The sequence below is a fragment of the Acanthochromis polyacanthus genome, chromosome 10 (assembly GCF_021347895.1).
Source record: "Acanthochromis polyacanthus isolate Apoly-LR-REF ecotype Palm Island chromosome 10, KAUST_Apoly_ChrSc, whole genome shotgun sequence".
Classification (NCBI taxonomy): Eukaryota; Metazoa; Chordata; class Actinopteri; family Pomacentridae; genus Acanthochromis; species Acanthochromis polyacanthus.
Window position 1 is genome coordinate 19,268,563 of NC_067122.1, and position 58,334 is coordinate 19,326,896.

The 58,334-nt window shown below is 40.4% G+C and overlaps 1 protein-coding gene across 1 annotated transcript; it reads left to right on the forward strand.

Annotated features, from left to right (window-relative positions):
- Positions 1-6,849: 6,849 nt before the first annotated feature.
- LOC110945853 (protein diaphanous homolog 1) lies at positions 6,850-43,982 on the forward strand. Its single transcript, XM_051954708.1, has 13 exons — positions 6,850-6,914; positions 6,981-7,047; positions 7,178-7,265; positions 19,872-19,970; positions 20,093-20,187; positions 20,317-20,418; positions 20,800-21,039; positions 21,680-21,809; positions 22,049-22,173; positions 22,335-22,499; positions 22,994-23,126; positions 27,195-27,284; positions 41,558-43,982. The coding sequence occupies exons 1-13, from the start codon at positions 6,850-6,852 to the stop codon at positions 41,740-41,742; spliced, it is 1,584 nt and encodes a 527-aa protein (XP_051810668.1). The 3' UTR covers positions 41,743-43,982.
- Positions 43,983-58,334: the final 14,352 nt, after the last annotated feature.

The following is a 58,334-nucleotide window of genomic DNA, read 5'->3' on the forward strand; positions in this document are numbered from 1 at the left end:
ATGCAGCTCAGGAAAAATGTCTTCTATTATCCCACGGGAAGCTTAGATAATTGTGAAGATTTCCAATCCTAGTTGAAATTTGCAAGACTCTTCCTTAATCCAAATCTGTTCATGTACTCTCCGGTGATGTTAGGATTAAAATATGTAGGTGCTCCTCATCTGTAATGTTCTTAATGTTTAATCTCAGTCGGTTTTATAAAATGTCGACATCATTACAAGGGAGATATGAATGCTATGGTAATTCAGACATTTCAATTTCTAATGGTGATGCAATGGCATGCAATACCTGCATGAATATCTGTCATTTTAATTTATCACATAAATTGTAATAGTTTACAATGATGTTTAAAAAGCAGATGTACTGTATATAATTGCTAATGATGACTGGATGATGACAGCTAGTGAATTTATTGACAGATCTAAACTGGAGCAAATTATGCTCATTCTTACTTTGTAGTCTGACAGGACAAGCTTCTTTACATCCAAACTCTTTATCCACCACCTAGTGGGTATTTGCTCTCCTGTTCGCTCATATACTCTCCCTCACATCCTCTCCAAAATTACTTAAAAACTTTCAGCAATTCAATAAACTTCTGTCCAGTCATTTTCATAACGTTGCCATATTTCAGTTAAAATCTTGGCCTCCTCTCCTCCCAATGTCCTCTGCAGTTCATTTTTTCTTTTTCCTGGTTCTTACAATAGACCTGTCCTGAGTGTCCCCTGCCTTTGTTCTGGGTTAGCTAGGATGTGCTCCAGCCCCCCCACAGTCCTAATGAGGACTAAGCAGTGTATAGATAATGGATGGATGGATGTTTCTTACAGTAATCTGTAGCAGCATCCTGTAGTTTTTTTTCCAAAATGACAGAACGATCCAAAAAATACTTTTACACTAGAAGAGGAAGCTAACCGTGGTTCACTTTTATATGGACTGACACCACCTCATTTCATCCGACCAGGTTTTGGCTGTTTTGTTCGGACCGCGTTCCAGTGGAGGTGAAGCCTGTAACTTGGGTTTGCCAAAGTGAAACTCAAAGCTGTACAACATCTGACTGCAGTGAAATCTGTGATTTTTACTCAAATAACCCTGTCTCTCCCCTACTGACCTTAGGTTAACTTAAAAGAACTGTTTAACTCATTAAAGTTTGATTTCCTTTTAAGATTCACATCGCTTGTGTCCACCCTGACAGAATGCATATATTATCTAATTCACTACAGGCTTTGTCCTGGCTTCTTGACACTGTTTAAGTGTTTAAATTTTAAAGACTGTAGCCAAAGTTGAGTCATTTTAAAGACAGAATTTAGTTTAAAGGATGGAGTTCATGAATTTTTGTAACTTTATAGTAGTGGGCCTTCTCGGCTAGATCTTATTCTCAGGGGACTTCCTGGTTAAATGAACATTAAACAGCTAATTTGTGCAGTTACTCTTAAACACTTTTCTAGCGTTGATCGTTGCTAACTTTGTCCAGTTCCAGTTGTTGCTGCTCATGTTCAGTTTGTTTTAAGTCAATTGGTGAATAGTTTAATTGTCTCCTTTACTCTCATGTGGCCCTTTCAGGAAGCAGGTGCTGAGAAGCACAGAGACAGAATTACAGCTACACTCAGACATGTTTACAGTCTACATGCTCTTGCTTACATCCTATGTTAGCATTGTCTGTATATGTTGTTTTAAGTTTATCATACATATTTTTGTAACCGATTAATTTAGTAAGATGTGTTAATTTGGTGAGATGATATGAAAATGAACTCTGTTAATCTTTCTTCTTAAACTTCTTTAAATTCCAGCGAATTCTGATCTAACATGCATTGCCATAAAATCAGTTGTCTGCAAACTTCATGGAGGAAAGGCATTTATTTGGTTGTCAAAACACGAGTTGAGTTGACAGTACAGTTCTAGGTCTTAAAAATGATTGACTCATGGCAACAACTAGTTATATATAATAAAGAGAATCTATTAACTGTACGTATATAGTCATTGATATTTTGAGATTTGTGAAATTTCTTGAATTGCCTGATGTTTTACAAATGTACAGTTGTCTTGTACTGAGGTTTTTTGTTACGTGTATGAGCCGTCTTCCTCTGTTTTGCTCTGTATCTGTGAAATAAAAGATGTAATAGTACTGAACAGCTTAAGTGGAAAGCTACATGAGAATTCTGTCTCCCTATCAAGTCATGATGAAGTAACATCGAAGAGAGAAAGAGATGGCTTTTGATTTGAGTTAAAGCAAAGCTTAACTGATACCAAGTGAAACAGCAGTCAAGGTTGGCTCAAGGACAACATTTCGCAGCCAGGCAGTGAATGTGTTAGTGTAGAAGCACACAAATATACGCACACACGTATACGCTCTCATATGAGGATTCACCCGCCTGACCTGGCAGATCTGTTTCCCTCCAGTGGGAGATGGGGAATATCTTTCCTGGCGATGTGTTGCTTCTTAGCATCAGAAAGATTGTATTCCTTCCTTGTGGAGGGAGCAGTGATGGGGATGTGTCTCCATCACTCTAACCCCACCTGTCTTATTCTGAATGTTTCTTTTTCTCTTCCCCCTGTTCCCTTCTTCTTCTTTCTGCCTCTCTGTCTTACTCTCTCTTGCTCCCTCCATCTGCTTCCCTCCCTGGGCTGACATTTGCTGTCAGGCAGCCTTATTATTTTGTTCTTCAGATTTCTGATTAGAATTCTCTCGTTCCCTCTCCTTCTCTCCCACTTGGTCCCGCTCCCTCTCTTTGTCTCTCTCCTCCTGTGTCCCTCCCTCTGGCCCTCCCCCACAAACATCTCAGCCCAATAATGTTTCCTTTCTTGCTCGTTCTCTTCACTTTTTCGTTATTTCTTTGCCGCATTCAATTCAGCATAATATAATTCAGTCTATCTCTCACTATCCCATCTTCCATTACACCTCTCTCATCTCTCACCGTTGCTCTGTCTCACTCCTTTTTTTAAAGGTCAGTTTTCTTTTTCTTTTTTTGCTGTCTCCCTCTCCTTTTTTTCATTCTCCCCATAAAGTTCTTGCTGCAGTCACTCCCAAGGACTCTGTGTCTCTGGCTTTTAATTATACTCTGTGGACCCTCCACACTCTCCCTGTAGAAACATGCACACATGCGGGTTTGTGCACCTGCCGACATGCACAGACGGTGAGCATGCTTACACCGAGTAAACAAAGTAAATTGCACCATAATTGTCCTGGTGTTACCTCATGAACATTGTATATGGCTTGTTGTACCTTCAAAGCACACACATAGTTGGAAATTAATTCTCTCAAAGTATGTTGGAACCTGTTACCGCCAATTATTTCACCTCAGATTGATTGTTGTGTTGAGAAAGTAAGCAGATATTTTGTCCGTGCTGAGGTCCACTAAAGTAGCCCCGAGTTCATCATGCAACTGGACAGCAAAGGAGAAAGGAGAGGGTTGTCATGGTGATATGAATCCCTTGAGGGTATATTTCCCCCCCTCATTTACTCTCTCCACAAGTCTGCATCCTGTCCACTAGCTGTATTTTTCTTTCTCTCTCTTGCTCCACTCCCATTGTATTTGGCCGTCTTTGTCTTACTATCCTCCTTCTTTCTCTGCCTGTCACTCTCTGCTCTCTTTTCGTTTGTTGTCTTCACATCTCTCTCTGGCACTTTCCTCTTTCTCTTAATGTCTTCTTTTGTTCCCATCTTTCTTATTGTTTCTCCTTCTCTCCTTTCTTCTGTCCCTGTGGTCCTCACCTCTTGTCCAGGCATCGAGGGAGGGAGAAGCGGAGGAAGGAAAGGAATGCTAATTTTATCACCACAGTGACGGAGTGCAAAAGGAGAGACAGAAAAAAAGAGAGAGAGAAAATGTCACTTGTCTGAGGAAATGAGATGGCCATTGCACTGTGTATGCGTCTGCGTGCGTCTTAACAGAAAAGATCAGGGTGACAGTCTGAGTGACATTTCGTGTATTTTTCCTCCGCTTTGCCTCGCTCCCCTGTTGAGTAAATGATATATATGTATATATGTGTGTGCAGGAGGCAAATGCTAATGTATGTAAGTTGCATCTACGTATTTGTTTTTTTTTTTTTTTATCCCATCTAGCGCAAGACATGTATTCTACCCTCCCTTTGTTTTTCAAGTCAATCATGTGTCCGTCTCACTTTTTCTTCATTCCAGTGCTCTCTCTTCACCCCTCACTCATGTCGGAAATGTAATCACGTTCAGGGGCTGCACTGAGGGAAAGAGTGGGAGCGTAGTGGGAGGGAAGGAGGGGGGCAAAAGAGAGAGTTTGAAGCGAACGTGGGGAAGAGGAAGAAAAAGCCATTGGTATGTGTACCCAATTACCACTCCAGCCAGCCCAAAGTCACCTTCGCAGAGAACGGACGCACGCGCTCTCAAAATAGCTACTTCCATCCCGCCTCCTCTGTGTGTGTGTGTGTGTGTGTGTGTGTGTGTGTGTGTGTGTGTGTGTGTGTGTGTGTGTGTGTGTGTGTGTGTGTGTGTGTGTGTGTGTGTGTGTGTGTGTGTGTGTGTGTGTGTGTGTGTGTGTGTGTGTGTGTGTGTGTGTGTGTGTGTGTGTGTGTGTGTGTGTGTGTGTGTGTTGGGTACAGTGGTGATGAGGTAGACTGAATAATATCATGGCCTTCCTCTCGTCCGTCAGCACAAGGCTTATGAGTGTGTCATCCGTGTGTGTGTGAAAGATCGTGTGTGTGTTTGTGTCCTGTGCCTGATTGCGCTGGCTGATTGAGTTCTAGCCCTGCAGATTTCAACCCAGGTCCTCATCCTCTGATTAGGTGTTGTGATGTGTGAAAGAAGCAGAAATTTTGTGAGTGTGTGTGAAATTTGAGCACTGAGGTTTTTAACAGTGCCGACTGCTCTCTTTCATCGTGAGCATGTACTGAATGCGTGTTTACGTGTGTTATTTCTTGCACTTCTGTCTTTGTCAGGCAGAATTTGAATAGAAAAGGTTCGGTCTTTGCTATTTCTCAGTTTGTTTTTCAATGTGCCATCACAGAGTTAGGATTTATGGTTAAGTTTTGAATCAGATTTAGACCAGTGTCAGATGGTACAGGTTCACAGGTGGATAAATAACTATAGTGCTGGGAACCTGTGGACAATGGACGTTCTTGCCAACAAGGCAATGCAAACGTCTGTCTCTCTGTGTGTGTGCCCTTGTTAACTGTGGCCTCGTTCCGCCTTGCTTCTTAATTAAGAGACCATAGGCCTCCCAGCACTGCCTGCTATCCCACACTCCGCTGGGGCAGAAAAGAACAGGAACAGAATGAGAGAGGGGGAGTGATAGAAAAACTAAAGATGGAGAGAGAGGGCATAAAATGAAAAAGTTATGTGTCAAAGAATATTGTACAGAAAGAGTGATAGATTTAGAAAGGAGAAGGGGAAAAAAAACAAAAGACGGATTACTTGTGATGGAATGAGCAGCCAGAGCTGATGAGGGAGAAAGTAATAGAAAGTGTGGAAATATGGATTTAGAGAGAGGGATAGTGTAGAGTGATAGGACGTAAGGCCCAAACACATTCTCCATTTCCCCTGCTGAATTGATGCCACTCATTTCCATAACTGTCTGTGCATCACATGTGTGTGTATGTGTGTGGTTTTCGAGCGGTAATCTGTTCCATCTTATTCTTTACTTTCCATCTGTATAGGATCTTTCGCTCCATCGCTCCCCATCTTTCGCTATCACATCTGACTGACTCCTTGGGAATGGGTGTGTGTGCAGTTGTGTGTGTGCATATCTGTGGTTGGATACATTCCTGTATATCCTTGTATGCCTGCCTGACTATCTCTGCCATTCTCTCTCTCTCTCTCTCTCTTTCTCTTGTCAGTGAGTGGTGAGATAGTGGGTTAAATTTTAATGGTGCTGCCATCTCTCAGTAGCTTCTGAAAGAGGGCCAATGCAGACTGACACACTCACTGAGCCGTGAGAAGAGACAAGGCGGAGAGAGGAGCGATAGCTTGCTAGACATGCACACATGCTAGGCCACCAGTCCACTGTATAAACAACAGGTAGAATAAAGGAAAAAAAGTACACCATCTGGTATTACAATATACTGGGGAAGATTTTATTTACATCCTGCTACACCCTAGGTAAATCCTGTTATTTTGCAGAATCAGAACCAGTCATATCTTTATTGCCAAGTAAGTTTACACATGGAAAATAAATTAATTTCTTCATTAAATGTGAGATTATATAGAATATGTAATGAAAACAAGTACCTCAAATCAAGAAACTTTTAGAATGGAAAATGATATGTACAATTTGTCATGAACTTGTAAAATAGATCTGTTTTAAAATGAAGGAGCTGTGCAGGTTGTGCAAAAATATGAATCATTGAATGTACGGATGTTCACAGAATAAAATATAAGGATATGTGCAGTGTGCAAGGATAGTCGTCCAAAAAATGAAGTAGATTTAAAGACTTTGTAAATGTCTTGATGAACACTTTCAGTGTTGATGAACACTGAAAGTTGCAGCTCAGCTGTAGACTGCAAGAAACTGTTGTGGTGTTAAGTTTTGGTCAAGATGGTCCATAGCCTCCTGCAAGAGAGGACTATATCAAAAAGTTTGTGTGCAACGCAGGAGGCCTGCCTCAGGGTTCTGGAGGCTTACAGGTCCTGGAGAGATGGCGGATTGCAGCCAGTCACCTTCTCAGCAGAACAAATGACACGCTGCAGACTTAAATTTTGTACTCGGCCATGACAGCAGCTTTCCAGATGGTGATGTAGAGGGTGAGGATGAACTCTGTGTTTCAGGTGTAGAAGTGTACCATCATTGTCTATAAAAAATGAACTTTCTCGACTGCTGCAGGAAATACATCCTCTGTTGTGCTTTTTTGGTTATGTAGCTGATGTTCAGCTCCCACTTGAGTTCCTGGTAATGATGGTTCCCAGGAAGCGTGAGGACTCCACTGTCGACTGTAGAGTCACACTAGAAGATGAGAGCAGGTGGGAGCTGGGATCTTGGTAAAATCTGCAGACATCTCAACCGTCACTGTCATTTCCCACCTGTAGGTGGATGAGCTCAGTGAAGGTGGTGACATCGGCAAACTTCAGGAGGTTGGCAAACTGGTGCCTGAAGGTACAGCTGTTGGTGTAGAGGGAGAAGAATACAAGAGAAAAAAAAATAATCCTTGAGGTGAACCAGAGCTGATGGTCCGAAAGTCAGAGACATCGTTTCCCAGCTTGATGTGCTGCCTCCTGTCTCACAGAAAGTGTGTGATCCACCTACAAGTGATGTCAGGCACACTCAGCTGGAAGAGCTTTTCCTGCAACAGGACCTGGATGATAGTATTGAAAGTACTAAAACCCATAAATAGAATCCTGGCATAGTCTCCTGAGGAGTACAGATGCACTGTGTACTGTGAGGATGAAGTGGAGGATCGTGTTTACTGTATTGTCTATGGACTTGTTGGCTCTGTAGACAAAATGCAAGTTGTCTGTTAACACTGGAGACAGTTGACCAGCCCAGTAGTTGAGCGCGGATGGAGAAACAGTCTTGCTTGGTAGGTCTGCAGGGGTTTTGTTTCTTGAAGAGCATTAATATCTGTTTTCATGATGGAGAGAGTTGTCTCTGTAGTGGAGGAGGAGGGAGCCTCTGAAAAGGACAGCTGGGGATGGGCCCAGGCCCCTGTTGTGGTAGAGCTGGTGGGTTTGAGCTGAAGGATAGGGTCACACAGCGGATGGTGTCAGGATTGTCTCATTGTCTTTAAAAGTGACAGGAAAACTCATTTATGCTGTTGACCGAGCACGATTCACTATTAATGTGGGGGAACATAAGCTTGTGGTTTGTGGTCTGCCTGACCGCTTCCCAGAAAAAAGCAGTGTCATGGCTGAGAACTGCTGTTGTAGTTTCTCATAGTACAGATGTTTCACCTCTCTCATCATATTACTAAACCTGTACCTTGACTCTGCAAAACCTGTTTCTGTTCCACTCCTGAATGCTCCTTCCTTGTCCAATTTTAGCTGTGAACCAGGATTTGTTGTTGTAACTCTCCCTAATGTTTTACAGCAGACCTTACAGAAGCTGATGTATATCACCACAGCCTCTGTGTGCTCATCCAGACTGTTGGTACAGTCCAAGCATGCCTGCAGGTCCTCCACAACCTCGCTGATCCATTACTTTGATGTTTTCACAACAGGTTTAGAAAGCTTGATAGGCACTGCTTGTTGTACTTATGTTCTCTTCACTAGTCTTGCATTTAACAAATTCCAGATTACCTTTGGGAAAGTTGCAGAAGACAATAACTGGGAGTCTGGGGTTAATGCACTTTACATGCAGTATCTGGGTAGTGGGCATGTACTATGCCTTCTGCCTGTTCGCTTGAATGGAGTATGTAAATGCAGACTAGTATGAATGAGCTAAACTCACAGTAGGAGTAGAGAGCTTTATGAAGAAAGAGCCAAATGAGGGAAGAGTGCTGTAGAACTACTGTCACAACATTGCACAAGCCACTCTTAACGTAAAAACAGATTTCTCCACCTTTCATCTTGCCTGAGAGTTCCATGTGGTGATCTGCTCTGTAGAGATGGAAACCTGCCACATGCAGCGCAGAGTTTGATATCACTCCTTACAGCCAAGTTTCCGTGAAGTACAACACAGCTTATGAAGAGAAGCCTGTTTTTTTTTTTTTTCCCCACCAGCAGCTGAAGTTCATCCAGTTTGTTGCTCAGTGAACACATGTTAGAAATATTCCCAGCAACAGTGTGCTATGTCTGTGTTGGCAGAGATGCACGAGTTCATCGGCAGGTTTCACTGTCCTCTGGCATTTTACTGTATGTACAAAGCTGAGGACACCTTTAACCAGGGTGTCTAGTAATTCCAATGATGAAAGTGGGGAATAAATCCACAGAGTTTTTATTGCTGCTGTTAAAAAGCTGTACTATCATGAGCAAGTATTGGACAAGAATTTAAAATTATCGAACAAAAGAAGACAATGCAATATGCATCAGGAATTCAACCAAAGTGTCATCTTACAATTTGTGTCCTATTGTCATAGTTTTGGCTAATATTATGTTACAGCCTCACATTGCACTCAGTAGTGCCATTGTAGAGACTGGGGACAAAATTGTTCTAAATAATAATAGAAAACAAATCACAGTGAGCTCATCCTGTAGACATACTGCAATGAAGAACATAATCCTTACACTACGTTTGGCAAAGGCTTTGATCCAAAGTAATACGATGTATTGTGAATCATTAAACACTGGTTCTTTTTCTGTTTTTGCCAACCTTGCCATCGATCATTTTTAGCCGTGGAAGACCCAGAAAATCGGTACACACACAGTCCCTCCAGGAACACACTTGGTGAGCACAGATGCCGGCCTCTGGCTATGTGTATGAGTCTCTGAACTTCGTCAAGCAGACGGTCATGCCCATAAACACTCACACAAACACATGCCAGTCTGTGAGCGATATTCTGTGTTATGTCTTGATTGTTTTCATTTGCTTAGCCTCACATAGCTGTCTGATTGGCAACATGTCCCCTGATGGCTCACTAAGCACATGGAGGGATTAGGTGTGTCTGTTTTGTGCAATTTTTATTCTTGTTTGTGTGCATGCATGTGTGTCCTTTTGTCTAGCCCAAGCTACATCCTATTCCTGAGAGAGGCCAGTAGACAGATGTTCAAGAGAGGATTTGCATGTCTCTCTGTTTAAATATCTATTTCTCTTGTTCTGTTGATTTATGTTGGGGGGGGGGGGGGCTCTTCTTTCTCTTTTGGGGAAGGGTTAAAACTGATTTCACACACTGGAAACCCTGCAGCACCCCAGTGTATCTTTGATGAGATAGGTTTTTCCCCAGGTTCCCACGCAGAGGTGGAGGTTGCCAGATCATGGTTGTCATCCCCCTCTAGCTACTTAGTTTGACTATGATCCGGTGTTTTTGATGTATTTCAAAACCTGCAGTAGTTTTCCCAAAGTGTGTGCAACAAAGAGAAAGGTTCACACATACACAAATGCAAAGAAGTGTTCACTGCACTCTCAGCAGTGTGAATCGCAAGACCACTATTCTTAGTGTTTTTTAAATTATTCAGTGCTGTAAATAAAATACACTAAATTCCAGTTCAATGTTGAACTTTGGATATTTGGATTCGGAGTGTCCACACCCACACTTTATTGTGTTGTACATTTCACTCAGTTTAGATGTTTGTCAACATTTTCCCTACAGTCTGCAATCAATAAGTCAATAATTCTTTCTGGCAAAATGAAAAATGATCTTTTACAAATGTTTGATAATTTCTTTAAAAAATTGAAATGAAGTCTTTCATTTACAAAAGTTCCGACCCCTTTCTGTAGCACACCAGATTGTATTTAGGTGCATCTCTTTGCCTTAACCATTGTTAACGTGTGTCTAGAACTTAATTAGGCCTGCACAATTCACACTCGCATCAGGATAAAAACTAAGCCATAAAGTCCAGGAACTTTGTAGACCTCCTGATAAAATAGTGTTGAGACATTGTTCAAAATGCAACTATTTTAAAAGCTTTGACTATTTGCAGGCGCACAGTGCCTCAGGAACTGTGAAATGGAACTACCAGTACTCTAGATAGTTGGCTGTCCAGCCAAACTAACAGAGCAAGAAAGGTCTTGATCAGGGAGCTGACCAATAACTCAACACCCACTCTAGCAGAGCTCAGAAGTCCTCTGCAGAGATTGGAAACCTACCAGAAGGACTACACTTTCAGTAGCAATGTATCAATCAGCCTTTTGTGGCTAGATGGAAGCCACTTTAAGTAAAGGGCATATGATGCTTGAAGTTTACAAAATGAATATAAAGGGGTCTGACAGCATGAGAAAAATGCTTTTCTGGTGTGAAGAGACAAAAATTTAACTCTGTTGAGGACTAGGTCTGCCAAACACAAGAGACAGCTCACCACCTGGCTAATAACATCCCTACGGTGAAGCGTGGTGGTGGTATGGTGCTATGGGATGTTTATTAGAGGTAGGGACATTGAGGGTGGTCAGAATTAGGGGAAGGATTAATGCAGCCAAATGCAAACTATTTCTTGAGACAAACCCTGCTCCAGAGAGTGCATGATCTGAGAGTGGAGTGCTCGTTCACCTTTCAGCATGACAGTGTCAACACAGCATGCAGCCAAAACAAATCTGACTTCAGAACAAGTCTCCCACTGTCCCTATAGTGGACCACCGAAACCACACGCTTAAATTCAGAACTTTGGAGAAACCAGAAGATGTCAGTTCATATATGCTTCTCATTTAGCCTGATGGAGCCTCATAGTATCTACCTCATCGAAGTGGATGTAGTGCCCGTATCCTGTTTTGCAAAGCTTGTGAGCGTTTACTTTATAAGGGTTGCACCAGCAGTTCTTGATGAAGGGGCTTCTCCAAAGTCTGAACATTATGATCTGACTGCTTTATGTATAATTTGAGATTTTAGTTTTTAATTAGCAAATGTTCTGAGAAAAGCAATTTCCCTTTATTATTATGCGACAACAGTCATAGCAATTGAAAATTAAATCTACAACACAGTGAAGTGTTAAGTAAAGGTGTCTGAATCCACTCTACATCTTAAATGGGGATGACTGCTTGCCTGTTTACTTTGTTAATCAGAGTTGTTGAAAAATCTTTCTGGAACTGGACTCTTATTCTCCTTTTCTTTCTTCGTATTCCATTAACCGTATTGCACTTTCCCCTCATCCTTGCCGCTCATCTTTTTTGCTACAGTCTCTCCCCCACAATACTGCTTCTCCTTGCAATTGCTTGACTTTGTTGCTCATCTCATTTATCTCTCCTCCAGCGTTGCCTTTCACATATTTTTCCCTTGTCTTTATTTCTCTCCTCTCCTCTCCTCATTGGCTTGATCGTGTTAATGTGTTGGCTGAAAAGACCATAGTGACAAGCACCAGAAAACAGCCCAATCTTTTTGCCTCCAGACAGAAACTCAAGTGTCTGTGTATGTGTGTGTCCTGCGGGTGATTGCTGACATTAGAAAAGGCAAAATTCCCCACTCCTTTCCAACCTCCTCATTGTGCCTTGCTCAAGGGATAATTAGACCTAGCAAAACTGGCCCTTGTCCTCCTCTTTGCCACATTCGTGCATATGCGTCTACGCTTGTGTGTGTACATGCTCCACTCTGTGTTTGTGCATGTGTGCCAATCTTTCCACCATGCGGTCAAGTCACAATTGCTAATCAGGCCTGTGAGCCTTGCCTGAGGAGACCAAGAGTAAGAGAAGGGGGAGGAAGGGTGGGCAAATGATTGAGTGCTTTTCTTTGTCCTCATCACTGAAGCAGAGATAAAGACGACTGAAGGGATGGATGGTTGGAGACGAGAGGACAGAAACTGAGGGATTAACAGGATGAGTGTGTGCACCAGTACTGTGACGTGCTTTTAACTGTCCTCCATGGCATGACACCGTGTAGACCTCCATTTTTCTCTGTCCTCCTTTCATCTATTTTGCTTTGCATAAGTCAGAACTGCTTGTATTCATAAAGTGCCTCTCTATCACGTACTCATGCTCTTTTTTTTTTCCTCCCTTTTTCTTGCTCCTTCTTGCCCCCACTCGCTCTCTGTCTGCTATCTTTTCATAAGGTAATAATGAATATTTGAGGGCTGACAGGAGTGCAGTACCTAATCCTTTTTGCCCAGGGCAAAATGTGCCTCATGGGGTGCATGTGTGTTAGAGTTCATCCAACTTTTTAATTGCGATAGAAACCCAATTTTTAAGTTTTCATTTCTACTGCTACGCTCATGTAAATGAGACTTTATGCATGGTTGTGCATACATCATAGTGGCAGTCAGGATGGGCAGTACACTTGACTAGCAGGGAGATGCTGCTACATTAGGACAACTGCTGGCACTGTACATAGAGAGGAACATTCAGCTGTACAACCTGAGTCTTAAGCTGCTGAAAGGATGAAGTATCAATCTGTTTGTGATTCTCCCTGCTGAGTAAAAGACAAAGGCTTTGGTACAAACTCTATTTCTCCAGTGGGAATGATGAAGTATCAAATTATTAGCAGATCTTAATTGCCACTCTTGTAGACTATATTCAGTAGGAGAGGTAGTCAGACTTTCATAAATAGCTCTTTGTAAGAACACAAATGTCAACCATCAGTCCCGCACACAGATGTGAACAGTGTCTGCAAATGTCACTGCATGCCAGCCACAACACGACGAACAAGGATCAAGGTTGATTGATACCCAGCATAACCGCGAGCCTGCTTAATGATGTAATTCAGTCTGCTCTCCGTAGAGGGAGCACTGTGCTGTGAAGGCCAGTGCAGCATCAAGGACATTCACACTGTGAATAACAAACACCACAGCACCATACTGACTGCCACAGAGCTACCACCAAAAAACTACTTCCATACTCAGTGACTCACTCAGGCAGGCACACACAGCTGGTTTGTGAGGATGAACAATGAACCTTTGTGTTTGTCTAGTCTCTATGTACAATATTCAAGGCACAGGTGTTGTGGGCGTCTCAAGGTCACATCCTCATCATCTTTGTCCTTTAAACTTCTTTCTGTCTCTCTCTCTCCTTCACTTGCGCTCTCATTGTCTCAGTTTTCACACCTTTATTTGCTCTCTCTCCATTTGATTTGATTTTCCTCTCCCCTTTGCACTCTGTAGCTCTCCTGCACTCCCTCTATCTCTCCTCCTTGTAATTAGCCAGTGTAATTGCTGTAGTAAATCTTTTCTGATGTCCCAAGGAGACTGGCTGATATAGGACTGATTTAATAAGCACACCATAGCAGCTCACCTCTCCGTGTGTGTGTGTGTGTGTGTGTGTGTGTGTGTGTGTGTGTGTGTGTGTGTGTGTGTGTGTGTGTGTGTGTGTGTGTGTGTGTGTGTGTGTGTGTGTGTGTGTGTGTGTGTGTGTGTGTGTGTGTGTGTGTGTGTTGGAGGGCTCTGTCTGTGTCCTCTGTTATTTGCTATGGGGATTTATTGGCTGTTTGTGTGGTTTCAGCAAGTGCGAATTCGAGTTCAAGGTAGTGCTGTGTCGGTGTGCCGACTGTAGTGTACCTTATCAGCATTGCAGGCAGCATACTCGGTGTGTGTGTGTGTGTGTGTGTGTGTATATAAGTGTGTCTCATCAGTGATGCTGTTACGTGCCATGTATGCGTCATCACTGAAGACCTTCATGGCCAGAAGAGCAGAGAGAGGTCAGATTGGCCCTGAGAGAACAACACTAACACACACACACACACACACACACACACACACACACACACACACACAGGCTCACATCCACACACTCACACAGATCCCCTGTCCACCCCAACACCCATACACTACTGTTCGCCCTACAACATCACATATACCACAATACAAGCAGTCTGTTGTTTCTTTGCAGCATTTTCTCCTTTCTGTCTTTCACACACTCACAGCTTGGATGGTGGATGAGATGGAGTGTGAAGGTAATAAACAAGGTATCCAGGTGTAGGGGTTTGCCAGCTTAATGCTTTGGAGCAGCAGTTCACCATTTACACCAGTGGAGGGCACTGTGACTCCACACATAAACTGAGACATCACTGAAGGGCCCACACTTTCTGCCTCCTGTGCTTCATCACTCTATAGGAAACTGCACTGCATTGCTTTTAATAAGTGGGTAGGAATAAAAAAAATATTTCAGATAACCTGGGATTGTTATGTTTTTGAAGCAGATATAAAAAAAAATGGCTTATCAAGGTGGGAGACACTGGAAGTCAGTGGTTGATTATTTTAATTCTGAAGTTTTTCCATTTCATAATGTATATAAAGTTGGCTTTCATTAAAATCTGAGCAAATTTATCCAAGTTAATAAAGCTATGCTGTACCTTGTTGTCAAACCAAAACTATTTTATGTTAAATGTAATTGGATAGTTATTATAAATTTAACTATTTAGTTGACTGAATAATTTGTTCTTTGAAAATTCACAAAATTGTGTTCCAGCAGGGATGTAATTGGGAGCAAAATTTATTTGATCCTTTAATGTAAAAAGAAAATATAAAGAAAAGTGTTGCTCTTTCACAGTTTTTATTGAAACGGTGTTAGTTAAAGCCAAAAGCTCACTTCCACTGACCAAAAGTGAAAAATATCACTTGGATTTTTTTTTAGATATTTTAGGTGATAATATTGATTGTTTTCAATGTTTTTGAAATCAATCTAGTTTGATTAAAAAACAAAAAAAGTAACTGTGGTCAGTTTAGATAATTTGCAGTTGCAGTTACGTTGTTCATACACCAGGGGAGCGCAAGGGAGCACAGTCTTAGCCCCTCCCATATGCCATCCCCCTGAATCCTGGCCCTCCCACATCCTGCCCCCGTCCCCCTCCTCACTGCCCCACCCTGCCATCTGGTCCTTTTCACACAATTGCACACACACACACACACAGAGTCAGGAATCTTTTCTCCTCATTTCCTTTCACGGTGAAAAACAGGATGAAGGGGCTCTTTCAGATCCGAGGTTACCGTGGAAACCCCCTTATTCTTCTTCTGTCAAACTCTCTTACATTGTAACACACACACACTTATACAGAGAGTGGCAGAATGTTGGACATTTAAAGTTTAAAGGGACCAAGGCTACAGCTGTCCTTCTGCCATAGTTTGGGCCGTCTGTTTACTTTAGACAAAGGACTTTATGCCCCCCTCCTCCTTTTCATTTTCTTCTTTGTCTCATTTTGTTAATGTTAACAGTTTAGCATTCTTCAAGCATACTTCCTTAAACCAAAAACATAAGATGTTATTATTAAGTTGGCATGAAATACATTTAGTCTTTGAAGAAGTTCAAGCTTGGCAGAACATTTGTTTTTGTGGTTGCGCAGTTCTTTCAGTGGAGCAAATTCAGCAAGTTTTTCCACAGACTTGCTCAACCCAGGAATATTGATGTTGAAACTTTACACTCTCTCTTCTGTTCCACTTCAGACAATCTCCAGCTCTGGAATGCTGAATGGAAAAAAGTTGGTTTGAAGTTATATAAAGTTGATGTTGTGCCTTTCTCCTATCTGACCACCAGAGGCCCCATGAAAATCACTGTTGATGCCTCCAATATACAATGGAGCACATCATCTGAAAGCTTTTAGTGGGTTAAAAATAAACTGCAACACTGCACAAACAGGGAGTGGTGATGACAGGATGAATATGCCACATAGTAAGACTCAAAGCACCGTAGTATAGAGAAGTGGGTAGGCTTTTTGAGAGAAGACTGAAATTTTTCTCAAAGTTAAAGACTATACTTTAAGCTGTATTTTTTTTTACTTTTTCTGTTTGTCTCTTTGTATTCTTTACCAGCTACTTATTTATCCTGCTTTCCATCTGTCTTGTTTCTTTTCTTTGTTTGTTTTTTCTTTCTCTCAAAGCCTGGCCACTCATCACCTTCTCTGCTACACATTTTCTCCTTTTAAGGAGTGAGGGAACAAGAGTGGAATGGATTGGGTTGGGGGGGGGGGCGGTGAAGGACACTCTCAGGTCTGCTGACTGATAAACAGACTCCTCTTTGTGCAGATAGACAGACACACACACTCACACACACACAGAGACACTTGGTTACATATTGACAAAGACCTCAGCATGACTTGGCTCCTCGTGATTCTGTGCACTCCTCCTTCACTTCCTAACCTCCTCCATCTCTCTGCCTTTTCTGTCTTGCCACTTAATTAAAAACAGAAGTCAGAAATGGAAGAATTTCTTTTCATGACACACTCGTGCGTTTCTGTCCACATGCACGCACACACACACACGCACACACACACACACACACACACACACACACACACACACACACACACAGAAATACAACACCCCCCACCCCTTTTTCCCATCATTTCTCACTGCCAAGCAGCTGTTGGGGAGACGGGGGGGAGGTCTTCCTGGAAACGTGTGTGGATGCGAATATGTGTGTGTGTGTCAGACAGGGTGATAGAGATTTGTTTCCAGAAAAAGACCCTTTTGTGTGCAGTGGTGTAACAAAACGGCAGCTGTGACAATAAAACATGTGGACATTAACATGTCGGTACTCTACAAGTGTGTTCATATGTGCTCGGGTATGTTTTTGTGTGTGTGTCCAGTCACACATGTGTTCTGCTTCAGTCATCTCCTTCCATCCCCCACAATGACTAAGAGTAACTTGAGGCAGTGCTCCATTGCAACCACTAGAGGTGCCATCAGCTCATAAATGAAAGTGTCTGTGCATGTGGAAACCACATAGCAGCCATTTTACAATCTGCACACCAGACCCCATTTTATGAATCAGCCATGATGTCAACATAGCTGCGGCTCATTCTATTGGCTGGAGCGCAGCTGGCACTATAACACTGTAGATTTACGCACGCACAAACACACATGCTTCCTCACTGGCTCTCCGACTCTCTGAGGCGGATGCACACACTGACCTAGTGACATGATGCTGCCATTAGGTCACTAGTCTTGTCCCAGACTAAGTGGATTGTTACTGCTTGAGATTAAGTACTCTACAGATTAGGTGTTCAGCTGTGCTGTAGTATGTGTACTTCTATATCTATGTAGAGGTCTGTATGTGCATATTTATATGCATACTATTGAAGGCATTAGCTTCTGCTGGTATAATACTCTAGGTCATGTTATTTCTTGATGCATTACCTCAGAGGCATTAGTTCTTTCATTTTGTAGTTGCCATGTTTTGAAAAAGTGTATTAATTTAGACCATTCCCTGTTTGTGGCTCTATCCAAAGATGTTTATTTGTAGAAACTTGTCACTTCCTTTTTTAATGTTTCAGCTGTGACTTGCTGTACTTACATGTTTGTGCAAAGATATTTATGTTGTTTCCTCTTCAATGTCCTGATGGATTTTCCTATTGTGTGTGTGTGTGTGTGTGTGTGTGTGTGTGTGTGTGTGTGTGTGTGTGTGTGTGTGTGTGTGTGTGTGTGTGTGTGTGTGTGTGTGTGTGTGTGTGTGTGATGGCTTCCTGCTTTAGTTTCCAGCTCACAGCAGGAACTGTCGATGGAGTGTTCAACACACAATAGTGCTATTGATGGTAGTATTACACACAGTTGACTGTAGTGATACAGTGTAAACTGCATCGGAACAATAGGCAAGAGTTGAAACTTAACACATAAATGATGTTTGGTTCTGAGAGAAGAGTTTCATTAAGCTGAAGCTGATACTCCATGAAACAATGGGGCTCCTTAAGGTCACAGTCCACTGACAAACTATTCTGTGTGTGTTCTAAATGAATGGCTAAATTGAGAGATGAGGAGCTCATTAAGAGCCCGGTCTCATTAACAGACTGTACAACCGAGTGGCATCTCGCATCGAGACAAAGCACTGTTTGACTGGACATATGGACGGATGAGCAGATGAATGAATATGTTGTTATGCATGGATGGCTGTCTCTGTGTGGACAATACTACGGTTTGAATGGGACAATTTTTCACTGATCTCACAAACTGCATTTCAATCTGGACATATAGTTAAAAAAAAGTGAGAGAACTGAACTGATGAGGTGAAGAAATGGCCCTTTTCAAAACGACACTTGTTGCGCTGACATTACAACTAAGTCTTCCACTAATAATCATTATTTCTTGAACGGGATTCTATGCACATCTTCCAGCAAAATGGAAGAGAAACAGATGCTTGTTAGCTTGAGGGCAGCAAATTACCAGAGTTCAAAAGACAGGCTGGTGCACACTGTTTAAGTTGGCTGCTCTTAATGGTCTTAATATTTCATATTTCATATTTATTTAAGAAACTGATCTTACAAGTTGCTGTTCTCTTTGATCTTTTTAGTGTTTTTTTTTTTCATTTTGTTTTGCAAGTGGCTTTTACTAGTTTTATACTGTCTTCAATTGCTACCTGTCTGACAACACATACAGAACTTTGGTCAGCTCAGGTTGTTTCAAACATACTAAATAAAAATAAATGTAAAACGTATATAAGTTGAATTTGAATTAATTCTCGTGTTTCGGCATGTTGAAATGTTAATCTGTTTGCATTACTAAAGACTGTGAATTATTCAGTGTGCTGCAGCCCAGCTGTTTGTACTCTGAAAGTCCTTTTTAACTTTGATGATAGTCCCATCTCAGTGCACCTGAACTCAGAACAGTCTTTATTTTATCCAACCCAAGACATTCACTTTGTATTGATATGAACATACTTACTGTATGACTACAAAACAGTAATTTAGATGAATAATCAGCTTTGAGGTTGAAGAATTTTTGTCTTATAATTTCAGTGTGCATCATACAGTAAATCAAATATGAGTAGTTAGATAATATTGACACAAGTAAAAACTATGACTTCTTCAACCGTGCTGACCCTAGCTCTATTTTGCCTGCATACAGGGGGCTGTTATGTGGTCAAGCCCATGTGATTGTTCATCTTTCACTACCAATTCTCATCTAGTGCGTAACCCACACACACTCTGACACATCCTTACAGTCACAATCCTGACCTTGTCAGAACAAGTTCATGTAAAGTGTTTCTGTGGAGTGTGTGTGCAACTGAATGGAGTGTATATGCACATGCATAAGCCGAATGGAAACTTTAAATGCCTTACAGCTAGCAAATGTCTGGCCATATTTAAAAGGACCATACACACCAGAGCCATGTTTCCCCCCAGTGTTGCAGCCCTTTCATATTAGTTCAGTCTTTCTGTAGGGCACTGACACAATACTCCTAACACCTCCATGACACCATGCAGTTGAGAGAGTGAAGAAAGTGAAGGCAGTGCCTCGTCTGTCAGTTTTATAGCCATGACATAGGCCCTCTATCCATCCCTCTAATCCATGTCGTGCTATATGGCAGAACCCACTGATTATCCTTCTGTTCTTTTTTTCTTGCGTTGTTTCTGTTGTTATCCAAGTGTACCAGGCATCTAACATAAAAAAAAGTTACCAAAAAATTCAGTTACCAAGAAATGTAATCTAAAAACTGTTTCCTGCATTTTACCCCCAACTTCCCCTTTTCTTTTTTCACCTGTCCAGCTAAAAAGGAGCAGGATGGCGGAGATGAAAAGAAACTGCCACAGAAGAAGAAGGTGAAGGAGCTGAAGATTCTTGATTCAAAGACTTCACAGAACCTCTGTAAGTCCCCTGGCCCAGTGACACCATAGCAATGACATTACTTCTTTACTAAACTCCTTTTATGAAATTCCAACAACAGTATGTTCATTGGGTCCTGCTGTTGATTGTATTTTCTCGCGTAGCCATTTTCCTGGGATCTTTCCGTCTCCCATATGAAGAGATCAAGAATGCCATCCTGGAGGTCAATGAAAAGATCCTCACAGAGTCCATGGTTCAGGTACTGAGTTCAGATCTGTTCTGGTGTTGGTATGAAGGCATCTATGTGTGAATCCATTCCTGCTTGGAGCACATTTAGATGTTTCCAGAGCCTGTCAGTCATTTATATATTTCATTTCTTGCCACCTAGAACTTGATCAAACAACTTCCAACACAAGAGCAGCTGAATGTCCTGGGAGAGATGAAGGATGAATATGATGACTTGGCTGAGTCTGAACAATTTGGAGTGGTGGTAAGGAAACTTAGGCATACACACAAATACAAACATCCAGAAAATACGCAATTTTGTTATAATGAAACAGATATAGATTTAATTTCCAGACAACTGGGACGTGACTAACCACAAACATAGCAGGCAAATTGATGAGGTGTCAAATGAAGTGCAGAAATTGGTGAGATAGTTGCATCACTGTCAGTATATTAGACACAGAATGTCCTCATGCTGTTAAACACAGACAGCTTTGTTCAACTGTGGAAGATGTGAGTAATGGATGAAATACCCTTCACTCACCCACAACTGTGTGCAAACACATACACACACTCTCACTCTCTCTGTGGCAACAAACATACCAGGAATGGATCTTAGATCCCCCACCCTATTTTGTTTCTCCAGATGTCCACTGTGAAACGACTGATGCCCCGGCTTGAGGCCATTCTGTTTAAGTTGCAATTTGAGGAACAGCTAAACAACATAAAGCCAGATGTGGTGTCTGTAACAGCTGCCTGCGAAGAGCTTAGAAAGAGTGAAACCTTCTCCAAGCTGCTGGAGATCATCCTCCTTGTTGGGAACTACATGAATGCTGGCTCCCGCAATGGAAAGGCATTTGGCTTTTCCATATCATACCTGTGCAAGGTGAAGTGCAGACTCATGACACATACTCCCACAAAAAAGACTGAATGAATACTTTAGAAAGGCATTGAATGTAGATATCTAGTTAAAATAAATGAAATAAGAGGAAAGCTATCATCTTAACGGTGCCCTAACCGCAGTGTAAACCCAATGACAGAAAACATTTCAATACCCATGTCTTTGACTTCACTTGTTACCTGCACAGAATCACATCTGAATGTCATCCACAACATAAACTGAATCTGTTCCTGTGCCTTATTTTTCCATTATGCCATCCTTATTTTATAATGACTGAGACCTACACAACACCAACATGTAGACAATACCATGCAAAGGTGTTCATGTTTTTTCATATTAGCCATAGATAAGTTGTGCTTATATAATAGTGATATTAACATATATACATGACTTTCTAATTGCTTCATCCGTAAAATTATACTACTGATTAGTGTCAGTGTATCAACAGTGGTGTTTATATTATTTTACTTGTACTTTTAAAAAAATCGTCTGTATATAATGTTCTCTGCAATTTTTGCACTGTGTTTTTTCTTATCTATTCTTGCGCTGTCTTTATACTTTTTGCTTTTGCTTTTGGAGCTGCTGTAACGTTTTCCCTTTTTTAATTCATTCTTCTCCCAACCAGCTGCGTGACACCAAAACAGCTGATCTGAAGCAGACGCTGCTCCATTTCCTTGCTGATTTGTGCCAGGAGCAGTATCCCGATGTCATGAGCTTCACCGATGAGCTCATTCATGTTGAAAAGGCCAGCAGAGGTACATGGGACATCTAACACATGATCTAATTGTCTGTATCTGTAGATAGCATCATTCATCCTTAACTCTTGACTGCACATTGCATTCATCTTATTGATAGGGTGTGCTCACATGGTTTCAGCTGATGTCACTGCATGTCCATCCTTTTATGTTTGTTCTCGTTCACAGGTTGTTGTTTTTTTTTTAAAACTTCATATGTAAGCACTGGGCGTTGTTAACATTTTACTTGTTCATCACAGTTTCTGCCGAGACAATTCAGAAGAACATAGAGCAGATGGGCCGTCAGATCAAGAATCTAGAGAAAGCTCTGGAAACCTTTCCTCCCTCACAAAGTGACAAGGACCTGTTTGTGGAGAAGATGTCTATATCCTCTTTATTCAGTTACTTAACAGTTGTTCAGTGCCTTATCAAGTCTGTGTTTCTGAGAATTCAGTCAGAAACTTTTGTAGTCAAGGTAATTTGGGGGAATTTTTATGTCTTGATAAACTACTGGTATTGGTTCTCTGCGCCTTAACATGTCTTTACAGTTTTGTGAGCCACACCCATGAACAGTATGAGAAGCTGGACCTGATGCACAAGAATATGGAAAAGCAGTATTCTGATCTGGGAGAATATTTTGTCTTTGACCCGAGAAAAATCTCTGTAGAGGAATTCTTTGGGGACCTCAACACCTTCAAAAACATGTTTCAGGTATGTCTTTGTGTATGGGAATGAGCAAAGTCATGTGTGATGTCATAAATATGAAAGCGGTTGCAGTTTTTTAGTGTTCAGTCTTTTCTGCCCACCCTCCAAAAAAATTGTCATTCGTGGTTTACAAAGACAAACACAAGCAGAGCTGGGAAACAATGTGGCACATGGAAGTTAAATGTCAAACCAGGATCAGACGAAGTGAGTGTTTGCTCACCTGTTTATATTTAAATAATGATGAAAGGCTCCACTCTATTGTCAGTTGATACATCAACTGTAAATGTGCTCCCACCTGGGATAACGTGTTTTCCAGTGACAGAGAATAACGACCAGTTACTGGCTTTGAAGTTTTATTTACAAACACAGACATCCATCAAAACCATTATACTTCTTTCTCTTTTTAGAAATCCCTTTCATTCTGTTGATCGCAAGGTATCTTAACCAAACACTTTGCAAACATACACTGATATTCTCTTTTTCCTTTTCTCCCCCAAAAGCAAGCCGTAAAAGAGAATCAGAAGAGGAAGGAGGCTGAAGAGAAGATCAAGAGGGCCAAACTGGCTAGGGAAAAAGCAGAAAAGGAGAAAGAGGAGAAACTCAAGCGGAACCAACTCCTTGACATCAACGCAGGTACAAATTGCTGTATCATATCTTTTCACGTGTGTGTGACTGAAAGAAACAGACACACAATCCACATCCCTCACTTTGTATTTCCCTCACATTCCAGTTGGGGGCAGTCAGAGTCCACACTTGTGTTGGATATTTGTGTGTGTGTGTCTGTATGTGACGTGTGTGTGAAAGAACAGCCCTTCAGTATTTATAGACCAGAGTTAATCTAATGTTGATGACCTTTTTTGAGTTAAGAAGTAACTATGAAGCTCCACATAAAGTGAAGACAAGGAGGATGTATGCAAGGAGCTGCTTGACCTCTTTTCACTCCTCTGGTGATTGTGGGGATTTTCTTTCACTAAAAGAGAACTGAAATAACGCCTAAATCTCTTTATCAGCAAAAACATGTTTCCACTCTTATATGAGATGCTTTTATACTTTGAAAAGTGCTAATAGCATGTTTTCCCTTGTAACACACACCCATTCTCACTCGCTCATCCCCACATACACACTCAAATCCTGCCTTGCAGACACACATTTGTGCACAGACACTTTTTCCCCCTTCTCTCAGACTGTGACCTACTTTCAGTACATTCCTCCTCTCTCAGGCTCCAGTTTGGTTCTCCAGAGACTCTGCTGTTCTGTGGTCAGCATTTGCTACAGCCTCAGTGCACTCTGTGTGTGTATGTGTTACAAATGTATTTTTCTTGTGAACGTTCTTCTTATTGGCCAAACTGCATCTGTGCAGAGTGTGTGTTTGTGAATGTAAGAATGTGTGTCTGTTTTGTGAAACTCATACAAAAGACTTTTTGGCCTTTTCTCTTAGTGGTCTGTGTTCCAGCTGGCTTCCCCTCTTCTCTCTTTCTTGCTCTTTTCCATCACTCCCACTTTTATCCTTTCCCTCCCCTTATGTCTGTTGTTCATGTAGAGGGCACTTAAAAGCAGTGAGGCTCCACTTGAAATATTTTGTCTCAGTGTTTAAAATATGAAGTATTTCTAGTTGAAAGCAAAATCTCATGTTCCGTCTCTAGAGACATGCAGAAAGGGAACATAGTAGTGCTTCAAAGATGAGGGTGAATGTGTGCATTAGTGGGCTAGAGGTCATTTACATACAGGTGGCATATTTGACTGCCTTTGTAGCTTGGAGTCATTCAACACCCCTTATTTGAATTCAACCACATACAAACCAGGCGTACACACACCTGGTCTTTGTTCTGTATTTGTTTATAGCCCTCATACTGAATGGCTGTTAAACAATGGTTGTTTTGAGCACAGACATCTTCCTGATTCTCTTTTTTTTCCTTTCCATCTCTCACCTGTCCTCTCACATACCCTTACTATCCCATGAATTCTCTGAATGTACCTCTGACTTTCTGTCCCTGTAAACACAATACCCCAGTTGTTTAAACTGTGCAAGGGTTAGTGTGTGTTTGTAGTTTGTGGCCTTGTCATTCCAGTGTGAGTCAGCCACTCAGTGGAGTTTCACTTTGCAAATGTTTCAAGCATGTGATCGTCATTATTGTGAAAAAGTCATTCTTCTGAGAGTTTTCATAATTTATTACCTATTACATGTTTTGATAAGTTAATCAGTTGCAGCTTTTACTTGACTTTATTGAGCTCCTTATAAAATAGGGAATAACAGGACTCAGGATGCTAAACTGGCAAAGTACTTTGATGCCACACCCAAAAGCTCACATTCAGCTCCTGTGCTTTAAGTTAAATGTTTACTGGAATTTGATCCGATAACGTCTGCCGACCACTGGAATGAGAAATCCGTTCCCGTCTCTCATAAGCTGATCCCATGGACATGTGCCAAAGCAGCTTGGAAAGCTACTATTCCTGGTTTCTACAGCTAGATGTCAGTACTGTCTGAAAAGATTGTGTTTGACCATGTGTTTTTATGGATGTGGTAAAGGGTGTGTGCATGTGTGCTTTACACTCACATCGATGCCGGTATGGGAACTGCCACTAGGAGTGCTCGTGCTCCATACAGAGAGCAAGTGAGGGAGTACTGTGGGGGAGGGGAGAGGAAGGAGGAGAGTAGGGCAGCAGATGCATCTGTTTGGGATTAGGCTGTGTTTTTGTCTCTGAGAAAATAGGGTTAAAGGAAGAGAAGAGAAAGGCCCAAGCTATGAGATTGGATAAGAATGCATAGCCTGATGTCTCACTTCCAGCAACTGAAAAACACGTTGTAGCACGTTAGTTAAACAAAAATTCTATCCCCAACTCCCCACTGACTGTTATTCTTCCATGTACTGTTTCCTTTTTTGTGTTTGTTGTCACTCCTCATTCTTCTGTATACTTTTTCCATTCATTTCTTTGATCTGCTGTTGTGTGAAAATCCAATAGGGGTGCTATTGTCCTACACAAGATGCTGTGCCATCTGTGTGTGTGTATGTGTCTCTCACAGAGCTGTGTGTGCGTGCATTAAACTTAGATGAGATCCAAACACACATCTTTAAGAGCTTACCATTTAATACTATTACACTAATTAATCTGTCTTATGTTCTTACTTGCTTCAGGCTGTACCTTGCTGTTTGCATCTTACATCACATGAGTGTGAAGTCTCTGCACATGCCTGTGGTATTCACATTTTATTGTAAATAATAACACACTGAAACATATCTGTTGCAAAGAAAAATCATGTGAATTAGCAAAAGCACATGATTGCCAACGAGGCTGAACCCAGCAAGTGTGTTTCCCCCATTAACATTGTAACTAATTGCCAACAAACCAAACGTTGTACAGCTTCTTTTTGATGAATAAGACCGACATATGACTTCAAAAAATAATGTTTCCCTAAGCCACTTTCACGCAAAAGCACAATAGAGCTGTGTGTACAATTCTACACAGAGCACATGCCTCAGGACTTTCCAGTTTTAGTGCATCACTGAGTCAATAATAGGCTATTTTATGCACAGCAAGGTCATTGTTTGGTCCCTCTACTGCCTCCGGTGCAGTTTCACAAATAGGTTTGTGTGCTAGAACCAGTGGTTTAAGCCAGCCATGTGATTAGGGTAAGTGGAAATGTGCCAGATGTGTTTCCCTGAAGAAGAAAACCATGGCCTGCATCATTCAGTTTTTTTTGTGCAGTTCCAGGACATGGACATTGAGGGGTGTATATGAGCCATGGTAAAGCTTGGATAGTGTGTGAGAGACTTTCCCTGATGTGACAGGCGAGACCACAGGCCATCTGCTTCATGGCTTACTGCAGGATTAAATATTGTGCGTGTGTGCGTGAGCAGAGCTGTGTGCTGTGTTTGTGTTTGGGGGTTGGGGAGGCGACGACATAAACCTTTAACCCCGACCCCTCTGCCCCTTTTCCAGACCCCTCTGTCTGTTTTCAGGTCCAAACAGAAATAATTGAAACCATCTGCCTGAGCACTGAGCTGTGCCACTGAATGCTGCCCACAAAATTGCCATGACAACACTCACTTGTACACACAGCATTGAGATTGGGCACCTCACGTTGTTTGGCCCACCCTCCTCTATTTATGGCCACCCAACGCCAACGTTGTGCAGAGAATGTAAACAAACGCACAGCAAGGCCAACCATAAAAACAGCACCTGTAAGCAAACATAGATATAAGGTCAGCGTCATTTTAGCTGTTGGTCACAACTGTGCATTCATTCTGTTATGGTGTGAGGTTCATGTGAATTTGGTTTCAGAGGGGGTCTTTCCAATAATGGTCAACTTGTGTGTTTCAGAGGTTATCTCCCTGAAAGTGCAGTGTGTCGCCCCTAGCAGTGGCAACATCTGAACTAGGTCACTGCCTATATAGGTTAATGTAGCTAATTTGCCAGCTTGGCCACGTGGCTGGTAAATATCCCGACTTCCCACGTGTGTGTTGGTGTATCAGAGACGGGGATAGGTAGAGAATTCAGTAAAACCCCCAATCACTCCTCTGCTGCTGGAAAAGAAAATAACAGTGTGTCAGGGTAGTCCTGACTTGAAATAATAGGGTTGTGATAATGGGATTAGTGTGTTTGCTTGTGTGTCATAAAAAAGTCCAAATGCAGAAACACATGTTGATTTGATCTAGTGTTTGTTTGTGCTTTGCTGATACGATGTTTTGATGCTGTTTACAGAGGGTGATGAAACTGGTATCATGGACGGCCTGTTGGAGGCGCTGCAGTCTGGCGCTGCTTTCAGGAGAAAGAGAGGACCACGGCAAGCAGGTACTTACACACACGCAAAGCAGTAAATCTTCACCAAACATGCAGATGTTTCCGAGTTTCTACTGTTACTTGATTCACAGATTTCAGTTTCCTTTCACACACATTTGCTGTGCGCATGGTAGACAGAAGCACATGTAGCATATGAGACTCATTTGTTCCTTCTCTCTGTCTCTATGTTTCTGTGCATACACAACAACAGATTTGTTTATGTTCCCCTGTCTCTGTTCCATCTGCTGCATGGCTCAGAGGCTGTCAGTTGTGGCAATATTCTCTGGCCATGGTTACATGGGCAAAGCCAGTTCCAGCAAAGACTGGCACAACAACAAAAGCAGAGGGAGGGTGATCAGAGTGGGTGTGGACAGTAGGATACTTCAGAGGGGAACAACTGCTGAGGGTGTGGTTGTGGAGCAGGAACACAGAGGAGGAATATAAATGTCGGAAGACGAACCAGCGTGTGGGCAGGAAGTTTTAGGAAGTGAGATCAGTCACTGAGCAATACTCAAAAGTTTAAGGGTTTTTTTGGTTTCACATTCATCTGCTACAGATGTAAAGGAAAAAAGTAGGAATCTGAGTTTTTGGAATCACACAATCCTCCCCATGCTCTCAGAATGAAAATAGGACAGAAGTTATTCATAACAATGACAAACTGCAGCTCAACAGTAGATTCTTGATTTTTTTCCTATAGGGAGAAGGGCTAGCTTTTTAAAGAATGTTTAACTAATAAGTTAAACTCTATTTTTGTAGAAAAACCATGCCAGGAAACAACGTTTTCAAACTTGTTTACAGGCAATCTGAAAGTATGTTTCATTTCATTCCAAAATGCTTTATATTCCTTTTGGGCAAGGAACAATGTTTGTTAAAGTGGAGTCTGCATTTCATTTTCAAATTTATTTTTTAAAGGCTTTTGCCAAGCTATGTTTTTCATTAGAATCCTTTACTCACCTGTTCTACATTGTTTTATCATGGCTTTTACAACTACAGCTCACTGTAAACATGTTACACAAAAAAATCATATAATCTGTAGTAGTAAAATTCTTGACTCAAAAGGTTTTCTTTTTTATGGTGTAAGAAATAAATTTGTTGCACTGTTTTTCTCACTACTAGGCCAGCCAGAAGTTTGTGTTCTGTGTACAACTTCAGCCTGCTTAGTTTTCATTTAGCCCATGCTGTTCAGTCTGTAAGCTCATAGAGACAGAGCAGTAATCTAGTTAGCTACTGACTCTAAAGTCTGTCCCACCACCAAATCCAGTTATAGTTACTGTTTTCAGACTGGAGCTTTTTATCCCTCATTTTTTTTAATTTTATGCGTGCAGTGTTGTACACGTAGCACTAAACATGCAAATAGAAGTGAGGCAATGAGGGCTGTTAAGACAGTGCTTTGTAACATGATTCCTGGTGTTAGGCAACTCATGTGTAACCATGTGAGTGGGAAAGTGTCCAGTGTGTGTATTCACATGCACTCTTGTGTGGGTTCAGTATTCACACATGAGAAAGGTTGTGGAAGAGTGCAACCCAATCCCTCCCTCAATAGAAGCCAGATGTGAAGCGGCGCTCCAGAGTAGAATAGCTCAGAGCCAGAGAGTAGATTGTACTCTTTTCTCTCTTTCTTGTAGTCTTTCTTTTTTAACTTGATCTATTTTCAATGTGTTTAAAGTAAAATTTGATAATGGGCACAGAATTGACAGATTTTTTTTTTACAAATTTTAGAGTTTCTGTGAAATTCACTTCAAAGCATGCTAAATCCATTTATGTTCATAAATGATAGAAACTACAGAGATGTTGGTGGGGTTGAGCTCTCCTTTATATGTACTGTTCCACTTCGAGATTGTTATTAATGCAGGTCATCACACTGCTGGAATGACCAAAAATCAAATTCAGAAGTTAGGTAGACCTGAACTCCTCTCTCCCTGTGGTCACACACTAGCTTTTTTGTTTTGCCACATAAATCTCTATGAATTTTCCAATTGACTATGGATTTAGGTATTTGAAGTTCTTCTTTACCATTTCCTCTGTCTGTCTCTCTGTCTCACTTTTTGTTTTTACGTCAGTAAAGGCATTTCAGTGCCCTGTAAGGCATAATTGTACATCACACTACAACTGAGGTTGTGTCAAGTGGTCCCCTGTTGTCCTCAAAGTCACTGTGAAAATCTTTGAATGCAGGAAACTCGCTGTAATAACAAGCAACACTTGCCCATAACCACTAGACTGACTGAGACACAGTCAGAAGTCAAATGGAGGGAGAAACAGGAGAAGGGAAAAAAGAATGGGGCCCACTTGAGGGCTCCGTCAGTCATCCATAGTACTGTTTGGCCACCTCCCACTCCTAACAGGAAATACCTGAATATGTGTGTGAGAGAGAAAAGGGGGAGTAAAAGCTTTCCTCACTACACGTAGTTGTTTGTAACAGGAAAATATAAGTGGCCAACTTTTCTTACTGCCTCCTACCCGTCTTCTCTCTTCCTCCATTGTGACATTTTTGGTTTTCTTTTGCCAAAGTTCACGATTTTCCATGGCTAATGTGGAGAGTGTAAAGCTGTGCTGTGGGTTTTTGGCCATCTCAGCTTTGTTGGGAGTTTATATTTTCCTCAGTGATGTTCAGTGCTGCTCCTGGCAATTACCCACATTGTTTCTTACAGCCAGGAAGAACCTTAAGTCCTTTACCCACACAGTAGGAGTGTGTCTTTATGTTTGTGTGTTGCGCACATCTGAGACTGCTTGGTTGAGTCAGAGGTCTTAATTTAGTGGAGCTGAAGTAGGAGGAAGCACATCCTGACTTTGGCTCAACTGATACATATCTGACATTACTGGGGCCACAAGCAGCCTCCTTCAGCAGGCTAAAAACACTCATCTCGCCAGTTCATGTGCACATGGAGAGGATTATTAGGATTTACTGTAAAATGTGTAAAATATGTTGCACACAGAGCAAAAACAACTGGATGAAGACATTTAGATCTGAAGAAAAGTCAGTCCACTCACTTTGTTACTTTTCCAGTAACACAATACAGGAAAAATGAGGAAAAAGTAATTCATAATCTTGAATTTTGAAAAACATGACATTATGATGAATGAGGAAAGTGAGAGAGAACGAAGAGTAGAAGAGGTGACTGTTGTGGACCAGGAAGTAGCAAAGCTTAGTAAGGATGAAGTGAGGAGGGCATTGAAGAGGATGAAGAGTGGAAAGGCACTTGGTCCTGATGATATACCTGTGGAGGTATGGAAGTGTCTCGGAGAGGTAGCAGTAGAGTTTCTGACTGGGTTGTTCAACAGGATCTTAGATAGTGAGAAGATGCCCGAGGAATGGAGGAGAAGTGTGCTGGTGCCCATCTTTAAGAACAAGGGAGACGTGCAGAGTTGTGGCAGCTACAGAGGAATAAAGCTGATGAGTCACACGATGAAGCTATGGGAAAGAGTAGTTGAAGCTAGACTAAGGGCAGAGATGAACATCTGTGAGCAGTATGGTTTCATGCCAAGAAAGAGTACAACAGATGCAATATTTGCTTTGATTATGTTGATAGAGAAGTACAGAGAAGGTCAGAAGGAGCTGCATTGTGTCTTTGTAGATCTGGAGAAAGCTTATGACGGGGTGCCCAGGGAGGAGCTGTGGTTTTGTATGAGGAAGTCTGGAGTGGCAGAGAAGTATGTTAGAGTGGTGCAGGACATGTATGAGGACTGTAAGACGGTGGTGAGGTGTGCTGTAGGTGTGACAGAGGAGTTCATGGTGAGGTGTGCTGTAGGAGTAACAGAGGAGTTCAAGGTGGAGGTGGGACTACATCAGGGATCAGCTCTGAGCCCCTTCCTGTTTGCTATGGTGATGGACAGGATGACAGATGAGGTTAGACAGGAGTCTCCATGGACTATGATGTTTGCAGATGACATTGTGATATGTAGTGAGAGCAGGGAACAGGTGGAGGAGAAGCTAGAGGCGTGGAGGTTTGCCCTGGAAAGGAGAGGAATGAAGGTTAGCCGCAGCAAGACGGAGTATCTGTGTGTGAATGAGAGGGACCCAAGTGGAAGAGTGAGGTTACAGGGAGAAGAGATCAAGAAGGTGGAGGATTTTAAGTACTTAGGGTCAACAGTACAGAGCAATGGAGAGTGTGGAAAAGAGGTGAAGAAGCGTGTACAGGCAGGCTGGAACGGCTGGAGAAAAGTGTCAGGTGTGATGTGTGATAGAAGAGTTTCAGCTAAAATGAAAGGAAAGGTTTACAAAACTGTGGTGAGACCAGCCATGTTGTTTGGTCTGGAGACAGTGTCCCCAAGGAAAAGACAGGAGGCAGAGCTGGAGGTATCAGAACTGAAGATGCTGAGGTTCTCTTTGGGAGTGACCAGGATGGATAGGATCAGGAATGAGTACATCAGAGGGACAGCACATGTTAGAGCCTTTGGAGATAAAGTCAGAGAGGCCAGACTGAGATGGTTCGGACATGTCCAGAGGAGAGAGTGAATATATTGGTAGAAGGATGCTGAGTTTCCCACTGCCAGGCAGGAGGCCTAGAGGAAGACCAAAGAGGAGGTTTATGGATGTGGTTAAAGAGGACATGAAGGTAGTTGGTGTGAGAGAAGAAGATGCAGCAGACAGGGTTAGATGGAGGCAATTGATTCGCTGTGTCGACCCCTGAAAGGAAAAGCCGAAAGGAAAAGAAGAAGAAGATGATGATGGAAAAGTTTGTTGCTGTGGATACGTCTGAAGCTGTAGTATCAGAAAAGTAGCATTTTGGTTTGGAAAGGTTTTTTTTTTTTTTTTTTTTTTTTATTATCTCTCCCAGCCTCCATTATTGTGACATACAATGTGCCTCTAGCCCCAGGGCCAGTTAAACCAGTTCCTGATGTTATCTCATTCTAATTACTCTTCCCTGCAGATAAAGCTCAATTAATTTACACCATTGTGTTTATTGTTAGTACAGGTCAGGTGTCACCAAATTAGTCTGCAAACACAGAACAAAATTTCATCCCCTTGAATTATCTATGAATCTATGAATAAGCAAATGCATTCAATATAATCCATAACCACTTATGAGCAACATGACATATAATATGACATGTGATGCTTTTACGTCTTAATACCCATTTTAAAAGTTAAATGTCCATCTCCAACCATATGCAAGTGTTAGTTGTGAGTGCAGCTACTCTGCTTGGCTGTGGTGGGTGAAGCTTTGAATGTGTATGGTTAGTGTTTGGTCTTTGGCTTCTGATGTGGTTCAATCTATGGAACGGTAGATCCTGCACGGAGTGACTTGGTGTCAAAAAAGAACACAACTTCTGCAGTTTGGGAGTATTTTGGGTTCCAGGCAAACGAGAAAGGAAAGCCGGTAAATACTGATGAAGCAATTTGTAAATTCTGCAATCAAAAGGTGATCGCGAGAGATGGAAACGCCTTTAACCTAAGGACGCATCTCCGAATCAACCACCCACTCACTGCTGCGTGTATTCAATTTCTGAACGTGAAGGCACAAGCCAGTAACAGTAATAGTCACGGTAAGACCGTATACCCTGGTAAAATATGAAAGAAGTTTGACGGTATCAAAATTTGGATACCGCCCAAGCCTACTCCAGACTAACTTCTCACTTTGGTTTGGTGTTCACCTAACTTTTTATAATTTGTGTGTACCAGCATGTGATTTAGAAGCAACCATTTTTCACCACACTTTTTGGTGCCCACTGTGATCTAATGGATGTGATCTCAATGTACTCTGCCAATAACCTTGGAAAGGCTGAGAATGTGCATGAACAATGAGTGTGGAGCTAGCTTTAGGGACTAATGATGTGTTTACTAAATGTATATATATAAATATGCAATCCGCAGATCTTTAGTCATCAACAGTTTTCACAACTGAAATATCAAGAGTCAATCAGTTTTGGCACATCTTAATTCATCAATAAAAAAGAAAACAGCACAGCTTGTATGGTGGTCAAATTACACATACACAAACACCCCCCCCCAAAAAAAAAAAAAAAAAAATTAAATACCCAGTCAAATGAATTAAGTCATATATTTAAATGAAGCAGTGAAACCTACAAAAACTTCATTTAATATAATGTTGAACATACTAAAGGTCACTAAATGTGCAGACTACAGATATAACTAATGTACTTCAGTACATACACAGTGAATATGTTTGGAATTAAGGAGTATGTTGTCATTCATATATTCATATTTGTGCAATGTGTGTAAAATTGTCTCAACTTAAACTACTGTTATAATATACAGTGTTACCAATTTCTTCTATGAATGTGCAGCCTGTAAATGTGACTATCACAAGGATGTTTAGTCAAATTAGACTGATTTGTCTTAAGTGCAGCCAAAATGCTCACACTCTGTAGCCCTGAAGACAACGCTCAGCCAGGAAGGCCATGACTGCACACACAGCCTCTGCATGTCATCAGTGTTACACTCATTACACACAAATCTGCCACAGACATACTCATAACAACCAAAGTGCAGCCATGGCTACAGCCGCAATCACAGTGACAGCTAAGCCGTCACAATGCTGCAGTCACAGCCGCAGTCTGGCTCATCAGCAGTCACTCAAGGAGCTGGAGAACCATTTGTTTGTAAATGCATGGTAGCGACTTGCGTCTGAGTAGATACAGCTGAGAATGCACTTCTGCTGCAGTCACAACCAGTGGTAATATGCTAAGATAGTGTGCAAGGGCTGTGAGATAACGTAAATGCAGTCCTTCAAAAATTCTCACTTCGATCTTTTTACAGTCAACTGAAGGTGCAAAGCAGGGCAAATGTATTTGTGTAGCACATTTTAAAGACACAGCAGTTCATAGCCTATTTAGTCTAGCTTTTAAGGTAACTGGAAAGTTAACAAGGAATAATATTGACGTCAAGATACCATGATAATACATGTAGGGTATTAAAATCAATGGTAATAGTGCACTAATAGTTCACCTGGTTGAGTGCGCATGTCTTGTACAGAAACTAGATCCCCCTTTCCTGTTACTCCTTGATGTGAAAAATTACATTCTTCTTTAGTTGCTGTTTTTGGCTGTGATTCAATATTCTAAAATTTGGAGTATGAATGGTACAAAGTAAACCAACAAAATGTATCCAGCTGGAGCAAGCATAGCACTAAGTTGCATGTCACTTTGCTGGTTTGTAGTGAAATTACATTTTTGTTTGTTGCATGAGCTATTGATGGGCTGTGTTCTAATACCAGTCACCAAAGAACTTAAACCCCTACAGAATTCTGTAACTGGCACTTGAGACTACAGAGGCTGTTGTTGCTGCTGCTCAGCAAGTTACTGTTGCTTTATGCTGGTCAAACCTGATCAGAACAACTACACTTGAATGCATCGTAAGAAGCCACTCACCATTGAGAGGAAGAACCCACAATATTGTTTGTCTAAAGTTGGCCTTTGTTTTGATCTCCACTACACATCTTTAAAGTTTGCGACTGCATCTTGCACCATTGTAGTGCTATCATTTAGGAAAAAAAAAACTGCACAGACAAAGACCGGGAAGTATCACAAAATTGCTTTTGTGATAGTTCCCACTACAGTAGTTATCTCCTGGTGTACATTTTACTATGACAACACACACAGACAGACTCATAGGATGAAAACAATACCAGCTCCTCTATTGCAGCTGGTAGAAATAGAGAAAAGTTCATTGTCAGAATGCTTTTTTGAATCTACAAATAACATGTCTTCATGAAGACAAGACAGGTCAAATTATATGGAACAGCCAGCAAATGTCCACTATAATTATTCTTTAATTTGGTCATGTGAGCATAAATTAAATGAAATGCTTATTCCTCACAGATTTTATGAATATCAATAATGTGATTATTTAATACCTGTTTTGCAGTTATCAAAATAAAATATTAATTTTAAAAATTGAAGGTGAGATGTTGGAAAACTTGAAATGAAGGTTAACTCTCATTTTATCCAAATGGTGTGAATGATACAGTAAAATGCACATCTGAGATGTTACCTAAAGATCACATTGCACTGATTACAGTTCAACTTATCGACATTTTCCATTAAATCGAGACACACAGCCATGCCTCACTACACTCTTCACTGGCACCAGTCTCATTGCAAATTAATTTGACTAGTCTTCAAAATAAAAAAAATAAAATAAAAGTTCTGACTGCAACTCTAAAAGTCACAGTTTTTTTGTGAAACCCTTGTTGTGTCATATATTGTGAAACCATTAAATGCTGAAAAGTCTTTTTGACATTACACAGCTGACATTTTCAGCAACATACAACCTCCTATGAACACTTTAATTATGATAGATTAGAATGAAACTCAGAAACGCATGGGAAAGCTTAACCCTCAAGCGACTGAGTGGGGTCATTTATGACCCCAGCCATATAATTATATTTGCCGTTTTTATATCTTTTATCTGAAAAATGTTTCCTACCATGAATTTGTCAATCTACTTGTCCTACAGCTGCTCATAGTTTTTTGTAGAGATCGGCCAACTGGTGTGACAAGGATAATGGAAACTTGTCTGGGGTCATTTATGACCCCAAAAAGATGTGTAGGTTTTTCACTATTGTAGGCCTTAGTTTTATTTATTTATTTCTACCTCTAATCGTCATATTTCTGCGTTTTGCAGTGCACTATAGCTGGCAGACCTACATTTTTAGCCACAGCTGCCCTGGGACAGACTGACTGGCTGCCAATCCACTCCTACAAGCCCTCTGACCACCACCAACATTACACAGCACACACATTCATACACCAGTGTAAGTGGCAGCACTGGAGGTAAGGTGGGTAAAGTGTCTTGCAATGGACGAACGGCTCTGCCACCTGAGCCACAGCCGCCCCTAATCTAAATACTTCTTTGCATGTTACATTGCACACATACAGACAAGATGTTTGTGTAGATTTTGTTTTTATGTACTTTTGATTTACTATTGAGGAAACAAAAGGAATAAAGTTTTAAAAGAAGTGGCAGACAAAGCGTGTCTAAAAAAAATGTTATTGCGTTCTTACAATGCATCATATTGTTCATATGGTTTTGCTTTATCTCTGAGTCAAAAATGATTAAAATCCATGAATAATAAGAGAAGGTTACTTTAGAATATCCATCTTAAAATGCAGTGGAGTGGAACAGGTAAGAAAGCACAATAAGAGGCACTAAAGTAGACATATTCCTGTGTAAAATATAGTGGGGTCATAAATGACCCCAGTCGGTCATTTTAGTCGCTAAAATAGCTTGGTCGCTTGAGGGTTAATGAGTCATTTTGTGTGCTCTCACCATCACATTATAATACGTTATATAATAGATTACCTTGTAGAAATTTAATAGGTGAGTTTAGAATTTTCAGCATTTCCGAATTAATAACAAAGAGCAAAAGTTAGAATTGTAATGAAATAATACATTTCTGTGTTTTTACAGTGTCTCATTGAGTGGCATGAATGTGTAACTTTATAACAAAGTCAACATTTTATGACTTTTTTATTAAAACAAGTGTCCTAAAAGTTTTGTTTTCTTAGTATTCTTGTCTGTGGAGCTATTTATTGCTATGGTGCATGTAAATGTGCTTCATCATGTGAAGGGTGTCCCTCCCTTCCCCTTTTCTTTCTTTACTCCCCTCACAGCTGCAGTGACTGCAAACGTCACCAACTCCATGTTAAAAGACTACTGAGGACCCGTTGAGTGTGTTGTCATGCTCATTGTGTCACAGCAGTGCTTGAATGGGTAGCCACGAGGCTGGGGAGGCTATATACCCCTTCACCTTTGAACTGAACCTCAGTGTGTGTGTGTGTGTGTGTGTGTGTGCGCGCGCTGGGGGGGGGGGGGCCTCAGCTGTCTGCCCTCCGTCTGTCTACTCCCTCCTTTAAACACATTCAGACAAAACACACACACCAGATGCTCGCATGCCGATACAAAGGCACACTTGGATGTTTGCATACCAATACATGAACCCGATCAGACAAATTACATTCCAGAGAACAGACCGCTTTACATATAACACTGTCAGACTTTTCAGCTTTAGATTGTTAGCTGAAGATATGTTTGTGTTCTTTTGCATGAAGGAGTCAGAAAGACCCATCAGTTTGGCTACATTAGGCCAATTTCATGGGGTTTTGTGTTCAAAGCAGTTTAAGTGGAGGAATGACGTGTCTAAACACTCACTATAGACCCATCTGCTGGGTCATGACCCTCGCTGGAACGACCAATCACAGTAGTAACTAGCTGACAAAGCACCAATCACAACACAGAGACGGAGATAAAAGACATACCAACAATAGAGGCACACGCTGGCTCTGCAGACAGTCTGCTCTTACAAAAACAGAAAGTCCCCCTGTGAAGACTTGTGCTTTCACAGATGTTCTCAAACACACATACAGACACACACAGGGGAGATAATTGTGACCAATAGGAGAGCGCTCATCAGTCAAGCCATAAAAGAAACAGTGATGTCACACTACAAGCCAACCACACATATGCACCAGTTGAATCCTTTTAAGTGACACAAAATCTCTGTTTTTGCATCAATATTAACCCACACAGACCAGCCAATAGTGGGGCAAGATGACGTCAACCTTTCCCACAGTCCTCTAGTGCAGAGCAGCAGTGTGTTACCCTGTGCAGCCTGAGGAGGGCGATATGAGTCCCTTCAAAGCTGGAGATACTAATGGAGGTCCAGCCTACATCTGCAAATACACCATCATCCTAGTTGTGGCACTGTTACTGTGTTGTCATGTGACTTAGGATGTGCTGTAGATTCTGTACAGTAACCCAGGATCACAAAGATGGCTGCTTCATTGTTGCATCATCCTGCAGACTTCTTATTGATTAGGTTGGTGGGCAGGTAAAAATGGAATCAGAAAAGAGGCAGAGATTTCATACATAACTCAAAAAAAAGCTACTGAGCTGTTTCTTAGTACCGTCTCATTTTAAACTTCCTTTTATGTCTGCAGATTCTCTTTCTGTTTTTGTATTTTCCCCTCATAAAGGCAGCAAGACATACTGTACAACAAAGAGTTCTTTCCCTCATCAGGTAGTCATTATTTAGTCTCCTGGAGTGTAATGTGTTACAGATGATCTTTTCACTCCACTCGTTGTGCAACTGACCACCCTTCAGAGTGTAAACATACTCATTCAATCTTAACACTCATCAGTAAACAAACAAGAGTCTTTGTTGTCAGTCACAATATCTCATTTCCTGCTGCTGCAGTAGCCACCAGGCTTTACGCCAAATGCAGGCATCGTTTAGTCAACATCAGAGCTAGCATCTGTATTCAACATGCATACTGAGAATTTCCTGCCACGTGGTGATGGACTAGTGCAGGGAGGTTTCTGAAAAATAAAGTTGAGAAACTTGTAAGCTTGTAAACTTGTAAGCGGAAAATTACAAAGAGGTCGCATTTGAAGCAGGAGAGGCTCAGATATCCTGACATTCAGCTGCATTAGTGGATCGAGATCCAAATATGCTGGGTGTTAGATTTCCTTAGCTGGCTTTTTGTTCTCTCAGGCTTAAGACATCTCCTTCCCAAATCACATAAGAAATGTAGGCTTGTTTTAACAGTCTGAGTATTACTTAAACTACACACATGAAATCAGTTGATGACCCCTTTAAATGGTCAGAGCTTTGAGTTGTAAAATTATTACGCTTCATTCGGGTCTTGGCAGCTGCCTATTGAGGCAAATCTAACCAAAATCTGTAGTTCAGTCCCCCCAGACTGCAACCTTTTCTTGAGTGTGCAAGTATAAATTTCAGTTGGTTGCATTTGTGCTAGTGAATGATGATCATGAAGCTGTATTGGTGTCGCTGTATTACATTTATAACTTTGGTGGCTCTGTCTGTCTGCCCCTGCCTGGTGCATAAAACAGCTGTTTCGTTGATGTGCGTTAAAAAGATAAAGTGATCTGCTGAAGGAAGAGGAGGCAGACAAACATGTCTGACACAGACACACCTGATGAACAGAGGTCAGGTGGAAGCAGGAAGATACTATATTGGTGATGGGGGGGGGGGGAGAAGCAATTCATTCACTTATGGCGTACAGAAATAGGGCCACGAAATTAAATGAACATTAAATACAAAAATGATTTGTGCTTCACACCATTACATGAGCACTATCTACTGTGGTATTTACACTTAAAAATGTGGTCTTCTCATGAGACGCGGAGCGCACCTACATGTCCTGTTTTTCCCACTCATAGAAAAGACCACATGTAGAAAAAATCAAACCGTTCCATCAGAGACAAATGTGACATTAGAACGCCCTAGTTTACTCTTTTCAAGGTCATTGTTAGTCGCACACCTGTCTGAGCACCACACCTACCAAGTAGCAGCACTTACCAAGATTCATTGAAAATACTCAAATTGATTAGTATCATCTTTCTGCTTGACTCTTGTCTATGTAATATATTTGAAAATAACTTGATTCATTTTCTTCTGAGACTGTTTGAGTTCACTTTTTCCATTATGTAGTGTAACTATTTAAATTTGGAGAAAGTTTGCGTATCTGTTCTGAGAATTTTCCTATTGGTTCTTTAATCAGCAGGTTTCTGTCTCTATTAATCTGTTTCTCAGGCTGCTTCCAATGCAGCAGCCCTCTGATCCTGACTCTTATCCTCGTCTCTCTCTTTCCTCTGTCTTCTCTCTCTCAAGAGGGAGTGAAGGAGGATGAGCGAGGAGAGGAGAGGAGCTGGGCTGACAGCCTTTGAAGTGCTTTTCTCTGCGGGTTGGAATTTTTAGGACAAGCTTGGCACAGTACACACATAACAACACCCACACTGGCACACACTCTTTCTCTCAGTTTTTGGGTCGTTTGCATAATTTCTAATTAGTAAGTCCATGAGTAAAGGAGACGTTGGAAAGGGACAAAAATAGACATGGAGGAAGTATGAAAGTAGACTGAGAAAGAGGTGAAGTTTTCCCATGTATTGGTGTGTATGACGGGACAAATTTGTCTCCGTCATAGAAAAGTGTGTAAGATATCTGTTTCAGTTCAGCTGAAACTCGCAAGAAACAGCAAAAAAAGTAAGTCATGTGTGAACACGATCCTGAATCTACAAATCATCCTCCTCCTTTTTCTCCTCAGACTCAATTGTGTCTTTGTCACAACTAGTTCTGGAGACCTGCTCGGTAACTTTGCTTTTGTGTGTGTGTGTGTGTGTGTTTTGTTTTTTTAATCCCTCCCCCCCAATCAGAACCATGTGACAAGTCTTGGTTTGTTGTTCATGTTACCATGGTTTATTTGCATGTGTGTTTCCATTTGTTTGCTGCATTGATCAGTTTTGCTCTCATCAACATCACATCAATGTGTTCACGGTAACAAGTGTGTCCTGTACTGATGCTGCGTTGTTTGCTTGAGGAGAGAGGAGCTCTGAACGAACACCGGGCATAAACACACAAACACAATCTCCCACTGACCTATATAATGCAAAATGGCCGCCGCTGCTGCACAGCTGTCCTCCCACGCATGAGAGTGAAGAGCGGTAAAGGATGCAGGGAGGGAGTGAGAGATAAGGCTGCTGCTGGTTTGTGTGTGAGAGACGAGGAGGAGGAGGGTGAGCAGGTAGAAGAATAAAAACGACACCATCCTCGGGGCACAATCTGTCACGCTTGTTCTGTTTCTCTGTCCGCATCTTATTTCTCCTCACTGCTTCCACTCTTCCTCATGATATATTTTGCTGCTTATTCCTGTCGCTTCTTGTCACCCCTCGCAGCTCATTCCTGCTCTGATTTAGTCTCTCCATCCGTGTTCGTCTCATTTTCATTCATCCCTGCCTCTTTAATCTTCCCACAGCATGAATCATCCTGCTCTTCATGGTGTCTCACCCTCTGTCTCTCTCACCCTTCTCCCCCTCCTTATTTTAACACACACCTTCTCCATTCCTTCATCTCATCAGTCCCACTTTCTCTTCCTTTGTGTCTCCAACATCCCAGTTTCCTTCCTCCTCTTTTGTCTGTTTTGTTAAGATCGTGTTGAGCCTAATCTGATATTAGCAGTGAGTTGCAACAGATATCACTTTAATCCACAAACATACACAGCCACACCATTCGTCCGTTTGTGTGTTTGTGTGTCAGGGTGATGCATGTGTGCATTGGTGGGAAAGAAAAACAGCATATAACTAATTAAACCTTATATTTGCTGTGGAAAAATACTCATTTATGTGGCTGCTGATGCGGTGATGTTTAGCTAACATGTTTTTTTTTTTTACATGTCCTGTTTGCCTGTACATCAGACATGTCACTCCATAGCATGCACTGACGTATCTGTTTGGACTTTTTAAAAAAAAAAAATGGCATCGTGCTTATTTGTTCATCTCACTTACTTTGTGTCTTTCTCTTTCTCAGCCAACCACAGACGAGCTGGTCATGCAGTGACCAACATCCTGGCCAAAGAGTTGATGCAGGAGGACGCACCTTCATCCAGTAAACTGGCCGCAAACAAAGCAAAGACAGAGAAGGAAGAGCCGAAAGTAGAAGGAGCAGAGTCTTTAGAGGAGTTACTGGACACTGCTCCCCCTCGATCCAATTAGACAGCCAAGGATAGAACGATTTTCACTCACAGGGTCAGTGATATCTAAACACAGAATTATTTTTCTTAAACATTCCAGAGGTCAGTATCAATTTGAGATTAGATAACTGAAAAAGGCCAGCGTCTGTCCGACTTTTGTCTTAAAGGACAGCGTTGATTGTGTCTTCTGGGATGACAAGGAGAGGAAACACATGAGGGCAGGGCTCTCACCTCAGCCTCACCGACCATTAGGGCTTTGCCAATATCCTAAAGATTTATTTTGCTTTCTTTAGCATATGCACACATATCTTCATGTATTTTTGTCTGTTTCTCTTTACTCCTGTATCACTCGATTCACCTGTCATTCATGAAAGGGCATCTTGAGACATTCCAAAGACTTACTCAGGAGGGATCCACCAATTTTTGTTGTTTTTCCCAAAGTTAGACTGGGAACGTCTGGAATTTGTCTTATCCTGCAGGTGGTTCTGAGAGTTCTCTCTGGATGTTCCAGCCAAGACCACTTTGCGCTTTCTTTTGTTTTGTTTTTTTTAATCTGATGAAACCTATTGCTTGTAATTCTTTGATATACTGTATGTCACTATTTGTAATCATTTTGTTGTATTATTGCAAAAGTGCCAACCTAATAGGAACCCCGTCTTGTCATTTCATTTGTAGGTTTTGCTCAGTCACAGTTTGTACCGGACAGGCATGAGGGCCAGTCCAACACAGCATTTACCACCTGGGTGTCTGTTTCAGTGTGTTGTTTTAAAGAAGGGATTTAGCTCACTGGTGTGCATGCTTGAGTTAGATTTTATATAGAAACAGGGATAATTTACGTAATCTTGTCTAAGTTAGTTTACCACATGTGCCCACAACACTTATATGAAGAAAACATGCTTTCATCCATGAACATGATTCTATCCATAAACCCTAGAGTGAGATGGAAGCAGAAATGTTCCTCTGGAGTCAAACCAAAAAACTTTGTTTTTTAAAAGGGTGTTTCCATACAAACCCAGCCTGAGCAGTTTACATTCCCGTGTGTTAGTGTGTGAGAACGTCTGAGTGTGAAGTAAGCTGCCTATATTTAGTTTTGTGTGCACAATCAACTTCCTCCTTGTGTGTGTGTTTGTGCATGTAGGATTGAGTGTGTGTGTGTTGCCATCTGTAATTACTGTACGGTACAGACCATGCTGTCATAAATGCTAGCTTTGGTCTTCCTGCTGAGGATATAGCACACTGGAAAACTGCCCAAAAACTGCTGAGATAAGTATGCGTGTCAGTTAAGTTGTCTGTTTGAGTCTGTGTGTGTGTTGTTCACCCACTTTCCCTCCCACTGAACTGCAGCGGTAGTTTCTGAATGTCTGGCCTTGCTTCTTTTTGTATTCAGGAGTCATCAGCATACATGTTGCCATGATGATGTGGTGTAATATCTGACAGCTTCCTGCGAGGCGATGTCAGCTGCTCCATGCAATATTTATTCCTATGCAAACGCAGCGGTGTAGAGTGCACCCCAGCCCTGATACCCAGCCATTCTCAGGATGTACAAACCGCTGGGTGGACTTGAGCGCGCTTTATAAACCTGCTGGTTCAAAGATCAGTGCCTCATAATGGTGGGTTGCTGAGGAAAGTCCTCATAGCTCCAAAACTGTCAGCATTTCAGGACTCAGAATGTGTTGTTTTTTTTCTCAACGCCACCAGCACTGATTTGGCATCTTCCACAACAATTTGAATGTCTTTGAAGAAAGTGGCACTTGAACGCCACAAATAGAAATGAGACGAAGTACTGGAGGTGTAGAAACCTTTGTTCTGATAAAGTGCTGGTGTTTCATTTTCATCAACAGTAGTTACACTGAGAATAATTAGGTGCAAAACCCAATATACTGCAGCACCTTCTCTGAAGCACAAAATATGCTGTAGCAGAGAGATGATTGCTGTTTTAGGTCTGCGATATTTTGTTTATATCTACAGGTGATTGTGTGATACTGAAGAGCAATTGTTTTCAAAGTTAGGGAGAGAAACATGGATAATGATATCAAAATGTCACTGGAATATTTGTCCTAATTTGAGATATTCCTTTTGTTCAATAATTGTTTTTCTTTTTTAAGAGATTGTTTTCTATGTGAATTTTTATGCTTGATTATTTTATTGTATTTGAAAGGATGCAGGATTTTTTTTCTTTTCCAGAGATTGCTCTGTGAATACAGAGTAATGCACACAGTCATTCTGTTTGTTACACCAAGCTATTAAAAATGTCTTAAGTAATTTATTGATGTGAATGTGTCATTCTTTGGTTACAAGTGTGTATTATCTGTTGATGTCTTTGTGTAATTTACAACTCAGTTGTATTCCTGTATTTTTGCAAACGTATGCTCTTTTAGAGGCAGGTTTGCTCCTTTTTCTCCCCCACCTCTCTGCTCCTTCCCTCTCGTTCTCATGTAAACACTTTGTGCAGTAAAATACCAGACGGTCACTGCACTCTGTAATACTATTTTTTTTTTTGCCAATAAGCAGCAGAAGAACGAATAAACAGTGGAGCTGTTTTTTTCACGGATAAATCCTTGGATTTTCCCTGGTTCCATGGTTTCCAGAGATGTTTTCCAACATTGAAAGCCATTATTCAACATATTCCATCCTGCATGCACACAAACCCATTTCTAAGGCTTATTTTTAATTTTAATTGACAATTCATTCCATAGCCCCCTATGCTAACCTTTACCCAAACATAATTCCAACTTCAACCCTGAGTTTTATCCCTTAAACAGCCCTCTGAAGCGGAGTGGGAAAAAATGAGGACTACCTTAAATGTCCTCTGTTTCCCAAACATGTCCTCACTGATAGTTGAAAGACAGTTCAAGTATATTCACTCAGTAGAAGCCAAGTAGAGTTGATACCTTGTGATATTTTTCCCAATATTGTCCCCTCCCTAAATCTCTACTCTTGTCACGGAGGTCAGTTACTGTCATCAAAACACTTCAGGCTCTTTTTCGCTACACACTAATACTAACATTAAACTTGGACAGCTGCTCTGCAACAACACAAGAATTTTAAATAAATTGGTCTCAGTTTTCCATTTCATTTCTTTTAGAACAAATGCTCAGTCTTTTAACAAAATGAAAAGATTAGCTAAGGCCAAAGTAATGACATTTTTTTAGCACTTTTGTAGTGCTGCTAACTCAGTTTAGATGCTATAGTGGCATTGCACTCATGTTGTTACGACAGTTAAAGAATCAAAGTCGAATCGCATCATCAGGGGAATTCATTATTTAGTGCATTCTTCCTTGTCAACACCTGGTGCCTACACTACCCACAATGCAACTGCAAAGTGCGAACAGTTTGGTCACCTCCAGAATCTTTTTGACACTGGTGACTCAAATGAATCACTTGAGACAGTTTATCAGACTCTTTGCACTCCATCTGGAGCCGCAAATGGGCTTCAACAAATTTTTGCACAACTCTACATCAGGACCTGTAAACAGAGTCGATGTCTAAAATTGTTAAAAGTTTTCCTTTAATAGAGCACCTAAATCCTTCACAGGAAGAACACTTGTCATCAGTTGGATAGTCAAAGTTAATCAGATTGTATCTGAATCTCTTCCTCTGCTGGACAGCAGCAGTAAACTATGAATAAACTATGATAAGTCATGACTTCTACTGATCATCTCCCTTTAGTGGTCAGCTTAGTTCTTTTGCTGGAACACCTCCAAATGCCCTGCTGTGTTGTACCAGCTACACGGATGCAGGCGTGTCACATTGCTGGAGACGTTTCAAAGGCCTCTGCTTTGTTCTGTAAGGTGACTTGATTCATTTCATTCCTTCATATCTCATAAATATTTCATTGACAGGATGTTCTTGTTGGTTGTAGCTTGTTCAGACTGAAGCCTGTATATCTGCTTTTTATTTAAAACAGAAAAAGAGAAGCATTTAACTTATCCTGGATTCTTAGAGGATGCAAAGCATTTAAATCCACCTGATAATTGAATTCAGTTTTATGACTTTTATTGTGTAGTAGTCACTCTTTGCCAGTGAAGAAAGCCAAACTCAGTCAATGACATTTATTGGGCAATAGATTTTCCAGGGAAAGCTCAATGGGGCACAGTTGGATGACTGTATTTCTTATTAATCAAACTTGTGACAGGTCAAAACATTAGTACAATCTAAAAGTAAATCAATCAGTTTGACATTTCAGAGATAATATATTTTATTTTCATGCCAGGAATTGTGATAGGACACTTTTTAAATGCTCAAAATTAGCCTTTAATGAAGCTTCAAATGGAGTGTCTGCTACATACTGCATCAGTCTTTCACAAAATAAGGAGTTCTGTTTTTGGAAGTCATTTCATGTCAGACACCTGGAGAATTGTGCTCCATTTCTCACAGCTCTCCTTTGCACTGCGAGTGAGGCCTCTGCTGCGTAGTGAACCTGAGCTGATACTGCCATTGTTTCACCTCATTAACTGGCCCTGTTAATTTAACCAGAAACCCTCAGCTTCCTTTCATCATTTATGACTTTCTCTGCGCACACAAACACACATGTGTGGGCCATAGGGCAGCAGTTATTCTGGCTCGACACTAAAGAGGATGGTAATTCAAAATATCTGTGCATCATTTCTTTGTGCCCATGTGTGGGTCTTTGTCACACTTCCGGCCTCTTTGAACACAGAAATAGGCCGTTATTCTCACACATCTGATCCTAATCAGAGTGAAGTCAGCAGGGTCAGTAGCTCTTTACTTTTCAGTGGTATTTGTGTGTGCACATGTTCCTTATGCTTTACACATGAGGCTTCCTGAAGGGATTTGTGTTTGTCTGTGTGGTAGAACTTAACTGGTAATCTTGTGGATGAAAGTTACTGTCAGACTTAATTTTCATATTGCATCTGCACAACTTTAATAATAAAAGCAGAAGGGCAGACATTCACATGAAAAATGAACTTTTACATTACAGTCTGTAAATGCTTGATAAATGTTAATTCTCTGAAGAGACTGTTTTCGTGGCCAAAACACCTGCTTTGAGGCTATACATTAAAGTAAGTAGTTTAAGCCCCTAATTATGAATATATGGGCAGACAGGAAGTAAACATACATAGTACAAAACGTGCTCCTACTGCCTTAAGTCGTTCTAAATTTTATTGTCAATTCCTCTGTGAAATGACTCCAACTGTTTTATTTACTATTAATGGTTCTATATATCCACCACATAAACACAAATACTGTGTAAAGACAACAATTAGTAAAAGAAGTTTTTATCAGCCCCTAAATGTCAATTTAATGGGGATTTCAAACGTTTTTTGATTTGTTTTCAGTCACTTGTAGTCTGTGTATTTGTTTTTTCATTGCGCTTTTTCTCTCAGTATTTCCCTATATTCAAGTAAATTCTGTCCTTAGATGAACATGAACCTTTATGTGTACACAGCAAGTAATATCATTTACTTCTAAATGTAAGCATTCAAATGTGTTGGCGTATGAGGGATGCAGGGGAATGTCCGAACTGGATAAACTAACAGGGATGATGAACCCTTTGAAAGCAAGCAAGGGGGAAAAAACTCTTTCTAAACAGATGATTTACGCATGAAATAGGATACAGCAACATAAATAGGCATTCCGAAGAAGAGTCTGAGTGACTACCAAAGTTTGGGAAAGAGGGAGGGAGAGTGGGGAAGCTAGAGAATGAATGAAATGAAGAATGTATAGAGGAGCTGATTAAAGAAGCCTGAGACAAACAGGGTAGATGGGTGGAAAAGTTGGCCATGATGAAGTGATTAACTGACAAACAAAAGCTGAGGTCTGTGGATTAAAAAGCTGTGGACTTTGTTCACACTGACAGCGCCGTGGGAGCGGCTGAGAACAGACGACCTGGCTGTGTGTTTGTGTGTGTTCCTGACTCATGCCTGCTGCGTGTGCATCCTCTTTGTTGAGTTTGTTTGGCACATTTACATCCTTGAGTAGACGTAGCCTACAGGTGTGTCCGAAAGTGGATGTGTCTTAATCTGGGTTTACGTTCTGTTCTCCACACGCTTGCCTCTGTTTATTCACCACACATGGCTGTGTAAACATGGGAGCACATCCCAGTGATGTTCACCACGAAGAGCTGGAAGAAGACACGAAGTAAACTGTGTTTGGCTCGAGTTTAAAGTTCTATTGCACTGACAGCAAAGCATGGCAAAGTTATCGTTCACATAATAGTAGTGTGTCTTAATGGATTGTTTTCTGATCATGAGTTTTTAACCACAAATGTTTGTTGTAGTGAATGCACACTCAGCCCGTAAAATTATTATATAATCAATGCTGAGGAGAATTACTATACTATTTTCACAAAAAAAAAATTACAAGGCAAAAGTTTGGGTCCAAAAAAAATGCCTTCAAAATTTCTGATGACACCTCAAACTATACTGTACAGCAGCCTCCATAATTATTGGCACCTCTGGTTAAGATGTGTTGAAAGCCTTAAAATAAATTCAATTTTTATTGCAGAAGCATACTTTCACACTGAAAATTGAAGAAAAATGTATTATAGGAGAAGATTAGGTGCTGTTTTGTTGGCAAAAGGGGGTTGTACAAAGTATTAACATCAGGGGTGCTAATAATGGTGGCACACATGATTTGATGTAATAGAATTATTTCTTAATGTGTGATTTTTTGTCCCTACTGAATAAATGCACTTCAATTAAATGTTGGATTTTCCTCTTGTTTTCATTGTGGTCCTATATCATTTAGAAAAAAGGTGAGGTGGTGGGTGGGGTTAGGTGAGGGGGGGGGGGCGCCCCCCACCTCCCCGCCTTCTCTCCACCCTGACTCCACCCAGGCTCTGCCTTGGCTCTACCCATGTGGTCACTTGGAAACTATGATGTCAAATCGACGACTAAATCATGTTTTTTTGTCTGATCTGTAGCTTAGTGAGTTAAGGGTTTGCCTATGGAGCTGCAGGTTGCAGGTTCAAAAGCAGACCCTTCTTAAATTTTTGGAAAAATGTAGACAAAGAAAGAAAAATACCAGTGATGGGACTTGATCCTGCTACCTTCCACTTGGTAGTCTCTCTTCTTATCCCCCTGAGCTACTCACACAGATACTAATTCTTCTTTTTTTGTGCATTTGTCATCTATTTTTTTGTCATTTTCGAGTTTTTTTTTTAACTCGCGTCTCATCTCGACCGTTTTTCTCATGGGGTTGGACTTCAGCCTTTGTGCTGGAGGGTTGAACCCTCAGTTCCAAGACTTTCCAAAGCCTCCAGACCTCCCGAGTCCTCAGGATCTGAGCTTTCATAGTCTGAGGGCTGAAATTTTCTAAGTCCCACAGTAGATTTCTGTTAGTTTGAACCTTCAGACAGTCTGAGGGCTGATATTTTCTAAGTTCCTGAGCAGTTCTCTGTTACTTTGAACCTTTCGACAGTCTGAGGGCTGAAGTTTTAAAAGTTTCTCAGTACGTCCTCTGTTAGTTTGAACTTTGTGGTTAACAAAAGCCTGAAAACTTGTGACCATGAGTCTTGATTTCACATTTAGATCATCCATCCGAGTTCTTCTCAGACCTTCACCTGTGGGTTCTTTAGAAATCTTGAACAAACTTTAATTCTCTTCATTGAACAGTAAAGTTTGTGGAGATCAGAAGGTAACATTAGTTTAATCGATGCCTTCAACTACTAGTAGACTTTATCTGGAAAGCATTTTTCTGAAATGAGTTCTTAGTAAATCTGTCCACAGTCAAACCAAGAACATAAAAAGGGGAATTGACTGAAGAAACAACTTGATGTTTTCATTTCATTTCAGACTAGAAAACACTTTAAGACCTTTATCTGTTTTTGCTCTTTTTGATCATTTTATCGTCTCTTCTGGTTAATTTAATCTTCTAAAGTCTAACTGGTGTCTTTTCAAATGTTTTGTCTTTAGTTTGATTCTTTTTAAATGTTTAGTTTTGGTCTTTTCTCACCTTTTATTCTTTTCTAATGTCTGATTTGATTTTAAAATGTTTTGTATTTTTAATGTTTAATTGTAGTTTTTTCAAATGTTTTATCAGCTTGTTTGAAAAATTTCCTTTTCTTTTACAAAATTTAATTTTTATATTAAATCTTTGTAAAGGTTTTTCTTTTTAAATGTTTTACCACCTTTTAATGTTTAATTTTCTTTTTAAATGCTTCATTGTATTTTCTGTTTAATTCCTATTTAAAGTTTTGTCTTTAAGATTTTATTTTCTAATTAAATATTTTTTAATTAAATGTTTTGTGTTTTTAAAGGTTTAATAATCAAATCAAACATTTTGTATTTTTTAAATGTTTAATATTCTTCCTTTATTTTTTAAATGTTTAATTATCTAAAATATTTCATCTTTAATATTTAATATTTTTGTCTAAAAATGTTTAATTTCATAATTACATTTTGTATCTTCTGTTTAACTAATTAAATATTTTGTCTGTTTAATATAATTAAATTGTATTTAATGTTTAAATTTCCTTTTTAAAAGTTTTATTGTATTAGATGTTTTTTTTCCTGTGATTTAATTCGTTTTTTTCCCCAATGTACTTTATTTGTGGCAAAAACTAAACAAGCAAAGAGAAAAACTATGCTAAAGCCATGATTAAAACTCAAAGACATTTATAAAAAGATTTAACATGGTAACAAAATGTTGCATCCAGAGGATAGAGGGAGTTTATTGAAGTCTTCTTGGGCTTGCACTGTAAATCATTTAAAAAAGAAACTTGATATTCAGTCTAAGGAAACTGGAAACTGCAGAGTGACAGAAGAACCAGTAATATCTGCTTTCTCCTTTAATGAGTCGACTTTTCTGGTGCTTTCAGACCAAAGAACTACAGACTCTTCACAACCTGCTCAAACTCTTGGTACAGGACCTCACCACACAGGTCAAGAAGGTTTCCTCCTTATTTCTACTCTGAAGCTCACCTTCTCCTGCTCAAACTGCTGACAAATGTTTCTGCTGCTCTAAAGTCTGATCTACAGAACTCCCTAAAAACTCCCAAAGTCTCTTCTGCTGCAGGTTGCTTTGTAGAACTGCTACAGAAAACCTCACTAAACCACATGGAGGGGCCTCAAGATAGTTGTCCTAATGAAACCGTACAAAAACCAAACTAGCACAACCCAAACACTGAAGTCTCCTGCAGCCTACCAGAGAACCTCTTTAAACAGAGAATTGAACGTTGGTTCACAAACAAGAACACAGAATGTGTCTGACCAAAAACCTCTAAAGACTCACTACAGCAAAGATAAAGACAACTCAGCTGCACCAAATCCACTAATCACTGCACACATTAGCACCATGTGCTAACTGTGGCTAAAGAACCACATTTACCAAGACAACTATCCAGTACAAAGCCCTAAAACACACCAAGAAACACATTAAAGGCGACTTTACTGCTGGAAGCTGCAAGCCAACGCCTAAAGAACAAACTAAAGCGACGGAGCCAAACCCGGTTCAGTGGTAAAGAGAAACAGAGGAAATGTTTGACTGCAGAAAAATGAAGTAGGAAGTCACTGAGCTGTTCAGGTGTTCCTGATAACACCAAGCAGCCACCTGGACAGCCAATAGGAACACAGTTTGCTGGAAGTCCAGAGGGCTGGCTTAGTGAAGTAAATTTAGTTTAAAGTTGAAGTAGAAAGTTAACAAAGAAAGTTGAAAACCACCTTTTGATTCCTGAAATCTCAGAGTTTCAACACATAGAACGCCTGAACATGTCAAACTGGTTTCATAGTAGAACCTTCACTGTAAAAACGTCATAGTATGGTGTGTTGCTGAATAAACATTACAACCCGGCTGTCTAGGGTCGCCAAACAGCGAGACAAAAACAGGACAAACACTGGTTTCCAGGGGATTAGGCGGCTATTTATTTGAAAGAGTAAGTTTACAACAACACAACATGTGAGCAGAAAAATCACAAAGTCTGTCTTTAGTTCAGCTGAAAAGATTAGTTTTTGTCTTTTTAATTGACCAAACTTTTCAGGAAGTAGATGAAGAATAATTAAAGCTCTCATATAGAAGTCCAACTTATTTTGGATCCTTGTGCAGAGTTTAATCTTAGAGTTAGTAAAGCTGTTGAGTTTTTAGAGTCACATGGATTGTTCTGACATTTAATAACTGAGTCCTGAAATAAAATTACAGTTGTGGATTTCTGTCATTTAGTCTGGACTAAACAAGTAACAGCAGCATAAATCTCAAACGTCATTATGAGGAGTCTGGATTGAGGTTTGTCACTTGATAACAATCAAAATATAAAATTTCGGTTGGTTTAAAGGAATATTCCACCTTAAATCTTTGAATGTTAACCTAAAAGTTTGGTTTCAGGAAGTATTTCACCTACAAGGTCCTCACACATCCACCTTAAAGGAACATTCCACCAAAAATCCCTGGACATGCACCTAAAATGTTGGTTTAACCAAGTATTCCATCCGAAATCCTCAAAGTGACCTGAGGGGCTGGTTAAAAGAAATATTCCACCTAAAACCTCAAATGTAGACTTGAAGGAATGGTTTAGAAAAAATCCTTCAATGTGGACCAAAAAAGTTAGTATGGAGGAATATTCCACCTGAAATGTAGACCTGAGAAGTTGGTTTGGAAGAATATATTGTCCTAAACATCCTTCAATGTAGACTAAAAGATGGTTTGGAAGAAAACTCCACCTAAAATCCTCCAATGTTGACCTAAAAGGTGAGTTTAATGGTATATTCCACCTAAAATTGACTACTGTAGACCTTGGAGGTTGGTCTGATTGTATATTTCACCCACCATCCTTGAACATAAACTTAAAAAGTTCGTTCAAAGGAATATTCCACCTAAAATATTTCAATGTAGACCAAAAAATCTTGGTGTAAAGGAGTATTCCACCTTAAATGTAGACCTAAAGGATGGTTTGGAGTAATATTCTCCTCTAAAATCTTCTGATTTGGCCCTTAAAGGTTTATTTGATGGTATTCTACCCAGTATCCTAGAACATTTACCTAAGAAGTTGCTTTAATGGTATATTCCCAGAAGAACCCTTGAACATTGAGCTTATTGGTACATTCCACCTAAAATTAAATACTTTAGTTTAAAGGAAATGTAGACCTAAAAGGATTGTTTAAAGGAACATTTAAACTATTATTTCCATTATGTAATAATCTGTTATCAGTCAGAACCTTATTATTTTTCAAATTTACAGTTTGAACACTTTTTCAAATGCTGTATAATGTTATTATTTTCATCAGTTTTAGTGGAAGTCACAAATAAGGAAGCTCTTCGTTTTTACTGGTGTTACTGAGTCAAAAGCTGCTGTTTCAACACAGATACGTTCACATGCATCCACAAACCTTTTTTAATAAAATAAAAATAAATAAAGTGCATCCACAAACCTCTCACCACTCAAACACCCACAGACAGGCAGCCGGCTGGGCCGAGGCTCGGCGGCGTCCTCAGACCCACGAGTCGGGGAGTCGGTGAACTTGTTGGTCCAGTTTGAAGGCCTCCGTGTGGTCCAGAAGAATTATTCTGATCAATACTTCATGGTCAATATCAGGACAGATGTTAATACTCCAGCTGTTCCATTAGACTGCAGTTATTCACAGAGAAATTAAAGCATCACATTCCTCATAAAAACTACATGGGACTTTTATTAAACAAAGTGTTGGTGAATCAACAGTGTAAAAAGTGCAAAGCAGCTCCATTACATGAGGAGATGTGAGACTTCCACAGCATGGATCACCACCAACTGGATCTGCTATGTTGATTCAGAGCTGAACGTCAGAATGAACTGAGATAGAAAAGCTGCTTTGAGCTCCAACATTACGATCTGACAATCCGACACATCACACTTTTGATCTGGTTGTTTTGCTCCAACATGCTGTGAAGTTCAGTTTTTACCTGAATCCTTACAGATATTCTATTTCCAACCAAGACTGGAATAAAAATTAGAATGTTATGAGGTTATTAATGCAACTAAATCCTTTCAGATGGAAGGATTTACTTCTAAATTCTAGTTCAAGTTTCAGTTGGAGCACGTTGCATTCACAAAGAAAAACAGCGAGGCCTTCATAGCAACATTTCATAAACCTAAAGCTTCTCTGCTGGCTCATTGGTGGAGTTTGTTACTGAGCATCTGAACCTTAAATCCAGTCAGAGGACCATCTTCAGTCAGAGAACTTCAAGACCTTCCATCAGCTGGACCAGATGTGGCATCAGCTCCCTCTGAACATCTGGATGACAGAAGAAAAGAAATCAAACAGATCACACAAATACAATTTATTCACTTTCATCATTTTATAAAAGTAGCATGAACTTTTCTAAAACTTAACAGTAATGAGAGTAAGTGTTTTTTATCTCATCCTATTCATTTTCAATTGTGGGCTTCGTGTATTTACTATATTTTAATGATATAAAATAAAATGGGTCACTGCTATCGTTTGGGCATAGAAAGTATTGGAACTAATGCTTGCTTGTTCACTCTGTTCCAACAGCTCACCTGTTCCTTCCATCACATTTTTAAAATGGTCAAAATGCTCAGCACAAATCTCCACTTTTTACAAAACTGTCAGGTCAGTTTCATCAATGTAGAGCTGAATCATCTCACATCTCAGGGCTCTTCTCATATAGAGCAGGTCTACACCAGACTCTTCATTCTAATAGTATTAATAATAATGAACAATCCTACCTCCCACTCTGGACTTGTGGGCTCATGGCTGCTGCTTGGTGCTGGACAAAGTTTCCCAGTTATGTGGTCGCATACTATTATTTAAATTATATAACGTTATGTTTTACGCCACAATAACACACAATTAATTGACTTGATAATTAACTTGAATGGTGGTTTGCAAAGTTCAACAAAGTCCGTATCCATTTCCTTGTCCTCATTTGTCGTTTGAAACCGCGAGCTTGAGTGAAAAAGTTTCCAATTCCTGCACATTGGGTTGCGTCTGTTTCCAGAGCTTTCCTCTTCTTAATTCTTACCTTCTCCACACCACCCTTGCTCTTCCTGTTTTCATCTTTCAAACACCTCTGACCGTGTGCACGGACGTGTTATGTCACGGGCAAAAAAAAAAAGCTGCCAGTGCAGGCGGCCTGGGAGCAGTGGTAGCAGCATCATGATCAACCCAGTGCCATGACTGAACACCGGCCCTCACGGTCCAAACGTCAGACCAGCCTACTGGGAATTGTCCCGGTCCTCCTGATGAGCCACTCCGGGCCTGCATCAGACCAAACGAACTTCTTCCGGTTGACTCTCTCACATGCCTTCCATCAGTGGTTCTCTCTTCCCCACTCTCCCATAAAGCTTTGACTGGTGAACAACAGAGGACAGTTGTTGAATGCAGTCATTCCAATCCTTGCCACTGAAGCTTGTAACTCCTTTACAGGAGTCATATGTGTCTTGGTGGCCTCCCTCACTAATATCTTTCTTGCACTGCAAGTTAGTTTTGAGGAAGATTTGCTCTAGCCGGATTTACACACGTGGCATATTCCTTCTATTTTGGCATGATGGCTCTAACTATAATCCAAGGGATATTCAGTGACTTGGAAATCTTTTGGACTTATCCCCTGACTTTTGCTTTTCAATGAATTGCTTAGGGTGTTCTCTCGTCTTCAGAGTGTTCTTAAAAACCAGGAGTACTAACTCACCATTGACTGGACCTTCCAGATACAGTTGTGTTTATACAACAATCAATTGAGACACATTCACTGCACTCAATTCTGTGACTTTCTACACCGATGAGCTGCACCTGTGTTGAATTTGGTGAGTCACTTCAAAGGGGGTGAATACTTAAGCAATCCCTTGTTTTGCATTTGTGATTAATCCACCAAGGAAATGGCGGAGTTATGTGATGATCTGCTGACATGAATCTTTCTGTGTGAAACATTACGGAAAAATGGATCAACAGATTTGGATGAAATTTTCAAGGAAGGTCAGAAATGACACAAGGACCAAGTGCATTGATGCGGCTTATACTGTGGATTCATGGCTTTGTTAAAGATTTCCCATTGACAGATATAGCAGCTTGCACTGCGTCGCTGGAACCACGACGTGAACACTGTCTGCTACCTGCTGACAATCACATGATTGCGATCCCATGACAAAATTACTGTGATTTATCAGTTGGAAATCATACAAAGAACAAATGATTAAACTGTGGGGTGTTTCTGAGTCCCATCAATTTCCTGCCGCAACATATTTAGGTCAGAAGATGGAGCAAACCCGAGCCAGACACGTTAAGTTCAGCCATATTGTGAACACAAATTCACCTTTCTTTCCTGCCCTCATTTCTTCACCGTAAGAGCTTTTCCCCGCTCGGTGCTCATAAGTTTAGACACATCCTTTGCTAGACAGCAACAGCGTGGAACCTTTATCTTTCATCTAATGTCAATTTTCAGGTTTTTTTGGCAGCGTCTTCGTCATGTCAAGAAACCTCTTCTAAGAGAACTACTTCCTGCACCGCTTGAATGGTTACAAAATAAAAGCCTGCAACATTTAAAATACGCCTTTACAATAAAAGCATGGAGGGAACGATTATTTTAACCTTAGCAAAACAAAGGCTTTCCAAAAGTGATGAATTGATCAACAGAGTTTTATAAGAGTGATTTACACGCAATTTGGTATAAATACATAAAATCCACATGCATAACACATGTCTGTGCTCAGCGCAAGTTCATTTTTTTAATTAAAGATTTATTCCATCGGAAATGATACATGAACTGAGCAGCCTTGGTGGAGTACTTGGCTCTCTGAGTGCCTTTCTTGTTTAGTATGTCATCCAAAATGTGGAGAAAAAAAAACGTCACAGTTTAGCATGTGGTCCAAAATGTGACAATAACGTCATAGTTTAGTATGTCCTCCAAAATGTGACAAAAATGTCATAGTTTAGAGTGTCTTTCAAAAAGTGACAAAACGTCACCGTTTAGTATGTCGTCGAACATGTGACAAAAACATTATAGTTTAGTATGTCATCCAAAATGTGACAACAACATCATAGTTTAGTAAATTGTCCAAAATGTGAAAACAACGTCATAGATTTATCGTCCAATATGTGACAAAAACGTCATAGTTTAGTGTGTCTTCCAAAATGTGACAAAAATGTCGTAGTTTAGTATGTCGTCCAAAATATGACAAAAATGTCATAGCTTAGTATGTTGTCCAAAATGTCACAAAAACGTCATAGTTTAGTGTGTCGTCCAAAATGTGATAAAAATGTCATAGATTAGCATGTCATTTAACTTGTGACAAAAATGTCATAGTTTAGTATGTCCTCCAAAATGTAACAAAAAGTTCATGCTTACTCCGCCAAGGAGGTTATGTGACACCCAGCGTTTGTGTGTCCGTATGTCTGTCTGTCTGTCTGTTAGCAAAATAACTCAAAAATGCCTGGGCAGATTCACATGAAATTTTGAGGGGATTTAATTTTGGTGGCAATCCGGAAAGGATGGATTCTGGATCACTTTGAATTTTTTAGTATGTTTAAGTATGTGATCCATAATATGACAAAAAAACATCATAGGTTAGTATGTCGTCCAACAACTTGCAGCAAGCTGTCCAGATAACTCAACTGGTTAAGAAAGTGATTTGTAAACAGAACTGTGTCAGAGAGGCAGGTTTGATTCCAGCTCTTGATCCTTTACTGCATGGGTTTCCTGTTTTCCTCTCTATCCTTGGCGGAGGTCTGCACTCTCTGAGTGCTTTTCTAGTTTAGTATGTTGTCCAAAATGTGGAAAAAACCGTCTTAGTTTAGTATGTCATCCAAAATGTGATAAAAATGTCATGGTTTAGCATGTCGTCACACATGTCACAAAAATGTCATAGTTTAGTATGTGGTCCAATATATCACAAAGACATCATAATTGAGCATTTCGTCCAAATTGTATGAAAATAAAGTCATCATGTAGTGGGTTGTCCAACAACCAGCAAGGAAGTGCCCAGGGAGCTCAGCAGGTTGGGACGATAACTAAAGAACAGAATTGTACAGCGACACAGGTTTGATTCCACCCTGTGGAATTTTGTTGTCCAAAACGTGACAACAATGTCATAGATTACGATGTCATCCAAAATGTGTCAAAAATGTCATAGTTTAGTATTTCATCCAAAATGTGACAAAAATGTCATAGTTTAGTATGTCGTCCAAAATATGACAAAAATGTCATAGTTTAGTATGTCGTCCAAAATATCACAAAAACGTCATATATTAGTACGTTGTCCAAAATGTCACAAAAACGTCATAGATAACTGTGTCATCCAAAATGTGTCAAAATTGTCTTAGTTTAGTATGTCGTCCAAAATATCACAAAAACGTCATAGATTAGTATGTTGTTCAACTTGTGACAAAAATGTCATAATTTCGTATGTCATCCGAAATGTCACAAAAACATCATAGTTTAGAATGTCATTCAAAATATGACAAAAATGTCTTAGTTTAGTATGTCGTCACAAATATGACAAAAATGTCATAGCTTAATATGTCGTCCAAAATGTCACAAAAACTTCATAGTTTAGTATGTCGTCCAAAATGTGGACAAAAACGTCTTAGTTTAGTATGTCATCCAAAATGTGATAAAAATGTTATACTGTAGCATGTCGTCACACATGTCACAAAAATGTCATAGTTTAGTATGGGGTCCAATATATCACAAAGACGTCATAATTGAGTATTTCGTCCAAATTGTATG

Coding starts and splice junctions, on each gene's coding strand:
- LOC110945853 (XM_051954708.1), top strand. CDS start 6,850: ATGGTTCCCAGGAAGCGTGAGGACTCCACTGTCGACTGTAGAGTCACA. Junction 7,048..7,177: donor TGGCAAACTGGTGCCTGAAG/GTACAGCTGTTG, acceptor CCTGTCTCACAG/AAAGTGTGTGATCCACCTAC. Junction 21,040..21,679: donor CCATATCATACCTGTGCAAG/GTGAAGTGCAGA, acceptor TCTCCCAACCAG/CTGCGTGACACCAAAACAGC.